Source organism: Erinaceus europaeus, chromosome 6 (genome assembly GCF_950295315.1).
Source record: "Erinaceus europaeus chromosome 6, mEriEur2.1, whole genome shotgun sequence".
Lineage (NCBI taxonomy): Eukaryota > Metazoa > Chordata > Mammalia > Eulipotyphla > Erinaceidae > Erinaceus > Erinaceus europaeus.
Window position 1 is genome coordinate 1,508,327 of NC_080167.1, and position 66,513 is coordinate 1,574,839.

The following is a 66,513-nucleotide window of genomic DNA, read 5'->3' on the forward strand; positions in this document are numbered from 1 at the left end:
GCTGAGCAGGGCTCTGGTCCTGCCTCCCTCCTCCGTCCCGTCTTTCACTGTAAATGAACAGGGGGCAGGACAGCACGGGCCCCACAGGCGCGGCTTGAACCCGACTCCCGAGCAGTGAGGTGGGCTCTACAGGAACCGTCTCCTGTCGTGGATGTGTGCAGGGCCGTGTTTGAACTGCTCCTGGAGTGGGGTGGCTCAATGGTCTCCGACCCCCCACCCTGAGAGCGCCTTCCGGCCCCCACCTGGCTGCTTGGAGCTGCCCTGCAGTGGGCCGTGTCGTGTTAGCTGCGGTGCTTTGCGTCTTGCCTCCCAGTCGGGTTTGCTGCCACCACTTCTCCCTGTGTTTCTCCTGAGTTCTCAAAATTGTTATTATTTTTTAAGATTTAAAACAAATCATTGGGGGCTGGGTAGTGGCACGCGCATTACAGTGCTCGAGGACCCAGGTTCAGGCTCCTGCTCCCCACCTGCAGGGAAGCTTCACAAGCAGTGAAGCGGGTCTGCAGGTGTCTCTCTTTCTCCCACTGTCTCTCCCCTCCTCTCTCAATTCCTCTGTCCTCATAAAGTAGGGGGGAAGGCAAACGCCAGCTGTGGTACCATGCACGAGCAATAATCCTGGTGGCAATTAAATATTTTTTTCTTAATGAGAGAGAGAAGGGGGCTGGGTGGTAGAGAGCTGGGTTAAGCCACTTAGTACAAAGCACAAGGATCCCGGTTCGAGCCCCCGGCTCCCCACCTGCAGGGGGGTCGCTTCACAGGCGGTGAAGCAGGTCTGCAGGTGTCTGTCTTTCTCTCCCCCTCTGTCTTCCCCTCCTCTCTCCATTTCTCTCTGTCCTATTCAGAAACAATAACAACAACAACGATGGGGGAAAAAATGGCCTTCAGGAGCAGTGGATTTGAAGTGCAGGTACTGAGCCCCAGCGACAACCCTGGAGGCAAAAAAAAAAAAAAAAAAGACAATAATAAAATAAGAGAACGTGTGAGTGCCGGACCATCACCCAGGGCCTCATGCTGCGCCGCTTTGGCCTCTGCCACCCCCCAGGCCAGCAGATTGGAGCCTTGACCCCAGAGTCTCCACCCTGTCACCTCCTCACTGTCAGGACGGTGCTGCCTTCCGGGCCTCTCAGCCACGTCGCTTACCCTCTCCGCTCAGGTGCTGTTTAAAATGATTCATCTGGTAGTTTGGTCCCGGTCTCGGAGCTGTTTCTCAAACGGGCTCGTGCTCTTCACGCCTTCACCTCAGCCGGAAGACGCGTCGAGGCCCCTCCTGCCACCCCGAGGGGCTTTGTGCACGTTGGCTTGGGACCGCCTGGCCCGTGTGTTACTTGGGGGTCACATGACACTGGTGGGGTGGCCTGGGGGTGCCCACGCCGGCCTTCCTCCGCACCAGGCCGGCGCACGCTCCGTGGCCCGAGGTCTCACTCGGCGTGTCCGCCTGCCGGCGGAGCACTGGCTGGGAGCCTACCAGAGCCCTCGTGAGACGCCTGGCCTGAGTGGCTCCCGCATCCCACCGGAGGACTCACTCGTCCCAGTGACCGGCTTGAGGAAGGCAGGCAGTGCTCACGGCGGGGCTTCTCGGTCCCTGGTGTCCCGGCCTGGAGATGGGGCGGCCAGCACTGCACCCCACCCCACCCCACCCCACCCCACCCCACCACAGGCCAGTTCTTCCAGCTCCTTGCTGAGGGCTCTGCTCACCGTTACTGAGAGCCTGCGTGTGCTGGGCCCCGCTGGCCCCGCGTCAGACAGGTGGCATCCCTCTGTCACCGGGGACAGAAACACACCAGAGAAGGCGCCGGTGTGGTGGGCGCTGCAGACGGTGCCCAGCACGGGCAAGGGAACCTTCTGATGTGAGGTCGACCTCTGCGGCCAGTCTTTAAGAGGCGCCACGGCTGGCTTTGCAGGGTGTTTGTCCCAAAATCACGGTCAGCACGTGAGGCTTTGAGAGACACGGTGGGATCTGGGCTTGGGCCAGGCCAGTTTACAGGTACGAGTCCCCCGAGGGGTGGCCGGTGGAAAGACCTCTGAGGTGCCTGGCGTGCTCCACACTCACTCTGGGCTCTGCCCTGGTGCCGCCCCCTCCCCGCAGATTGGCTGGAGCCCGGGCGCCACTCCGTGCTGGGACCCGGGGACACAGAAGTGAGCAGCCCAGGCCTCCGCTGTTGGATCCACCAGGACTGTCGGGCTGGGGCAGCGTGCCCCCATCTGCTCCGCCTTGCTCCCTGGGTCGCCCGCACCCACCCACCACAGACACCAGGGACAGGCCCGTGCAGACTTCAGGTTTTATTCCCACTTGGAGGTGCTGACAGTGTTGGGAAGGCTGCCCAGCTGAGTGCTTCTCCCTTGTGTGTTTTTGTAAAAGCAAAACCAATTCTGGAGTAGAAAGAAAAACCTGGTGAAATTTCAGGAACAGACTGAAGGGGTGTTGTAGGGGCTGGGACAGTGGCCTGGGGGTCCACCCACCTCGACAGGCTGGAGCCTCTGAGGGGTCGGACTCGACAGGAGTGCCTGTCGCGTCATCTCAGGGACAGCAGAGACGTCAGTAAAATAGCTGTTACATGGACACATGTATATGATACACCGCATGTATAAACCAGGCAGGTCCTGGGGTGTGGCGGGGTGCCTGGGGCCAGCCCTTTGCTGCCCTGCCCTGCGCTGCCCTGCCCTGCGCTGCCCGGGGGGGGGGGTAGTGCTGAGCCAGGAGCACCTGCTGCCCACAGGCCACCAGGGGTGGTGACTCTGCCCCGGGCCCTGGCCGCCCGCGCCTGGAGACGTGGCCAGAAAGCACTCTCAGAGAAAGGGGGCTGTGAGTGCTGTACTAAAAATATTTACTAATCTCGGCCGGAAAGAAAAGATCGCGTCTCTAGAAAAGTCAGAGTGGCTGCCGGGGCTGGCTCCTCGCGGGCGGCCGTTGGGGCTGGGCCGGGGGGAGCCTGGCTCAGCCGTCCTCCCCGGGGCCCCGGAGGCTCTTAAAGAAGGGACAAGGTTGTGGGGAGCAAGAACTAGTGCGAGTGCGGGCCTGTATTGGGCTCAGAAGATGTCGGGGCACATGCGCCAGTCCTGCCTCTCCTTGGCCTCCCAGTAGCCGCCCTTGTAGATGCAGGCCATCTCCCCGGTCAGCGGGTCCAGCCTCTTCTCGAACCACAGCGGCGTGTACACGTCGGCCTCCTTTTCTGCGGTGGGAGTGGGCGCTGAGAGCCGCCGCCCCCGGCCCCGGCCCAGGCCCCCAGTCCTGGCCCCCAGCCCGGCCCCCGGCCCCACCTTCATCGGAGCCGCAGCCCCGGGAACAGGCCTCCAGCCGGCGGCGCCGGGACGAGCGCTGCTTTTCCTCCAGCCGCTGCTTCTCCACGTTGGCCTGGTCCCAGTGGCCGCGCTCCATCAGCCGTTGGTCGGGCCGCAGCCGGCTGTCGGTGGGCGCCACGCCCTCCTCCTGCTCGTTGAGGGTCAGCGCCAGCTCCGAGAAGTAGTACATGTTCTCTGCGTTCTCCCTGCGCCGGGACAGATGGACGACAGGTCAGACAGGTGAGAGGGGAGGGGAGACACCTGCAGGGGAGCCGGGGCTTGAACCCGGGTCCCCGCTGGCGAGGTTGGGGGCCTTCGCTGGTGTGCAGACGGGGTTTCTGCTTGCGTGATTCTGATGCTCTTTTTCTAACTTGGACACTCGCTCTGTGAATGATACAAAGACCGGGCCGGGGAGCCCACCGTTGTTGCTGTGCTTCTAAATTCTGCTTCTGAGACCCCTTCCGTTGCATTGCTTGAGGCTGTGGTCTATTTACAGAATCACTGTTTTCACTGGTTTAGTCCCCACTGGTTCTCCTGCACTATTTTCCTTCTCCCCACCCCCATCCTTCCTACTTCCTCTTCCTGACACTTCCGCCTCAGGAGACATAAAAGACAGGGCTTTCTGGGAGTCGGGTGGTAGCGCAGCGGGCTAAGCGCAGGTGGCGCAAAGCGCAAGGACCGGCCATAAGGATCCCGGTTCGAGCCCCCGGCTCCCCACCTGCAGGGGAGTCGCTTCACAGGCGGTGAAGCAGGTCTGCAGGTGTCTGTCTTTCTCTCCCCCTCTCTGTCTTCCCCTCCTCTCTCCATTTCTCTCTGTCATAGCCAACAACGACATCAATAATAACTACAACAATAAAACAACAAGGACAACAAAAGAGAATAAATCAATGTAAAAAAAATTTAAAAAAAAAAGACAGGGCTTTCTAATGAAGAGAGATTAGAAGAGATTAGATTGTTGAACTGCATCCCACTCGTCAATAAAGATTGAACTGCGTTCCCAGCTCAGCCATGAGTCCCTGGTCGTCTGTCTCCCATCCGTGAAGCTAGGCCGGCAAATGGCGCCCTGAACAGTGTGTGTGTGTGTGTGTGTGTGTGTGTGTGTGTGTGTGTGTGTGTGTGTGTGTATGTTCACGACTCAGATCTGTGGTGGGGGAACTGGAAACTGACTAAGATGAACCAGTCGGCGACATACGGGGAAAGAGCCAGGGCGCCAGCCATGCCGGCACGTGCAGTGCCAGGGACCAGACTCAGACTCAGGACCTCCTGCCCACGCGCCCAGCACTCTGCTGAGCCACTGCCCAGAGCCCTGGAAATGCAGCGGCGGGTCCACGGGCTCCTGTGCTCACTTAGAGCTGAGCACCGTTCATGGTGCTGAGGGGCGGAAGCCTGCATTTCCCGGCTCGGCACGGAAGGCTGTGTGTGTGCATAAGCACTTCTGGACAACTCTTCTTGTTGCCAAGCATTTGTTAAAATGGTGGTTCACAACAGCTCACAAAACTTAAGATTACAGGGGATAGTCCCACACTGCTCTCACCAGAACTCTGTGGCCCCACCACAACTCCCACTTATAGTTGACTTTTCTTTGGTAAGTTCCTGTGTTTCAGCTCCTTTTCCTCCTCATTAGAAATTTTAAGTTTGGGGAGTCGGGCAGTAGTGCAGCGGGTCAAGTGCATGTGGCACAAAGCACAAGGACCAGTGTAAGGATCTGGGTTCAAGCCCCCGGCTCCCCACCGGCAGGGGAGTCGCTTCACGGGCGGTGAAGCAGGTCTGCAGGTGTCTGTCTTTCTCTCCCCCTCTGTCTTCCCCTCCTCTCTCCATATCTCTCTGTCCTATCCAACAACAATAATAACTACAACAATAAAACAACAAGGGTAACAAAAGGGAAAATAAATATTAAATTTTTTTTAATCTTAATTTTGGGGGCCACAGAGTGGCTCAGCTAGTTAAGTGCACATAGTAAGATGTGCAGGGACCAGCACAAGGGTCCCAGTTCGAGCCCTCAGCTCCCCACCTGCAGGGGGGGTCACTTCACAAGCGGTGAAGCAGGTCTGCAGGTGTGTCTTCCCCTCCTCTCTCAGTTTCTCTGTTCTATCCAAAACATGAAAAAGCATGGCTGCCAGGATCAGTGGTTTCGTACTGCTGGCAATAACCCTGGAGATAACATTAATACTAATAATAATTCGTAATGGAGAACAGCAGCGCATGCAGTGCCAGGGGTCGGATTCAGTCCTCTGTTCCCAAGCCTCATTTGTGATCAGATTATGATGTGAACACAGCAGGTTTTGTCTGCTTTTGTATTTCCCTGCACATGTCTTTTCCATCCTTCTGCTCTAAATAATTTTCTTATTAGATATGTCACTTGGAAGCCCCGTGTAGTTGAATTTAAACTTTTTTGTCTCAGAGTTGCTCCCAGTCACCGCCACACTCTGGAAACTTGAGTGCTGTAGTGTCTGTCTCCCTGTCAGAAAAAGGAAGAAACAAAAACTAAAAAACAAAACTGGGCCGGGTGATGGTGCACCTGGTTGAGCACTCACATTACAGTGCGCAAAGACCCAGGTTCAAGCCCCGGGTCCCTGCCTGCAGTGCCGGGGGGAGAGGGGGGAAGCCTCACAAGTGGTGAAGCAGGGTTACAGGTGTCTGTCTCTCTATCCAGTAATAACTAGATAAATGAATAAACCAGCCTAGAGCGGGGCGTTTAATGTGAGGTGGGTCTCCCCGCCCCCACCTCCAGTGGAGCCCGGTGTGCAGTGTGTGGTATGCAGTGTGCGGTGTGTGATGTGCGGTGTGCGGTGCGCGGTGTGCGGTGTGTGGTGTGAGGTGTGTGATTTGCGGTGTGATGTGCGGTGCGTGGTGCGCGGTGTGCGGTGTGAGGTGTGTGATGTGCGGTGCGCGGTGCGCGGTGTGAGGTGTGCAGTGTGTGATGTGAGGTGTGCAGTGTGTGATGTGCGGTGCGCGGTGTGTGGTGTGCGGGGCCCTCCACCAGCACCGTAGCCAGTCTTAGAGGCGCCGCAGAATGCCAGCTGGGCTGCGTGTCCTTTCTTCTGTTGAAGCCCTGCAGAAGTATTCACGCTCTTTATGATTTGGAGACTTCATTCTTGCCACCTTTCCATAAATATTTGAGCTCCCCAGCTGAATTTGTTCTCTTCATCGCTTGGAATTCTTTCCCTTTTAAAACCATTCATTCACATGTGAGGGCGAGAACCAGTCTCGCTCTGGCACGTGTGTGAGGGCGGGTCCAGCCCGGGTGCTCCCCACCCCCCGTCCCTTCTCGTGATGGCTGCCATGGGGTGCAGGCATCTTGCCAGGTCTCCTCAGCTCTTCTCTGTCTGTCAGTCTTCTCAGTTAAGCTCCTTTGCTTTTCTTTGTTTCCTGATAGTTTTTAAAGGATATTTTCTTTATTAAGAGCTTGTCCTGGGAGTCGGGCTGTAGCGCAGCGGGTTAAGCGCAGGTGGCGCTAAAGCACAAGGACCGGCATAAGGATCCCGGTTCGAACCCCGCTCCCCACCTGCAGGGGAGTCTCTTCACAGGTGGTGAAGCAGGTCTGCAGGTGTCTATCTTTCTGTCCCCCTCTCTATCTTCCCCTTCTCTCTCCGTTTCTCTCTGTCCTATCCAACAACGACAACAACAATAATAACTACATCAATAAAAACAACAAGGGCAACAAAAGGGAATAAATAAATAAAATAAAATAAAATAAAATAAAAAAAAAAAAAGAGCTTGTCCTTAATTTTAAAATGCTTTTTAAATTATGTCTCTGATCTGATAGGATAGGGGGAGTAGGAGAGAGGTGCCTGCAGCCCTGCTTCACCACCTGCAACGCTTCCCCTGCAGGAGGCAGGAGGGGACAGGGGCTTGAACCCGGGTCCCTCGCCTGGTAGCGTGTGTGCTTGACGGTGCGCATCACAGCCTGAGCACCAAAGTGTGGTTTCTCTAGTTCTTCCAGACAGAATGAAGACTCCAGGCGGCAGGCGAGGCACCTCTCCTCCCCGCTGGGCCGGCCCTGCTCCCTCGCGAGGCTGTCGTACATCCTCCGGCTCTTGGTCCGTCGCTGGTGACAGTGGGGTGCTGTGCAGCAGAGACTCAGTCCCTCCGCCCATTCCTGTCCTCTACCTCTGTCTGCTCGTGGTTTTAGCGGGTGGTCTGGGCGCACCCTGGGGGTCAGTATTCCCTTCGCTTCCCTCTTCTGACTGAACCCTCTTTGTTCCCCGTGTGGCAGTCTGACCGCTTCACTCTGGAGCCGAGACGCTCCCCTCCTCCCCTCGGTGTGTGGGAATGGCGGTGGCGGTCAGTCTGTCCACAGGGACACTCTCGGGTGTCGTCAGGCTCCCTGTTCCGCGGCCGGCCGGGGAGCCCAGGCCGTTAGGGAGCTGTCTCCATGCCAGCTGCACCCAAAGAAGGGTCCCGCCTGCTATTTTCTCTGCAGATCTGGGCTCTTCTGTGTCAGTGTCTGTCTGTCTGTCTGTCTCTCACTCGGCACAAGTGAGCACACCTGCTCTCCTCCCTCACCCGGGCGCCCAGTCTCGTGTCTGTCCTCCTCTCTCTGCCAGCCTTGAGGCTCTCCCTGCCACGCCACCGGTGGGTTGCCAGCAGTTGTTTTCACCCCAGTCCTGGCCTTAGCGGTCAGCGCCCCATGCCCCGCGCCCCGCGCCCGCAGCCCCCGCACTCACGGCAGCGGGTACTTCTTCCACAGCAGCTTGGCGGGCAGCGTCTGGTACACCGTCTTCTGCCTGCCCTCCAGGCCGGGGCTGCCGGGGCTGCTCTGCACCACCTTGGCGCACTCCATCCGCTCATCCCAGGAGCCCGACAGCACGTAGTGCGCCTTGCCGTGGCCGTCGCTCACCACGCCGGTCACCTGCGGGGGGCGACGGGACAGGTGGCGGGCGCCCGTGGGGAGGCCCTGGGCCAAGCACGGCCTCACGCAGCTGCGCTCTCACCTTGCGGGCGACCTCTTTGGAAAAGTAGCTGTAGGGCAGGAACTTGAGCTGGCAGTGGTCCTTGGTCCTGTGGTTCACGATCTCGATGTCCCCTGTCTGGGGGGGTGGGGGGGCTGGGTCAGCGGTGGCCTGAGCCGCGAGGCCCGGCCCGGCCAGAGCCCCCCGACCTGGTCGATCCAGAGTTTGCCCACGATGATGTTGTGGACGGTGGACGTGCTCTTCCTCCACACGTAGTGGTTCCCGCTGGCCTGGAACTCCAGGTGGATGGCACCTACGGAGCGGGCGTGTCAGGGGCTGTGCGGGCAGGCGGGCTGCGGGGCAGACCTCAGCCCGAAGGCCGCTCACCCAGCGGCATGATGGACAGATATTTGCCGCGGAACTTGCTGGAGATGGTGATCTCCTGCCAGAGGGTCCAGCCGTGCTTGGAGAAGACGTGGTGCGCGGCTGATGGCGGGTGGTGGCTCACCTGCGGCCGGGGGACAGGACTGTGGGGTGCAGCCCAAGATGGGGGGCTGTGCCCGGGCGGAGGGGGTGTCGCATCCCGGGGCCATGCCTACCTGTGAGCTGCCCCCTCCGCCCCCCACTCCAGCGTGGGGCCGTGGACCCCCAGCCTTCCCTCCGCGCCGCCTGGCCGACTGTGGGCCCCCACATACCCGCACTAGGGTCAGGGCCCCCAAAGTGCCTCTGATTCCCCTGAGGTGTCCTGAGCTCTTGGTGCCCTGCCGACCGCCCTCGCCCTGTCCCCACCCCCGGAGAACGCCACCTCGCTCCGGCCTGCAGGGGCACCACCCACCGCACCACCCAGGCCCAGAGCAGCTGGGACGGTCGGGGTGGAGGCGGGAGGCCCACCTGCTCGCAGAGGGAGCGGAGCCCCATGTCCTCCAGCCGGTCGAGCTCGAAGGTCTCGCCCAGCATGGGGTTGAAGGGCTTGGCGATACGATGCACCGTGGTGGAGTAGGAGGACACGGAGAAGGCGGCCACCAGGCACATCTGCTCCACGGCGCTGGCGCAGTGCACGGCCCGGTCCAGCAGCTGGTGGTACTCCAGGTCCTCCGTCAGCCGCTGTAGCATGGACAGCGGCTCGTTGAAGTTCACCTGAGGTGGGGGGAGCATGGGCTCAGTGGGGGTCCCGGGCCGGCCCGCCACACCCCCGCCCACCCGCCACCCGCCGCCCACCGGCATGGGGATCTTGGAGAGCTCCCGGCCAATACAGGTCTTCATGATGCTCCAGAGGTTGAGGCTGTAGTTGGGCTTGTCGGGGATGCGGGCGCGTCTCTTGATGTGGGGGGGGGCCTTGGGCACCTGCTGAGGCACAGACTGCTGTTCCCGCAGCCCCCCCCCCCCAGCCCAAGTCACAGCCCCGCCCGCGAGCCTACCTCACTGGAATTGTCAGCCGAGGTCCACTCCACGGGGTCTGGCCCCGGCCCCCCCTCCGCCTTCCTGCAGGAGACACGGGGGGGGGTGTCACCCAAGAGTCCTGAGACCCTAGTTGGGGACACTGGCGTCTCTGCTGGCCACGGGCTGACCCCACACAGGGAGGCTGCCGGGGAGCCTGTGGACGTGACCCCCGGTGAACGCATGGTGGGGGCTGTCATGTGACTGCATAACCGACCCCAGGCGGAGGCCGCCCAGCCGTGCGGCACCTCTGATCCTGGGCTGAGCGCCATCGTAGACCCCGGGGAAGAGCGGGCTTTGCCATGACAGCTGGAGAGGAGAAAGCCTGCCCACCCCGCCTGTTCTGCAGTGGGCATGGGGATGCCCGGCCCGGGTCTCCTTTAAAGCTGAGATCATAGGCGCTTGTTTCTGCCAGGGCGCCAGGCGGCAGAGAGGGACCGAGCACAGCACCAGAGCTTGCGGTGGGGTGGGGGGCACCCTCTCAGGGGACCTTTCTAAACAGTACAAGCACAGGCGGAGGCGGGCCCGGCGCACCTGTCGTCCTTGGCCTCCGTGATCACGGTGATGAAGGACTCGGCGTCTTCCATGGCGTCGAAGTACTCGGTATCTTCATCTTCCTCGCTGTCCTCCCCCTCGGGTGTCAAGAGGTTTCCTGGAAGGTGCAGGCTGCTGCCTCAGTCCCCCGGACCCCCGCTCGTCTCCCCGGTGTGGGCCACACCCCGGCCGGCGCCCCTCTTCCCGGCAGCCTCACCCTCGAAGCTGGGGCCGGAGCTGCGGGTGGAGGCGCTGCCGCGGAAGGCGCGCTCGAGGCTGTTGTGCTGCTTGGCCAGCTGCTCGATGGTCTCCTCCAGGCGCACCCGCTGCTCCTGCTCGTACTGCAGTGCCCGCTGCCAGCGCCGGCTGTGCGCCTCGGCCGCCCCCAGGAAGTCCCTGCAGGCCTGGGGGCGGCCACTCCCCACTCAGCGTCCGCAGGCCACCCGCCCTCCCACCAACATTCCTCACGGTCAGGTCCCGGCCAGAGGGCCAGACACACGACCCTTGCCTACCGCACAACCTCCTCCCACTGGACCCCGAGCCTGTAGGTAGCCGCGACACCAGAGGCTAAGGGGCTGGGTCACCCCCAGCGGGACCCGCAGGTCCCCGTGAGGCACAGGTGAGCGGGTGGCCTCGGAAGCCCCCCCCCGACACCCCAACACCTGCCTCAGGTCTCAGGCTGTGACCTTCCCGCCCAGACAGGAGCCGGCACCACACTGTCCAGGGCCCTTGAGGCGAGGGGGCGTGGGCTCTGTGGCTGCCTCGGCTTAGAGTGAGGCTCCCAGGGGTACCCGCAGACAGGATGCCCCCCCCCCGTCCCCTATTTTTTTCTTGCTTTGAGACAGGAGGGAGAGGTAGACACCACCTGGGAAGCTTCCCCCTATAGGGCGGGACGGGGCTTGAACCCCCGTCCTTGTGTGCTGTCCGGTGTCCACCGCCCGGGCCCTCACTGTTCCCTGCTGTGGCCGCAGAGCCCCCACCTACCTGCTGTCCGAGCCGGGCCCCAGGGCTGCCCCCTGGCCTCGCCCACTGGGCACTCACTGAGCAGGATTAGCTGTGCTGGGGCCCTGAGCGCCGTCACATGGCCCCGAGCGGCCCCTCCCTCCCCGTCCCCTGGAGGCCTGGGACCTGTCAGGGTGCCATGGGGTGTGCAGGGCTGGACGGGCAGGGAGAACCCCAGAGCCCTGGCCTGCTGGGTCACCCTGCGGGTGGGACAGACGTGGCGGCTCTGAGCTGGCAGCCGGGGCCCAGCTGTGCCCGAGGACGCCCTAATCGCTTTTGCGGCTCTAATCCTAATCCTGACAGTGACCTCGAGGGGGACAGCGGGCTTCATGCTGGCCAGTCCCCCCCACCCCCGCACACCCTGTGCTGAGCCCCCATTACTGCAGACCCCAGCGTGAGGCCAGAAGCTCACCCCTGGGTGACAGGAGGAACGTGGGTGCTTCTGTGTACGTAAGCCAGGGGCAGGCAGACAGCTCTCAGGGGCATCATGAGCTTGGAAACAGCCCTGGCAGCCGCCAGCTGCCAGTTCAGACCCTCCTAGAATCTGTCTTCACTCCTGTCAGAGACAGAGCAGGGCTGCGGGAGCCCTCCTCGTCCCCGTCTCTGAGGGCTCAGCTCTGCACAGGGAGGTGGCTGCCAGAGCCCCCCAACAGAACGACAGAACGAGGGGCGGAGGAGTGTGGGTGGCCCTCGGAGGGCCCCAGGGAGCAGGATGTGAGCGAGAGCCAGCAGGGCAGGGGGCCGAGGACACCCAGGGAGCTGCTGCATGGGGCCTGGGCCCAGCGGGCTCTCTGGCACCCCAAGAGCTCGGCAGTGTGAGGCCGGTCCCCGGGTTCGAGTTCCCCAGTTAATGTCTAAGTTCTGTTTGCTTCGCCCACCCCGTCGCCGCTCTCTCCCTGGCCCCGCTGATGTCATTACCCAAAGGGGCCTGGCTTCCACCCAGGAGCACCTGGGGGCGGGCACGCCTGTGTCTGGTGTCACCCTGATGCTGACAGGAGACAGCCCAGCCTGTCAGAGCACAAGGCACGCACAGGGCAGGCTGGCAGGTTCAAAGCCAGCACCCACTGCTGCACTGAGCTCCCACCCACCCGTGTCTGTCTGTCTCTCTCATAATAAAAAATAACAAACACTTCAAAGACGGGCTAAAACGTGCAAGTGTAGGGGCCGGGTGGTGGCGCGCCTGGTTGAGCACACTGATTACGGTGCACAAGGACCTGGGTTCGAGCCCCCGGCCCCCACCTGCAGGGGGAAAGCTTCATGAGCAGTGAAGCAGGGCTGCAGGTGTCTGTCTGTCTCTCTCCCTCTCTCTCTCCCCTTCCCTCTCCATTTCTGGCCGTCTCTATCCAATAAATAAAGAAAAACGTGCACGTGTCGACGGGCAGAAGCTGGGAGACCCAGCGACACACCCCACACCCTTCGCCCGGGGCGCAGAGCAGCACGGGCACCCACTCACGTTGATCATAGCATTGGACGTGATGCGGAAGAGGGTGGCACGCTCGCTCACGGCCCGCAGCTTGTCGCCGCCGTCGGGGGGCGCGCGCAGCCCGTCCAGCTCGGCCAGGGAGCGCTGTAGGGCGGCACCGTGCTTGCCCAGCAGCTCGTGGCAGGCGCCCAGCTCGTCCAGCTTCGCCGACAGCGTCTGGATGGCCAGCGGGAGCCCGCTCTTGTCCGTCAGGGAGGCGGTCTCGTCGTCGTCGTCGTCCCCAGAGTCATCTGCGGGGGAGCGGCTGCAGGGTCACGGCTGGGGCTGAGGCTGGGGGCTCCCGCAGACGCTGTTGCCTGACCCCAGGAGCTGGCTGCTGCCCCCACCCCAGAGGCACTGCACAGGGCCTCCCTCAACAGCAGACCCGCAGGCCCAGCCCGTCTGGAAGCAGGGGCGCCTGGAGGGGCAAAGCCCCCACAGCAAACACGGACCCTGCAGTGCAGTGGTCCACTCAAGGGCCCAGGGGCTGCTGGCAGGAGCTGGCCCCTCGGCCCCTCGGTCCCTGGGCCCCACTCCTGGCTGTGCAGCACCTCTACTGACATCCTCCTGCCCGTTGCCATGGCAGCCGGGGTTGGGGAATGGCCTCGGACACAGCCGGCTGCACTAGGCTCAGCAGCCAGGAGGGGGCGCTACCAGGGGCCGGGACCCACCCCACTGCGCCCACACTTCTCTGCACCTCACTATCAGAGACTGAGGGTAACACCACAGTACCCCCCCAGGAGGCTCTGTGTGCCTAGTGCTCCCTGGGTACTGGGGCTCGAACCCAGCTCCCCCTGCTGAGAAGAGCCCAATCCACAGCCCCACTGACACATGGAAGGCGGGGGTGGGGGGCAGACCGGGCCGCATCCACCAGCACCCCGCCCCACCCCAGTGAGGGGTCTCTAGGGGCTCCCGCGAGGACAGGCTGTGGGGACAGAGGGCAGCGGGAGGAAAACCGTCTCGCCCGGCGGATCTGGCGGAAAATCAGCCTTGAATAATGGATCGCGGAGGCCTGGCTCCCTGCCCGGGTACATTGTCCTGCCACTGGGGCTCGGGGAAGGGGGTGAGGGACGGGGGCCCCAAGAGCCAGCAGCCGCGTCAAAAGGCCGTGTCTGCAAGTGCTTCTGTGAGGCTCAGAGGACCGGGGCTCCCCAGCCTAGCCTCCAGGGCCCTAGTGGCGGCAGGTAGGGCCCTCTGCCAGCTGAACCCTCTCAGGTGAATGAGACACGTTAGGCCCGCTGCCAGTCCTCCGGGAGCTAGGGAGCGTGAAGGGGCTGCTCGGGCCCTGGACTCGACGCCCACACGGAGGGGACCGCAGCCTGGTCCTGCAAATGGCCCTGGTGTGGCGGGGAGGGGAGGGGGCACACAGGATCTCGAGGAGGGAGGCTCAGGCTTTGACCCCCAGCACTGCTTTGCCGGAGTGCTGCTGCTGTATCTTCTAACCATCCAAGTAGATCATTTAAAATACAGGTGGGAGCGTGTCTTGCCATGCAGGTGGCTTTGGTTCGAGCCCTGGCACCATATGGGGGGGTGCCACAGGACTGTGGGCAGCTCTGACGCCGTGGTATTGCTCCTTTCCTCTCTCTACCTGGAGCACAAGTAGCCACCTCCCCATGGGAGAGCCACACATGCACAAGGTCCTGGTTCTGCCAAAAAAGTTCTAGTCGGGCGGTAGCACAGCGGGTTAAGCGCAGGTGGCGCAAAGCACAAGGACCAGCATAAGGATCCCGGTTCAAGCCCCCGGCTCCCCACCTGCAGGGGAGTCACTTCACAGGTGGTGAAGCAGGTCTGTAGGTGTCTGTGTTTCTCTCCCCCTCTCTGTCTTCCCCTCCTCTCTCCATTTCTCTCTGTCCTATCCAACAACGACAACATCAGTAACTACAATGAAACAAGGGCTACAAAAGGGAATAAATAAATATTAAAAAAAAAAAAAAAAAAGATTCTAGTGTGGTCCGGGAGGTGGCGCAGTGGTACAGCATTGGACTCTCAAGCATGAGGTCCCGAGTTCAATCCCCAGCCGCACATGTGCCAGAGTGACGTCTGGTTCTTCCTCTTTCCTCCTATCTTTCTTATTAATAAATAAATAAATTCTAAAAAAAAACCTTAAAATAGACTCATAGTAAGTAAACTACGATTGTGGGCAGGGGGTGCAGTCCTGGGAAACTCCTGCCCCTGACCGGCCCCTCCTGTGCTAGGAAGTGGGGGTTGCGCCAGGTGGGCGGCACACCCCCTGCCCAGGAGGGCGGGCTGGGGACGCCAAGGGGCCCCAGCTTGGCTTCTCAGCCCCGGGCAGCAGTGGCTGTGGTCCTCAGGCCCAAGGAGGCCCTTCTCCCATTCAGCACCGCCCCGCACACACCCCTGCACCCCCCGGGCACCTCCACAACAGGCCCTCTGTGAGGGTGACAGGTGCTCTGAGGGCCTGGTGGGTGAGACTGCTCAGCCTGACGGTCCACTCTCCTCAGTGGGCTGCCGCCTCCCCCAGGAAGCCCTTCGTGCCACCACACGGAATTTCCCCAACACCCAGGGGTGCCTCTGGCATAACACAACCTGAGGGGAGAGTCCAGAAGGAGCAGGCTCGGGAAGGCTCTCAGCACCCTCCCAAGCACACCCTCGTCCAGCAACAGGACCCCCAAACATTCCGGAACTCAGCTCCCGCATGCCAGCCGCATGGTCTGCAGGGAGCCCAGGGCCCTCCTGCACCCCGGGGTGTGGGTGGTGAGTCGGCGCTTCGAGCGTGGCCCAGAGCAGCTGATGGGCAGACAGAGGGCCCAAGTTTGACACACGCGCACACATACACACACACACACACACACACACACACACACACACACACACACACGGGCAGACGGAGGGCCCAAGTTTGACACACGTACACACACACACACACACACACACACACACGCCCAGTTTGACACACGCACACACACCCAGGCCTCCACTCCTGAGAAGGGGCCGAGTTTCTCCACCGCACTCATGCAAACACGTGAGCCCTAAGCTCACCTACCAGACAGACACACGGACAGGCGGGTCAGGAAGGGGCAGTGGTGCCACTGCATGCTCATCCCAGTCCCCTCTGGGCCAGAGGCGGCACAGGGGATCCAGCACAACCTCCCTGACCTGCAGGTGCTGATGGGAGAGCCTGGCTCTGCCCGCTGTATGGCCGGGTGTGGGGACAGTGAGGGCACAGACAGCTGGGCCTCGTGGAGCCGGACTTCGTCAGAGCGCCTGGCCCACGGCCCTTGGGCGAGAGGAACCCACCCGTGGGTCTGTGGTGCCAGGGCGCCCCAGCCAACTCGGCAGACTGCTCCCCTGCAAAGCTCACCCAGCCACGGGCACCAGGCTGCCGCAAGTGCAGCTGTTTCTGGTCTGGGGGGTAGCTCCCGCCCGGGGCCTCACAGCTGGCCAGCGGGCAGGGTGGGTGCACATGCTGGGGACGCCCTGTGAGAAAGCTGCGGAAGCTGTTCCTTCTGCTCCCGGCAGTCTCAGCCCTTCTCCCCTTCCTCATGGCCTCCCACAGGCACACACGGTATGTGGTGCCGGCATAGCCCGGTGGAACTCCGGGAGGCGGCGCTACCACTATGTACCAGGGCTGTCTGCAGCCCGCTCTCGGATCAACCCTGTTGGCGCCAAGCCCTGGAAAGCCCGCCCATGCTGACCCCTCCCCTGGAGTCAACACCCTTGGGGACCAGCACAGGTGGAAGGGGACCTACCAGGCCTGGGTAATCGGGTCACCTCTGCCACCCCCTCTCCCGTGCGGCGCCCAGAACCCACCTGCAGGGGAGTCTCTTCACAGGCGGTGAAGCAGGTCTGCAGGTGTCTGTCTTTCTCTCCCCCTCTCTGTCTTCCCTCCTCTCTCCATTTCTCTCTGTCCTAGCCAACAACAACATTAATAACAACAGCAATAACAACAATAACAATAATAAGTACAACAGTAAAAACAAGGGCAACAAAAGGGAATAAATAAATAAATAAATAAATAAATATTTTTAAAAACAATGTCAACACCACAGGGTAGCAGGCAGCCCCTAAAAGGATGGTCAGAATTTAGGGCACTGCTAGCGGGAACCCTCGGCCAGAGCAGGGAAGGGCGGGACCAGTTGCAGGGTGGGAGCGGAGCAGAGAGGACAGTCCCCAGATAGCTCTGGAGACAGAACTTCCAGCCCTCAAGTCTCAGCAGCCTCTGGTCTCCTTTTTGTTAAATAAACAAAACCAGGCAGGCAGTGGCGCACCCAGTTAAGCACACACATCACAGTGCGCAAGGACCCAGGTTCAAGCCCCTGACCCTCACCTACAGGGGGAAAGCTTCACAAGTGGGGAGGTAGGGCTGCAGGGGTCTCTCTTTCCTTCTCTACCTCCCCTCCCTTCTCAATTTCAAGTCTGTGGGGGGGGGAGACAGCATGATGGTGATGCAAAGAGACTCTCGTGCTTGAGGCTCCAAGATCCCAGGTTCAATCCCCTGCACCACCATCAGCCAGAGCAGAGCTGAGCAGAGCAAAGTCTAGGGGACCCATTCCCAACGTTGCAGATGCTGAGCAGCCGCACACCTGCGGGGTCAGAGAGGCGGCCCCCGGGGAGTGAGGGACGGGACCCAGCACCCAACAGCAGGCGGGGCCCAGGCCAGGTGTCCTGCAGAGCCAAGGGGCCCATCCCGTCTCCGTAAGGACTGAGCCCGCGGTGGTACACACAGGCGAGAGCACCCAGGGTGCAGGGCCATCATGGGCCCGTCCCGGGAGAGGAACCCAGTGTCCACCACGTCAAGCTCAGCTGTTCGGAAGAGCCAGGGCTGCCGGGAACACCACCTCCTGAGAGGCTGCTGGTGCCCCAGAGCTGGCAAAAGTGGGGTGGGGTCCAGGGTGTATCCCGAGACAAGCGTCAAGGGCACTAGTTCAGGGGCTGGGAGACGAGTCACCTAGAACACATGCCTTCCCAGGCACAGGCCCTGGGATCTGAACCCCAGCACCACATGGGAGCACCACGGCACTGGGGGCAGCTCCATGGGTGGTGGGGTTCTATGAGATCACTCCTTTGCTCTTTCCTCCTCTATCTGAAGTGAAAAAGGATGTGACATCTCAAATCTCCAAGCTCCCTCTGCACTGATCTCACTCCCTGCCTCCCTGGACAGCCCCCAGCTCCACGCCCCCCGTGAACAAAGGCCCTCGGCCAGCGTGAACCCAGAGACCAGCCACGAGGACTCCACAGTCCACACGGTCCAGCAGGCGTCCCCGTGCGGCGTGGGGCTGTGGGGACTGAGACGGCACTGGCTCTGCCGAGGGCCCCGGCCTGTGACCCTGCAGTCCCCGCCACAAGCCCGAGCGGAGCAGTGCTCAGGAAGGAGAGCAAGAGAGAGGGGCCAGCAGCGCACACACTGCTCCACGGGATAAGGACCCGGGTTAGAGTCCCCAGGCACCACATGGGCACACCACTGTGCAGAAAGGAAGCTTCTGGGGGCTGGGTGGTGCCGCACCAGGCTAAGCGCACATAATACAAAGCGCAGGGACCTGCGCAAGGATCCTGTTCGAGCCCCCAGGTCCCCACCTGCAGGGGAGTCGCTTCAAAGCAGGTCTGCAGGTGTCTGTCTTTCTCTCTCTCTGTCTTCCCCTCCTCTCTCCATTTCTCTCTGTCCTATCCAACAACGATGACAACAATAATAACTACAACAATAAAAAAAAGAGCAACAAAAGGGAATAAATAAATATTTTTAAAAAGTCAGTTCTGGAGGGGGTGCAGTGGGTAAACAGTGGACTCACGAAGTCTCAAGCTCAGTCCCCAGCACCCATGAGCCAGAGTGATGATGGGGTTCCCTATATTCTACCCCCCGTGTAGAGTTTTTCTTATAAAACAAAAAAATGGAAAAAAAAAAAAAAAGACTGTCTGGAATGGTGGGACCATGCAGCCATGTAGCCTAAGCAAAAACTGGCTACAGAAAAAAGTATCGGGGGAAGAGAAAGTTTTGGGTCTTTTTTTTTTTTTGCCTCCAGGATTATAGCCGGGGCTCAGTGCCTGCACCACAAATCCACTGCTCCTGGAGGCCATTTTTCCCCTTTTGTTGCCCTTGTTATTGTTATCACTGTTGTAGCTGTTGTTGGATAGGACAGAGAGAGAAATTGAGGGGGGAGAGAAAGACAGACACCTGCAGACCTGCTTCGCCGGCCGTGAAGTGACTCCCCTGCAGGTGGGGAGCCGGGGGCTGGAACCCGGATCCTTCCGCCGGTCCTTGGGCTTTGTGCCACGTGCGCTTAACCGCAGTGGACAGTGTTGGATTCTCGAGTATGGGGTCCTGAGTCCTATCAGCGGCAGCACATGTACCAGTGGTGTCTGGTCTCTTCTCTCCTCCCAGTCCCTCTTACTCACAGAGAAGTAAAAAGGAGACAAAAGATAGGGCGAGTGTGTGAGGGGCCGCAGCGGCAAGGCTGCTTGGAGAGGTGCGGCCAGGCGCAGACCCGCAGGGCACTACCCAAGTGAGCTACCTTGCCAGCCTGAGGGAAGGTTCTTTTCAGCTTAACGCTGAGGCTGGAAGACAGTTGGGAGCTCCACGGGTCGGGCAGTGCTGTGGTCTCTCCCTCCCCTGGGTCTGAAATCATAAAGGGCAAGTGGTTTGGCCAGAGAGCAAGAATCAGGGGGCCTGCTCCCTGCAAAGCTAAACCTCTTAAAAAAAAAAAAACTTATTATCTTTATTTATTGGGTAGAGACAGACAGAAAGCGAGAGGGAGAGAGACAGACACCCGCAGCCCCGCTTCACCACTTGCAAAGCATTCGCCCTGCAGGAGGGGACCAGGGCTTGAACCCGGGACCTTGCACACAGTGCTATGCACTCTACGAGGCACACCACCCCCCAGTCCCGTCAGAGCTAAATCTCACACCATCACAAAGATCTCAGCCCTGGCGGAGGGAAGAGACACGCGGATCTGGGGACTGGATGGGAGCCCCCAACCCCGTCTGTGTGGGGAGGCCAGCAGCCACGTGGCAGCCTGGAGTCCCTGAGCTGCCTGGGGCAGGGCGGGACGGGCAGGAGGGCCCGGGGGTCACCTCAGCAGCCCACCAGCACGCGGACCAACCTGGCAGGCAGCACTCAGAGAGGGGCTGGAGCAGGCGGCGCACGCAGGGCACGGCACCCAGGAGGCAGAGCAGCAATGCTGCCCACGGCGACGGGCCCTGCAAAGGAGCACAGGCTGCAGGGCACCACCCACAGGCATGGATAGGGCAGGGCAAGGCAGGGGAGGGGGCACTGGCAGGGAGGTCCGGAGGGCAGCTCGGCGGCGGCCGGGGAGGTCCAGGAGAGGACACCTCTGCACACCACCCCGCCCCCGTGGGCACTCCCCGTGGTGCGGCGAGAACCAAGGGTGGGCACGTGCAGGACGGCGGCCCCTGCCCCCAACTCTGTCACTGTTGGCTCGGCCCAGGCTCAGCTGGCCCTGTCTGGGCCCCACCCCCAGCCCAGCACCCCTCCCCCAGGACGCTTGCTCCCTGCCAGAGCCCCAGGCTAAACAGAGCTCCCCTCACACCTGCCCCACGACTTGAGGCTCCGCTTCTCATTGCTAAAAGCTGGTGGGGGGGGGAGTGGCGCACCTGGTTAAGTGCACATGTTACAGTGCACAAGGACCTAGGTTCCAGTCCCCAGTCCCCACCTGCAGGGGGAAAGCCTCACGAGGTGAAGCAGGGCTGCAGGTGTCTCTGTCTCTCTCCCTATCGCCCCCTCCCCTCTTGATTTCTGGCTGTCTCTGTCCAATAAATAAATTAATTAAAATGTTAACAGCGGTGGGGGGGCAGGAGAGCCCACCACCATGTGGGAGTGGCATGGGCAGTGAGGCTGTGCCAGTCAGTCGCTCCGCCTCTAACCAAATGGAAACGGAACAGGCCGAGAGGCACTGAAGTAAAGGCCAGGGAACAAACCCAGGCCTAACAGGGCGTCCCGGCCACTTTCTCTGAACTCGGACCCGGGGCCTCTGGCCTTCTGACTGCCTTCCTGCTGGGGGAGCAGTCCCGTCCTCTGGTCCAGCCCCAGCTAGGATCCCCCCCCCACAAGAGCAGGTCCCCGTGGACGCCCCAGTCACTGAGGAGTGAAGGATGTTGGGAGGCGGGTGAGAGCGGTGTCCTGGGCAGTGCCAGCCCTCACAGTGGCCCCGGTGCCGTGGTGCCAGCCCCGGCCAAGCGAGCCCCGCTTTCTCCGGCAGGCAACAGCTCTCCTGCTTGCTCCGCACTCTGCAGCCTCCGAGCCCCCCGCCCCCCCAGCAGGCCCCGCGCCAAGGCCTCACCTGCCAGGCAGCTTTCTGGGTTACGGAGGGAGCGGGAGCCCACCTGAATTATTGAGCAGGTTTTGAGTTGCCTTGGCAGCCCGCTCACATTACGGGGGGGGGGGGGGGTGGGGGGGAGGCGCAAAGTGTAGACCTGCGCCCCAAGCTGATCTCCTTACGGAAAGTTTGGCAGTGCTGAGCGAGACGACCTGCGAAGCCCAGACTGTCCCCAAGGCAGCGGAGGCAGGGCCCCGGCGGGCACCTCGGCAAGGGAGCGCAGTGCCACACGCCTGGCCGGCCGCTGGCCCGAGGGGGTCCCCGCAGGAGCCGGGAACACCCCGCAAGGCAGCACGTGACTGGAGCGGAGGCAGGCGGCTCCCAGCAGCACTGCAGCACCGCCGCAGACGGGTCCCGGGACCCAGCACCCTGAGCACCCCCACTGCTCCACCAGCCACCCTTCACCCATGGCACATCCCCCACCCCCAGGACCCAGCAGACTGCTCGGTGGGCACCGTCAGGAGCCTGCTGTCTGACCTTGCCAGGTGATGGAGCTGGGCAGTGGGTGCTGCTGGGAGCGGAGGCAGAGGTGGCCCATGAGGTTCAGACACATCTCCCCATCTGTGCTGGCGGCTGCCCAGCGTGACCCCAGCCGGGCTGCTCAGCCAGGGGCTCAGGCGGGAGCCCGCTTCTCCTGAGGCCAGCACCCCCAGCTCAAGTGTGAGCACACAGACACACAGACGCAGTCAGATGCACAGACACAGGCTCGCTCAGACCGGAGGCAGCAGGAGTGTGCCCAGCACCCCTCAGAGCTGCTCCAGCTCCTGCTCCTGCTCCTCACGGCAGCCTGGCGCCTGGCGCCTGGGGTGTGAGGCCCCTGCCCTGGAGCCCTGGCCCCGGCCCCCTGATGATGGGCAGCAGGAAAGGGGACAGGGGAGGGCGGCACTGTCTGTGGCAGCTAAGAGATGGCTTCAGTCTGCTGTCCGGGGCCAGCCCCTCATAGAGGGCGGCACCCTGGGGCTGTGCCCGACCGGGGAAGGGGCCATCCTCCCTTTGTCGCCTGGCTGGTGGGGGCAGAGGGCCAAGCCGCCGGCCCTGTGGGAGCCCAGGCCACCCGTGCCTGGCCCTCCGGCCCTCCCGAGACTCACCCCAGGGATTCGCTCCTGCGTGCGGAGGTGGGTCTGGCCCCCAGCTGCCGAGGGTCCCTGCAGCTGCCTCCTTCCCGCCGCTGGGCGCCAGGCAGGAGCTGGAGGAGGGGGGCGCTCCCCGGATTGGGCGCTCTGGGCCCGCCTCCTTGCCGCCGCTCCTTCAGCACCACGGACAGCAGCCAGCCCTCTCTGCACCCCCGCCCGGACCAGGCGCCCCAGTCCCCATAGGGGCTCAGTCCGGGATCCCACGTGGCCGCCCCACTCCGCGCCTGTGGCGCTCGGTCCAGACAAAGACGAGCTGTGGCCGCGGTCTTCTTAAATGCGCGGCGCCTGGAACCCGAGCCACTCCAGCGCCTGAGGCCCCGTGGGGGCGGGGGGGGGGGGGGGGGGCGGCGCGACTCAAGCCCAGAGCGCTGGGTCTCCGTAGGGTGCGGAGAGGTGGCCCCTGGACTGTGGCCTCTACACCCAGAGCAGGGGGTTCAGTCCCGGCACGGCTGCCATCCTGCCCAGCTCCCTCCCCCAGCCCCTGGCCTGGAAAGTCCTGCTGAGCTGAGGCCTGGCTCTGAGGAGCACAGAGACCACCGGGTGGGTCTCCTCTCCCCCTGCCCACCTGGGGCCCCTGGGCCCTTCCCTGCACTGGACCCAGCAGGCTTCAGCGGCTGAACCTCCAGCGACGGTGATGGGGCCACTGAGCAGCCTCCTCACCCGCGCTCTGGAGAGACGGAGACACCATAGCACAGCTCTGCCACCCATGACGCCAGGGCTCGAACCCAGGGCCTCATGCACACCATGGACCTACAAAGACAACTTCAATGCCCACCTAATTCTTTGTTATCACGACTTTTCGTGTCTCACGGATTCCAGTCCCACTGTGGGTCGAGCTCCCGGTCTGAATGGGCCACAAGGACTGAGCTCCGGTCTGGCAGGCAGGGGTGACCCCTATGTGGCCTCAGACTGTGTTTGCTGTGCCGAGGCCAGAGCGGAGCGTCCTGGGGGCCCGACCACCTCATCTGCCAGCCGTCTGCATCTCCCCGCCTTAAAGACGAGGGTTTTTAAAGTGGCGATGCCCCCAAAGCCAAGGGCAAGAGACACAGCCCTCTGCCCAGCTTGAGTGCTGCACCACCCCGGAGACGCCGTGTCTCTGCCTGGAGATGGCACAGGGTGGTGTAACCACAGCTGTCTGCACCCGGCGCCCGCCGGTCACCATTCTCCGTGCGGCAACACGGTTGGCCTGGCAAATGCCCCAGGAGGTGCCACTTGGAGCCTTGGGCTTCCTACCATGTGCCAGACGTGCCTGGGTCCTCTCTTCTCTCGCTTGCTCAAGCTCTCTCTCTCTCTCTCATAAACATCTTTTAAAAAGGGAACAACGATGAGGGGCCAGGTGGTGGTGCACCTGGTGGAGCGCACATGTTACAATGCGCAAGGACCTGGGTTCGAGACCCCCCCCATCTCCCCCTGCAAGTGGGAAGCTTCACAAGTGGTAAAGCAGGGCTGCAGGAGTCTTTCACCCTCTCTACCCCTCCCTTCCCCCTTGATTTCTGACTGTCTCTATCCAATCAATAAATAAAGATAATTTTAAAAAGGGGACGACGGGGGTCGGACTGTAGCGCAGCGTTAGGTTAAGCGCATGTGGTGCAAAACTCGAGAACTGGCTTAAGGATCCCGGTTCGAGCCCCGGCTCCCCACCTGCGGGGGAGTCGCTTCACAGGCAGTGAAGCAGGTCTGCAGGTGTCTGTCTTTCTCTCCCCCTCTCTGTCTTCCCCTCCTCTCTCCATTTCTCTCTGTCCTAGCCAACAACGATGACATCAATGACAACAATAATAATAACCACAACAATGATAAAAACAACAAGGGCAACAAAAAAGGAAAATAAATAAATTTTTTTTTAAAAAAAAAAAAGGGGGAGGACGACATCAGTCACAAACTCTGGAGTGTCGTCTTCCGCCTGTGTTTAGCGCAGAGCTGCCACCTTCAAGGGAAGGCAGAGTGCCGTGTGGGGTTGGGGCTGGCAGGGGTGTGGACGGACAGATGCTGCTGAGTGGGGCTGGAGCTCCAGCTTGGCGCGGGGGGAGGATTCTGGGATGAAGGGCGTGAGAGCTGCTCAGCATTGTGACGGCACTTAGGGCCACGGACACAGCTAAAGTCGTCAAGGATGCAGATGCCAAGGCCAGGCAGCGGCTGACTCACGGAGCGCACATGCTACCAGCATGAGGACCTGGGTTCAAGCCCCCAGGCTCCACCTGCGGGGAAGGGGTCGTTTCACAGTGCTGCAGGTGGCCAGCTGTCTTTTTGGCCCTTGCCATTTGTCTACTAAAGATGGCTCCATGAACGGCAGAGTGATACAGGTACCATGTTCCAGAGATAAGCCTAGTGGCGGGGGGAAAATGCTAAAAAGTCCATTTTCCTGATTTTTAAAAATCTGGATGATGAGGGGCCAGGTGGTGGCGTACCTGGCTGAGTGCACATGTTCCAATGTGCAAGGACCCAGGTCGAGTCCCCGGTCCCCACTCACATGCTGACATAAAATATTTATCTACGTTGGTGTATGTACCAAAGTAAAAGACTCTGGGATGGGAGTGAGGGTTCAGGTCCTGGGACATGATGGCAGAGGAGGACCTGGAGGGGGTTGAACTGTGATGTGTGAAACTGAGAAATGTGACGCATGTACAAACTACTCTATTTAACTGTCGACTGCAAACCATTAATCCAATAAAGAAAAAAAGCACCTATTTAATAACTTGGAGAGAGAAAAAGAATAAAGAGGAAGGGGTGAAAGGCCCTCGGTCCCTCCTACAGAGGAAGTTTCACGAGAAGCGAAGCAGGGCTGCAGGGGCCTCTCTCTCCCATCTCTATTCCCACCTCCCCTCTTAATTTCTCCCTGTCCTATAAAGTACAAGAAAAATAAAAAATAAAAGTTATTTTTAGAGAGGCTTAAAATTAATGACCTAAAACTAAGGTGTCATAAAATAGGCTTCCTATCAGAATGCATGAAGCAGAAAACAGAAGCAATAAGTCCAAAGACTAGTACACTGAAAACATCCTGAGAGACAAACAAACAGAATGGAAAAGACAGACCATGAAAGACCCATGGGAGGGTGGCCCAGTGGCTAAAACATGGGCTCTCAAGCACGAGGTCCCAAGTCCAGTTCTCAGTATCACGTGGACCAGAGTGTTGATGCTCTGGTCCGAGTTCGTTGATCAGTGCCCATCTGACTAAAAATAAAGGAGGGCATTGTTGTGTCCTGGGCCAGATGCTGAGCCAGGAAGAGGCATCAACAAACAGGGCAGCTGGCAAGATCTAGCCAGGTGCACAGCCGAGTGGGGATGGAAATTCAGATTCCAGGGGCCAGGCGGTGGCGCACCTAGTTGACTGCACACATTACAGTGCACAGGGTCCCAGGTTCAAGCCCCTGGTCCCCACCTGTAGGCGGAAAGCTTCACAAGTGGTGAAGCAGGGCTGCAGGTGTCTGTCTTCCTCTCCCTCTCTAGCTCCCCTACTCCTCTCAATTTCTATCTCTATCCAATAATAAATTAATAAATATTTTTTAAAAATCAAGACTCCACCAGTGGCCGAGGCCCCCCACCAACTCTCCAGAGTGGGGACCCAGGGAACATCTAGATAACTGTGTGTCGCGCCTCCAAAACAGCTCCAAGCTGCAGCAGCCTGGGGAGGGCACGGTGGCGAGAGCACTGGACTCACAAGCATGGGGTCCTGTGTCAGAGTGATGCCTGGCCCCTCCCTCTGGCCTTTATTTCATCTTTAGATAGAAAGGGAGAAAGGGAGAGGCCACCCAAGTTCTGTCAACGCAGGAGGGGCCGGGCTTGAGCACGGGTCACACGTGGGCAAAGCAAGCACTACACACAGAGCTGTTTCTCTGCCCTGCCCCCAATTTCAAAAGACAAAAGCAGTTTATCAGGTGGCTCCGTGGGTTAAGTGCTGGGCCTGGCGCATGAGGTCCCGACTTTGGCCCTGGCGCACGAGGTCTGACTTTGGCCCTGGCGCACCAGGTCCCGACTTTGGGCCCTGGCGCCACATATGTCAGAGTGATACCCTGGTTCTCTTTCCTCCGATCCTCCGCCATGAATATTTCAGAGTGGCTTCGTGGCAGGCAGAGCCGGCAGCACCCCCACACGACGCGGGGAGGCCCTGTGCACATGCCTCACGTAAGCCCAGCTCAGTCCAGGAAGCGGGGTGCGGGGGGCTCACCAGAGCCTAGGACTTGCGGGAGTGTTCCGGGTTCCATGCTGCTGATCCGCCCTCCCCCTCCAGTACTGTCCAGCAAGCGAGTGCTGCAGGCTGCTGACCTGAGCTGGGGGCACCGCCCGTCCCTGCTTTGCCCAGCCGCACCCTAATGTCTCGCTGAGGCCGGGAGGGAGACAATGACCCACAGAGCAAGTGCAGCCCCAGTGAAAACGCTCAGCTACCCAAGAGAAGCCCTGGCCCATTTCAAAGATGGAAGGACAGACGCGTGGACGGTGTCAGCAGTCCCTGCTCCAGCTCGGGCTCAGCGGGAGGCGGGGGCTCCTCCAATGGCAGTCCTTGTGGGGAAGCAGGGGTTGCCTCAGGACAACTGGCCGTGAACAGCACCCTGGGTGACACCAGGCCACGTCTGAGGCCTGCCTGTCCTTCCTCACCGGCCTGGCTGTCCCAACCAGGAAGTTTCTAGGGCCCAAGGCAGTGGGGGTGAGGAGCACCAGGCTCAGACTGGGGGTCAGCAGTAGCACAACGGGTTAAGCGCACGTGGAACAAAGTGCAAGGACCGGCGTAAGAATCTTGGTTTGAGCCCCCAGCTCCCCACCTGCAGGGGGGTCACTTCACAGGCGGTGAAGCAGGTCTGCAGGTGTCTGTCTTTCTCTCCCTGTCTTCCCCTCTTCTCTCCACTTCTCTCTGTCCTATCCAACAGCAATGACAACAATAATGATAGTAACAAGGGCAACAAAATGGGGAAAATGGCCTCCAGGAGCAGTGGATTTGTAGTGCAGGCACCCAGCTCCACTAACAACCCTGGAGGCAAAAAAAAAAAAAAAAAGCATTAAGGGCTGTGCTTATGGCAAAGCCTCAACCCCAGCAAACTCCGGCAAACTCCATCAAGCCGTGGCCCTGGGGAGCCCTGTGCCTGCAGCACGGCGGGGCTCACTGACTGAGGCAGAAATAGGGCTGGGAGGCGGTTCAATGGTTAGGGCCTTGGGTCTGAGCACTGTGGACGGAGGCGCAGTGCTGTGGCGACTAGCTCCTCTCTCCCCAGTTCCCGCGATGCTGTTACACAGAGGAGGCTGCAGAGAAGCCTCGTGCACGTGGGGTTAAACAGGTGGGTGCGTGTTTGCAGCTGGGGGCTGCACAGCTGGAGCCGCCCTGACTCCAACTCCGAGGCCTCACTGTGAGGACCACACGTGCACGCGTCTCTGCTCTCTGGGACAAAGGGCCATGCAGACACTGACCGCGTGCCTGGGGCTCTAGGGGCCCAGGTTCAATCCCTGCTGCCACTCTGCCAGTTCCTTGATCTCTCTCTCTCTCTCTCTCTCTCTTTCTCATAACTTAATAATGTCTCTTACAATAAATGAAACCGAATTTCTAGGTCAGAAGATGGCTACCCTTACCACGTGTGAGGCCCTGGGTTCGAGCCCCGCACTACATAGGAGCACCATGGGTGGTGGAATGGTGCTGTCTCTCCCTCTGTCTAAAACAAAGAATGAAGGCATCAACCCAGGCAGACAGCTCAAAGCGTAACCCACCCCACTGTGCAGGGAGGGGGCCTCACACGAGGCCAGCCAGTGGACAGGCCAGCAGAGGGCTGATGTTCCAGAAGCCGTGCCCAGCGTCAGGGCAGTGCCGCCCCCCCGACACCTGGGCGCCAAGCCCACAAAGCCAAGAGGAGACAGTCCTACCTCCTAGAGAGCCCTCATGGTGGGCCAGTGGGTGGCCAGCCGCCCAGATGTTCTTGGGCTTAGTCCCCAGGGCTCCAGCCACCCAGGCCCCGCGCTCCTGTTCTTGGCCGCAGGAGGGTTCCAAGCTGGGCCGTGATATCAGAATGGGCTGTGACATCAATGTGGGGGCGGCCAGTGGGGGACGCAGGCCTGGAGAGGGGCTCCCAGGGCCGGACCAGGCCCCTCACAGGTCAGTCCGAGACAGAGGGGGATGACCGTCTCCCAGGATGGGTGTGGACGGCGTGGGAGTGAAAACCCAAAAGTAACCCAGGCGCACTAAGCTGCCTGGCAGTCACAGCAAGACAGCACTCCCGGTGCCACAAGAAAGTTTCTCCCCGCGTCCAGGCCACAGGAAGACGCCCCAGGAGGCAGGACACACGGCAGGACGCCCCACACAAACCCCAGCCAAGCTGTACTGTATTCCTGTCACTGCATGAGACACACTTCAGCGAGCTCAGGCTCATTCAGATGCCCTGCATCGTGGGGCTCCGGGGCCTCGTGCACTCTGTCCCTGAGCCACACTGCTGGCCCGGGGCTGAGCTTTCACTCGTTCTTGCCAGGCCGCAGAGTGCGTGCAGCCTGCTCAGGCCGATGGTCTGGTGCAGCTCAGGGCTGAGACGGGCTCCGGCCTCCCCCCCCCCCCCCCCCCCGCCCTCACAGAATCAACGTGAAAGGAGGAAGATCTGCATGTAATTGTAGAAGGAGAAAACCTGGGCGGAGGGGAGACAGCATCATGGTTCTGCAAACACACTCTCATGCTTGAGGCTCCAAAGTCCCAGGTTCAATCCCCCCCGCATCACCATAAGCCAGAGCTGAACAGTGCTCTGGAAAAAAAAAAAAAAGAAAAAAGTAAAAAGAAAGAGAAGAAAATCGACGGTGTATGTATATGAGAGGGAGAAGCCAGGCAGAGGACACTTCAAGTGCCTCCGGACGGTAGGCATGAAGCTGGGGCTGGGGTGGAGGGCAGTGTGGGCAGCTGGGGGCGAGGCGTCGCTTACGAAACCACGAAACCACGGCTGGAGACCGAGGCCCCGCTGGGCCCCCCGGCACCCTCGGCCTCTGACCCGCTGCAGCGCCCCAGCTGCTGCTCGAGCCCAGGAGGTGGACTCAGAAAGGCCTGGGCCCTGGCACTCCCTGACCCAGCCTCGGCCCCTCCACCCTGCCCCACGGCCCGGCCCACCTGAATGGCTGCTCATCATGCGCATGGCCTTGGCCTTGGCCAGCCCCAGGGCGCTCATCCACTGCTGTCGCTCAGCCTCCGAGCTGGCCTTCAGGTGGTAGGTCCTGGCGCCACTGCTCAGCACGATGACGCATGTGTTCTCCGTGTCAAAGTGTGTGGTGGCCAGGTTGATGGTGCCGCGGCAGGTATGGGCCATCTCGCCCTGGTTCCTGCAGGACGCGATGGGGTGCAGGTGAGGTGGGTGGAGAGCAGCCTTGGCGAGGATGTGGAAACCCTGCCCCGGAGCCCCTCGAGCCTGCCACCAAGACACCGGCTGTGGCCCAGAGCCTGAAGAGGGTCTCGCCCCACCCCTCCCCCAGCAGTGGTGACCTGGGAACCAAGGCTGCGGGGCAAGGAGGCTGCCTGCCCCTCCTGCCATGAATGAGGGTGCCAGCACCACCTGCTGACAAGGGGTCCACCCTGGTGAATGTGAGAACAGGACTGTAGGACTCTATACTTTCATATATATATATATATATATATATATATATATATATATATATATATTTCCTTTTGTTGCCCTTGTTTTATTGTTGTAGTTAATGATGTCGTTGTTGTTGGATAGGACAGAGAGAAATGGAGAGAGGAGGGGAAGACAGAGAGGGGGAGAGAAAGACAGACACCTGCAGACCTGCTTCACCGCCTGTGAAGTGACTCCCCAGCAGGTAGGGAGTTGGGGGCTCGAACCGGGATCCTTCTGCGGGTCCTTGCGCTTTGTGCTACGTGCGCTTAACTCACTGCGCAACCGCCTGACTCCCGGGAAAATAGTTTTTTTTTAAAGTCCAAAAAGATGGGGGTCAGGTGGTGGCGCAGCGGGTTAAGCGCACATGGCACGAAGCGCAAAGACCGGCGTAAAGTTCCCGGTTCGAGCCCCCGGCTCCCCACCTGCAGGGGAGTCGCTTCACAGGCGGTGAAGCAGGTCTGCAGGTGTCTGTCTTTCTCTCCCCCTCTGTCTTCCATTTCTCTCTGTCCTGTCCACCAACAATCACATCAACAACAACAACAGTAATAACCACAACAATGATGAAACAACAAGGGCAACAAAAGGGGGAAAAATGGCCTCCAGGAGCGGTGGATTCATGGTGCAGGCACCGAGCCCCAGCTATAATCCTGGAGGCAAAAAAAAAAAAAAATCCAAAGAGAGCCGAGAATAAGCGCACAGATGGGACTCCAGGGGCATGAGAGGCGAGTGCAGTGAGCACACAGCTGGGCGCCGGGCAGGCCGTGCACACCAGACACCAGCTGCCTCTCACAGGCTGTCGCCCCCGCTCCAGCCGCCTGGACCCCCTGCTCCCTACAACCAGAAGCCTAAAAATGGACACGGGGTGGGGTGGGCAGGGTTACATTCGGTAGAGTGCACACCTGACCACATGGAAGGAGTCAGATTCAAGCCCCGGTCCCCACCTGCAGGGGGAGCTCCCGAGTGGTGAAACAGGGCTGCAGGCGTCTCTCCCCGCACCGTCCCCCTTCTCTCTCAGCTTCTGTCTCTACCCAAAAGAAAAGCAGGGAAGTGCAGGGCACTGCGGCCATATGCCCGTCTCACTCACTGGCGCCTGGAGGAGCCAAAGCCCTTCAATGTGGATGCCCGACCACCGAGCGGCTCCGGCCTGCAGCTCTTCCCAAGAGCCTGGGGTCGCGGCTCCAGCCTGCAGCTCCGGGCAGGAGGCCACAGCCAGTCAGCAACTTGCTTTCTTCCTGCACCTCCCTTCTGAACATTGCTGTGGTGTCTCTGTGTCTGTCTCTCTCTCCTCCTAAAATGGTGACAAAACCAACCCAGGGAGCTGCCTGGCAGTGGGGGCCCATGTGGGAGGCCAGGCTTCAGTCCCCAGGGCCGCAAATCACAGAAGTAAAAGGCCGGGCTGAGGAGACAGCATCATGGTTCTGTAAAACACCTTCATGCCTAAGGCTCTGAGGTCCCAGGTTCAGTCCCCAGCACCACCACAATCCAGAGCTGAGCAGGGCTCTGGTCTTTCTCTCTCTGCCTCTCTCATTAAAATAAACTAAAATATTAAAAGAAAAAAAACAGACGTAAAATGCAGGTGTGCAGACTGCGTGTGGCTGGCGCCTCCCCTCTGCACTCAGGTGACCAGCGGCTGACGCTTCCCAGCAGCCCACGGCCCATGACCCCAGGCCCCTCCTCAGCCCACCTGCTGCCCTGGGACAAGCTTCCAGGCTCCAGCACTCAGCCTCCTGCCTGGAGCAGCCTGTGTCCTGGGCCTTCCAGGAGGGAAGAGCAGGATGACCTTGTACCAGGTACAAAGCAAAGTGCTCAGTACCCCAGGGTGGCTCGGTGAGCGCCAGGTCCTTCACTGGGGGAGGGGAGGGAGGGAGGGAGGGAGCAGGGACTGGGAGGGGAGCCGGCCCTGCTCTGCAGGGGATGCTGGCAGGTTCCAGAGAAACAGGCGAGTTAGGGAGGCTCCAGGCCACCGGGAGGGCAGGGAGCATGGTGGGGAGTCACGCTGTACTCAAAGGAGGGCACCTGCGGCCCTTCCCAGGCGACATGAGCTGGCTGTGCCCGGGCAAGCCCTGAGCCACCCCTGCTCTGGATGGCAAGGCCGGGCTCGAACTCGGGGCTGGAGCCTCCGCTGAGTGTGATGAGGTGCCCAGAGGCTGGGAACGTGTAAACACAGCCGGTCACAAGGGAAAGGAGCTAAGCTCCCAACACCTAGTGCTGTGGGCCGTCTGTCCCCCGCGCCTAGTGCTGTGGGCCGTCTGTCCCCCGCGCCTAGTGCTGTGGGCGGTCTGCTTCCGTGTCAGGTGAGAGGCGACACCTGCTCAGGGCGGCTTCTGCTGCCGGCTGTGTTCCAGGTGCATCTCATCTTCTCCTTAATCACCACTGGGGTCACAGGGTCACAGCTGGGGCTCAGCGCCCGCGTGACAATCCACTCCCAGGGGCCATGCTTCTCTCTCTCCTTTTAGAGAGAAATTGAAAGGGGTGGTCTGGGAGGTGGCGCAGTGGATAAAGCACTGGACTCTCAAGCATGGGGTCCTGAGTTCAATCCCCGCAGCACTTGTGCCAGAGTGATGTCTGGTTCTTTCTCTCTCTCCTCCTTTCTCATGAATAAATGAAATCTTTAAAAATGAAAAAGAAGGGGGTCGGGCGGTAGCGCAGCGGGTTGAGCGCACATGTGCAAAGCACAAGGATCGGTGTAAGGATCCTGGTTCGAGCCCCCGGCTCCCCACCTGCAGGGGAGTCGCTTCACAGGTGGTGAAGCAGGTCTGCAGGTGTCTTGTCTTTCTCTCCCCTCTCTGTCTTCCCCTCCTCTCTCCATTTCTCTCTGTCCTATCCAACAATAATGACAGCAACAGCAACAATAATAGCCACAACAAGGCTCAACAAGGGCAACAAAAAATGGGGGGAAATGGCCTCCAGGAGCAGTGGATTCACGGTGCAGGCACTGAGCCCAGCAATAACCCTGGAGGCAAAAAGAAAAAAAGAAAGGAAAAAGAAAGGAAATTGAGAGGGAAGGGAAAGACGGGGTGAGACGCCTGCAGACCTGTGTCACCACTTGGCAAGATCCCCCCTTGCAGGCGAGGACCAGGGGGCCTTGAACCCGGAACCCTGTACAGGGTGAACACACGCTGTACTGGGTGCGCCGCCACCCAGCCACGCTGACCATCTCCTCCCCACATGTCAACGCCATTTGCCTCCAGGACACAAGCCCGCTGCTGCCACATTCTGGTTCAAGGGGGCACTCCGGGGGCGGAGGTGGGGGTGGGGGCAGGGCTCAGTGCCCAGGGCAGGGCTGCATGGGGGGGGGCGACTAGCTGTGGCACCAGCCCCTGCCTGAGCACTGCTCCTCCACACCCGGGTGGGGGGAGAGGGGGGAGCCCCAGTGCTGTGCTCGCTCTCTGAATGAAAAGGCAGCCCTGGAGCGGTGAGGCCACACACATGGGCACGTGCTGCGAGAGAAAGAGAGAGAGAGAGATGGAAAGAGAGAAAGGGAAAGAGAGAGAGAGAGAGAGAGAGAGAGAGAAGGGGGGATGGAAAGAGAGAGAGGGAAAGAGAGAGAGAGAGAGGAGAGAGAGAGGGCCCAAATCACGTTCTCGTTGCTAGATGGCCACAGGCACATGAGCGCCGTGAAGGTGTGGGAGCCTCATCTCCAGTGCGCCCTGTGCCCCCAGCGACCGTCACAGACCGTGTTCACAGAAGGCGCTCCACCAACAGCACCGGCACGACCTACCCGGGGTGGTGCCGGCATCACGGCGGCCCGGCAGCGCCTGAAGCAGCCGCCCTGTGGAGACATCCTGACCCAGAGCCCCACTGGCTCTCTGCGGATGTCGGGAATCCCAGGGGTGACGTGCGGGGGTCCACTCACTGGACCAGCCACAGCAAAGCAGACAACGCCGTACGGGACACCCGTCCACAAGGCCCCCAGCTCACTGCCGGCAGGGGTGTCATCACAAGAACTTCAGGGCGGCGGCGGCAGCACGCTCGGTTGAGCGCACACATTACGGTGAGCGAGGACCTGGGTTCGAGTCCCCTGAGCCCCCCTGCAGGAAGAAAGCTTCATGAGCAGTGCAGTAGGGCTGTGGGTGTCTCTCACCCTAGCTTCCTCCTCAGTTCTCTCTGTCCTATAAATTTAAGAAGAATAAAGCAATTAAAAAATCAAAACACAATTCAAAGGGGGCCACCTAGGTAGCTCACCTAGTTGGATGCCAGCCTTGCCACGTGCCCTGCCGGGTCCAGGCAACCAGGACGTGAGGACCACCATTGTGCTGTGGGGGGCAAAGACTGTGGGCTTCTCCGTCTCTCTCTCTCTCTGAAAAAGCCAGCAAACACACACACACCCACACACACACGTGTCTGAAATAAAGTCCAGCTCTGTGAATTGTACGTAATGAGACAAACTAGACAGAAGAGTGCTATCCTGTCCTGTCTGGGACGGGGCAGCTCCACGACTCCCTCCACAGGCAACGCCACTGGGGTGAGAGACAGCACTTGGCAAGATCCCCCCCTTGCAGGCGAGGACCAGGAGGCCTTGAACCCGGAACCCCGTACAGGGTGAAGAGTGCGCTATACTGGGTGCACCGCCTATCCAACTGTCCTATCCAACAACAACATCAATAACAACTACAACAATAAAACAATGGCAACAAAAGGAAATAAATATCAGGAAGAGAAAAAAATGTAAAGATGGGCCCCCTGGCAGGTGCAGCACCTCCAGTGTGTGCTCCCAGCAGTGTGCTCTGGCGCCCTCTCCCCTCCCTCGTGGGCGTTTAGTAACAAAACTCATCTTCTCTGGAAAGGGCAGGTGAACGCACAGCTGCAGCCAGTCCCGTGGTGGCACATGGGACAATCATGCCCGAGAGTGCAGAGGCTGCCACAGACCTATCTGGAAACAGCCTCTTTCTGCTGTCGCCTGGCTCCACCAGCACGTGGGCTGTCACGGGTGGGACGTCCCGTGAGAAGGGCACACGCGTGGGCGCTCTCCCCTGCTGAGGTTCCGCGGAACTCCCAAGGCAGACCAGGGCCCGGCAGCACCCACCACCAGCTGGGAGAACCGCCTGGCTTGGGGGGCCCCCATCGCACGCCCGGGGTGGCCGCTCTCCGGTCCCTCTAGAATCTCTGCACACAAAGTGCAGACGTGGGCAGCGCTTGGCAGACGTCCCAGGGGCTCCAGGCGCCCCCCACGCACACCCAGAGCCACGACTCCACCCAGACCTCAGGTTCCAAGCAGCCACTGCGGAGACCCAGGCCACAGGCGGAAGGGAGGGAACCTGAGGCACCTTCTCAGCGGGAACAGAGCCCTGCTCTCCACACACCCGCACCCCCATGCTGAATCCCAGGCTGCTGTGGGTCTCTGATTTGGGGGACAGACTCTCCCCGCGCCCCGGGGCAGGTGCGCCCAAGACCCGCAGGACTATGGGAACTGCCGGGGAGCCGGCTCAGCCCCAGGTTCAGTCCCGGTGCTGCCTATGTCAGAGCTGAGCAGAACTCTGGTCTTTGGGACCCCACGCTTTCTGAACAAGAAAGCTGGCGGGAAAGACGGCTCCACCAAGGCCTGTCCTCAGGGCCCACCAGCCGTGGCTCCTGAACCCAGGGCTTGGGGGCCCGCGGAGCCCCTGGACGCCCACAAGCCCGCCCAGCGGACCGCTGCCCCTCGCCCGCACCTGTAGTAGGACAGCAGGCCGTTGGCCAGCACGAACCAGCGGCGCTGGTAGCCCTTCAGGTAGTTGGTCCACTTGAGCAGCCAGCCCTTGAAGCTGTCGGGGGGCAGCAGGGCCGTGGGCACCGCCACCCAGGAAGCCGTCTTCTGGGAGCCCCGCGGGGCTCTGGGCTCCGGCCAGGACACCGGCGTCCTCGGGGGCGAGAGCTCCGACCTGGACGTCTGCGGGCGCGCTGCGGGCTCGGGCGGGGAGCCGGGCTCCGGGGCGCTCATGCCGGGCACCGCCGAGTGGCAGGACGGGCGGGAGCGCGGAGAGTCCGCGGCTCAGAGCGACCGCTTTCCCCATCGGCTCGGCGCGAACCATAGCCGGGCGCGGGGCGCGGGGCGGCAGGCGGGGCGCGGGGCGGCAGGTGGGGCGCGGGGCGCGGGGCGGCAGGTGGGGCGCGGGGCGCGGGGCGGCAGGCGGGGCGCGGGGCGGCAGGCGGGGCGCGGGGCGGCAGGCGGGGCGCGGGGCGGCAGGCGGGGCGCGGGGGGCGGCAAGCGGGGCGCGGGGCGGAGAGGCGTGGTTACGAGGGCGCACGGGGCGGTGGCGCAGCGGGTTAAGCGCAGGCGGCGCAAAGCGCAAGGACCGGAGTAAGGATTCCGGTTCGAGCCCCCGGCTCCCCACCTGCAGGGGAGTCTCTTCCCAGGCAGTGAAGCAGGTCTGCAGGTGTCTGTCTTTCTCTCCCCCTCTCTGTCTTCCCCTCCTCTCTCCATTTCTCTCTGTCCTAGCCAACAGTGATATCAACAACAACAATAAAGCAAGGGCAACAAAAGGGTATAAGTAAATAAGAAAGGAAGGAAAGTAAATAAAGAAAAGAAGTGGCCACTGAGAGCGGTGAATTTTTCATGTACGCATCAAACCCCAGGGATAGCCCTAGTGGCAATGAAGCAATAAATGTCATTTTCAACTAAAATTTCAGGGCTTATCTCCGTAGCTCTGTATGACTAAGACTCGCTTTCCCCGACACCGACCAGAGCCCTCCCCTCCCCCCTGTTCCATCAGTGCTTCTTCAAGACTAGTTTTGGTGGTGCTGGGTTTTTAGTTACTCAATCAGTCTAGTCTGGGAGGCCCTGTACTCAGCACGATCACTGTGCGTTCCATCACACGTCACCCCCAGAGGCGGGACTTTGTTCTTTTGTGTCTGTGCAGCATTCTGTCGGTATGTGTCCCCTGGCTTCTCTGCCCGGTCTCGTGTCAGTGGCGCTTGGGCCGATTCCACGCGGTGCCTCTGAGGCTGCCCTGCTATCCTGTAGCACATGTCAGTGTTCATCTTTACCTTGGGAAAGGAATCCCCACGGCGTTTTCCACGGAGACCGCTCCACTCTGCACTCTAGAGCTGCTGACCCTGGCAGCTGAGGGCAAGAGGGTCTCATTCTCCTGAAGGTGGGCAGGAGCCAGGCCCTGGAAGTTTCAGAGCTGAATTTCCTCAGGGGTGGACTGGGGGTGCTGAATTCCTTTCCTTGCGGGGTGAGCAGCAGGGCAGGACTCAAGGTGGAAAACCTAGGAGCCTCTTGGAGAAGAGTATCCTGAGATTTGGCTCACGAGTAGAGGTGGGAAGGAAGCAAGTGCCTAGGGATCCGGCCTGCCCAGCGCTCTCACTTGCTCTTGGAAATAAAGGACAGTCTTTCCTGTGGCTGCCTTCTCCTGGCAGAGAGAGCCTGTGTGCGCCACCCCCTGCACTACCCGGGAGAGCTTCTGTCACTGCTGGGGGATGGTCACCTCCAGGCTTCCCAGGGTGCCGCTGCCATGAGGTCCCCTTGGGGGTCCTCAATACTGACTTAGGGTGAATCTCAGTCCGTCTGCCTCCTGTAAGGGGACTAACTCTGGTGGGCTGGGAGGGGACAGGGAAGGCCCAGGTGTCTGTGCCGTGTCACCTCAGAGCAGAGGACACCACTGCCTTCTGACCCTTAAAAGCAACAGGCTGTTCTCTCAACCCCCCACTGGTGGTGATTACGCCAGGCCCCTGCTCCATTGCTTAACGCTGTGGTCTGTTTACATAATCATTGTTTTGCCTGAGACCCGCTCTGCCTGCAGGGCACTGGTTTAATCCCCACTGGTTAGAAGCTACCTTCAAGCTTTATTTTTCGGCTCAGCCCCCTATCCTACCAACGTCCTTTTCCGGCCTGCCATTTCCGCCTCAGAAGATCTAAAAACAGATCAATAAAAGCATTCCATTGCGTTCCCGTTGTTCAGCCACGAGAGTTCCTGGTTCCTCTCCCGCATCGCTGAGTAAGCAGCAGCCTAGGTTGGCTCTGGTGGAGTTCTCTCCAACCCAGAGAGCACAAAGAAACACCCTCAGGCTAGCCCGGCACCCCCATGGCTATCCCTGGGGGCCAGGCTCCAAGACAGTCTTGGCTTTTGGAGGGGAGCATGCGGGGGTCTGAGCCCAGGATCTCAAATGCACGGAGCATGTGCTCTGCGTGGAGCTGTGGCCCTGGCCCTGTGGCAGGCTCCTGGCAACATCGCCCACTGAGGCCAGCAGGGCCGTGCCATGATGAGTCTGCTTTGGGGGTGAGGACACTGATTCCAGGGAGCAGTGACTCCCCCCAGGCCAGCGGGCTGAGGCTGCAGCTCGAGCACACAGCAGCCCTGAGGGCTTGAGGATAAGGCCAGCGGGCAGAGGGTGGAGCAGAGCAGACAGCCCAGCTTCCCCCAGCCGTCAAAACCGCAGGCTCTCACCTGGCTCCTCATGGCCGTGTCTCGTGCGAGCTGCACGTGGCGGGTGAGTGCGCCTGCCTCTTCCGGTCACAGAGCAGGGCTGGCTCCCATCCACGTCCAGCCGCAGATCTGGGCAGCGCAATGTGCACAAAGCTCCCTCAGAGTCTGCACCTGAGACTGCAAGGAGGCCCATCGGAGGGCCGGAGCCCAGGGGTGACTGGGGCAGGCAGAGAGGTCTGGGCCCTGCCACCTGAGCCCTCAAGGCCCCACTGAACTCCAGCGTCAGCAGCTAGGCCGGGTCCAGGGCCCCATGCCTGGTGTCACCAGCAAACAGCACAACAGCCTTCAAGCAGGCCCCAGACAGCGCACGTCTGCTGCCCTCTTGTGGGCCGCTGTAGGAACTGTCCGGGCCCAGACCCATCAGGGCCCAGGGTTGCCCCTCTGTGACCTTGTGGCCCGGCGACCTTACTTTTATTCTTGTCTTCAGGGTTACCATCGGGGCCTGGTGCCAGCACTACAAGTCCACCGCTCCCAGCAGCCATTTTTTTCTGTTTTGTCCTTTCTAGTTTTTATTAGAGAGGACAGAGGGAAATTGAGAGAAGACAGAGATGGAGGGAGACAGACACCTGCTAACCTGCTTCACCGCTCATGAAGCTTCCCCCTGCAGGTGGGGAGCAGGGGACTTGAACCCGGTTCCTTGCTCTTGGTAATATATGTGCTTAACTGGGTGCACTACCACCAGGCCCCAGGTTGCCAGGAGAGCCTGAGGGTGCTTCTTCCCGGGCACGTGCTCTCTGGGTTGGCGAGAACTCGACAGGAGCCAACCTAGGCAGGCTGCTGCGTGGGAGAGGGATCAGAAACTCGTGCCAGGCTAGCGTCGCAGGAGGGAGAGAGACTCTGGGACTTGCGGAGCCAGAAGGCAGTCCAATGTGTTGAATCATAAAAGAATCTGTATTTTTACTCGCCAAGAAGGAAACAGTAGGGTGGAAAACAGGGTGTGATGAAGAGAGGGTGGAGCGCAAAGAGAGTGCAAACCAGTGGGAATTAAATGGTGGAAAACAGGGTGTGACTAGGAGAGGGGGCAGAGCACAAAGAGAGTGTGAGCCAGTGGGATTAAACCAGTGCCCTGCAGGCAGGGCGGGTCTCAGGTAAAACAGTGATTATGTAAATAGACCCCAGCGCTAAGCGATGGAGCAGGGGGGAGCTGGCATAATGCCCAACAAACACCAGGTGACCTCACTTTTCAAAGGACTCCCCCAACATTTATGTAGTGAGGTCCTTCCTAGGACCCCAGGAAGTAAGAGAGCCAGCACTGCTCTCAGAGTGGGCGCCCTGAGACCCAGCTCAAAGGCCTACCGAAGGGTGCTGCGGACGCTGGGCCAGAGCGGACTGTGGACCTTACCTAACAGCCGTGATCCACAAGACCGGCAGGACACCTGCTTCCACTCCCCTGCCACTAACTTGTGTGTGTCCTCTCTGGGTCTCAACTTCCCGGTCTGAAAAGGGGGTGGGGGTGGCTCACTGAAAAACAACGGGCTAGCCCTCACTCTGCTGGGCAGGAGCAGGGTGGCCATTTACCCACAGGTGACAGCTCTGCTTGCCAGCATGTGTGCCGAGATGGGCAGGCCACCCTCCTGGCATCCGGCCTTCACAGCCTGGGCAGCTGGGAGCAGCTGGTGTGAGCACAAGGAAAAGCAAAGAAGTGTCCCTCTCTACCGAGGCGGCGGGGGGATACAGCCAGGTGACCTCGACTCAGCGGGGAAAAGGTGAGGGTCGGGGGGAGGCAGGAGGTCGTCAGACAAGCATTCTAGACATGGGGGCTGAGGGTGCAGTCAGGACAGCTGGCAGGCCAGGGACAGGGGCGGGGGGGGGATGTCAAGGGAAGCCACTACGTGAACAGAGCCACTGAGGACCCTTAGATAAACCCCGTGCAGCCTCAGGCCAGGCCTGCAGGAAGGTCCCCTGCAACGCCCCTCAGAGCATGAGAGAGAGCTTTCGAGCCCACAAAGTCACCTGGTTGGCCGGTGACCTGGAGGGCTCTTAGCTCACATCTCTGGTGCCCAGGCTGGCCCCCGGCTCAGAAACACCATCAGTGACAGGACGAGGCCCTCCCCTCCAAGGTGCCAAGGCCTTCCGTGGTTCACGTGGGCACAGGGGAGGAACAGTGAGCCGTGGGGTGGGGGTTGCGCTCTGCCTGTTGTTTATTGCTCCAGGGGTTGGGGGGCAAATGTCCCACAGGTTCTGCCAGGACTAGACGTGGTGGCTTCTCCCCTTGGAAGGGGGCTTGGGTGGGATCTTGTGCAGCCGGATGCTGTCCAGGTAGAGGCGGATATTCATGAACTCCCGTCTCCAGCGGCCCAGCTTTCTCAGCTGGTCTGTCATGAACTTCTTTTTCAGGTGGTCGTGCAAGTAGCCCATCTTTCTCTTGGTCTTGTCAGAAGCTCTTATCTTACAAGATAAACAAAAGTGAGGTTCAGATGAGAAAGTGCTTCACAGCGAAAGGTGGCTGTGCTCCTGACGGGGCGAGGCCCAGCAGCCCCAAATCACTGGACTGCAGCCTCAGTCTCCCTCTCTGTAAAATGGAGGTGCTGAGCTAGATACTCCTTGCGGTACTTCTGGCAGCTGCAGCTAGGGAGCTTGCTTTTTTTTTTTTATATTTATTTATTTATTCCCTTTTGTTGCTTTATTGTTGTAGTTATTGATGTCGTTGTTGTTGGATAGGACAGAGAGAAATGGAGAGAGGAGGGGGAGAGAAAGATAGACACCTGCAGACCTGCTTCACCACTTGTGAAGCGACTCCCCTGCAGGTGGGGAGCTGGGGGGCTTGAACCGGGATCCGTATGCAGGTCCTTGTGCTTTGCGCCACCTGCATTTAACCTGCTGAGCTATAGCCCGACTCCCGGGAGCTTGCTTTTTAAAAAGTTATTTTCAGGGTTGGAAAAAACAAAAACTTTGTATAATCATTATGCTGTCTCCCCAACCTGGAAATAACTTTTTGCCTCCAGGGTTACTGCTGGGGCTCGGTGCCAGCACTATGAATCCACTGCTCCGTGGCCATTTTTTCCATGTTGTTGTTGGATAGGACAGAGAGAAATTGGGGGGGGGATAGAGAGGGAGAAAGATGGACATATGCTTCCCTCTTGTGAAGTGACCCCCCGCAAATGGGGAGCCAGGGGTTCTAGCCGGGATCCTTGCGCCGGTCCTTGCGCTTTATACTATGTGCGCTTGACCTGGTGCGCCAACACCCGGCCCCCTTATTTTATTTTAATGAGAGACAGAGTGAAAAGTATAGATGGACAGACAGATATACAGACAGACCAACTGACTGACCAGAACCCTGGTCAGCTCTGGCTTATGGTGGTGTGGGGGATTGAACCTGGGTCTTGACGGAGCCTCAGGCATGACAGTCTGTTTGCACAGCCATTACTACACCCTCCCTTTGCAGAACTATTATGCCATCTCCCCAGGCTGCAAAAGGTTTTCATGCCTGAGTTTCTGAGATCTCAGGTGCACTCTCCAGAACTCCCATAAGTCTGAGCTGAGGAGTATCCTGGTAAAATAAAATTTTTTAAAAAAAAATTTTATATTTATTTTCCCTCTTTGTTGCCCTTTTTTATTGTTGTTGTAGTTATTGTTGCTATTGATGTCGTTGTTGTTGATAGGACAGAAATGGAGAGAGGAGGGGAAGACAGAGGGGGGAGAGAAAGACAGACACCTGCAGACCTGCTTCACCGCCTGTGAAGCGACTCCCCCTGCAGGTGGGGAGCTGGGGGCCCGAACCGGGATCCTTAAGCCAGTCCTTGTGCTTTGTGCTACGTGAGCTTAACCTGCTGTGCTACCGCCCAATTCCCTGGTAAAATAAATTTTTATTTACTTTTATTTATTTTACCAGAGCACTGCTCAGCTGACTGATGGTGATGCAGGGGATTGAACCAGGGACTTTGGAGCCTCCGGCATGAGAGTCTCTTTACAGAACCATTATGCTATCTACCCCTGCATAAAATAATTTTTAAAGGTTTTTTTAAATATTTTCACTTTTGTTGCCCTTGTTTTATTGTAGTTATTATCGTTGTTATTGATGTCATTGTTGTTGGACAGGACAGAGAGAAATGGAGAGAGGAGGGGAAGACAGAGAGGGGGAGAGAAAGACAGACACCTGCAGACCTGCTTCACCACTTGTGAAGCGACTCCCCTGCAGGTGGGGAGCCAGGGGCTCAAACTGGGGTCTTCACACCAATCCTTGCACTTTGCGTCACGTGCGCTTAACCCACTGCGCTACAGCCCGACTCCCAAAATAAATTTTTAAAGAGAGAAAGCAGGTTTTTAAAAAATATATAGTTCTTTCCATTTATTTACCAACGTGAGAACCAAATCATCACTCTGGCACACGTGATGCCAAGGATGGAACTCAGGACTCCATGCTCGTGAGTCTACCACTTTGTCCACTGTGCCACCTCGCAGACCACAGGAGCCAATTGTGACCTGGACTCCACTTTTTGAAGATTGGTTGTGTCTTGCCCCTCCCCTTCTTTAACTGTTGCCATAATAAATAATAATAATAAATCAGAGAGAGAGAAATCCTCTCTTCCTCTTTATTCATTTCCTTTTACCAGACCACTGCTCAGTTTTCTGGCTGGTGCTGGAGATTAAAGCTGGGACCTGAGCCTCCATCATGAGTCCTTTGAGGAATCATTATGCTGTCTCCCCAGCTCCCCCGTTTTGAAGAGCGGCTCACTTACTAGTGAGAGAGAGAAACAGAGCGTTGCTCTGGCACTGTGCTGCCCAGGTGCAGGCTCGAGGCTCTGCCTGGCGCCCTCTGCAGTCACACAGGTCCCTCCTCGACTCGCACTCCTTTCCTACTGGCTCGGGCGCACGCAGTTCCGCTCTCCCCCCTTTACACAACGTGGACGCGTGGACGCGCGGACATGCGGACGCAGAGGAAGGGCCGACCGTGCCAGAGCTTCACCCTGCACAGGTGAGGCCCGGGACCGGACTCAGGGCCTCCAGACCCTGATGCTGTGTCTGCTGCAGCGCTCCTGGCACTCCTCCCCTCCTGGGACCCTGGGGAGGCGGACTGCCTCGGCCCCTAAATCCTCCCACCCAAGCTGGGTCCTCAGGAGTCCCTGCAAACAGACGGCATCTCGGCAGGGCCAGCAGCAGAGCAGCTGAGGTTTGGCCAGCAGCAGAGCAGCTGAGGCGCCTCTGCCTCCCTGAGCCCTTCCTTCCACAGCAAAACATGCTGCCGGGTCCACAGAGCTCAGCAAGGCCTACGCAGCTGTAGGAAGGGCAGCTGGGGCCAGAGCGCACCCCTTGCTGTGCATGAGGCCCTGGGTTTGAGCCCCAGCATCACGTGGGAGCTCCGCGGGTAGAGACATCTCCTCTCTCGGCCTCTCTCTCTCTGCCACAGATAAAGAATAAAGGGCCGGGTGGTGGCAAGCCCAGTTGAGCACACATTACAATGTGTGAGGACCCAGGTTCAAGCCCCACTCCCCACCTGCAGAAAAGCTCGAGTGGTGAAGCAGGGCTGCAAGTGTCTGTCCCTTTTGATTTCTGTCTCTATCCAATAAATATTTTGTCCATTCCCTTTTATTGCCCTTGTTGTTTTATTGTTGTAGCTATTATCTTTGTTGATGGACAGGATGGACAGAAATGGAAAGAGAAGGGGAAGACAGAGAGGAGGAGAGAAAATAAATAAATAAATAAATAAATAAATAAATAAATAGACCTTAGGGGGCTGGGAGATAGCTCGCTGGGCATAGCGTATACTTTTCTTTTTTTTTTTTTTTGCCTCCAGGGCTATTGCTGGGGCTCAGTGCCTGCACCATGAATCCACTGCTCCTGGAGGCCATTTTTCCCCCTTTTGTTGCCCTTGTTGTTATAGATGTCGTTCGTTGTTGGATAGGAAAGAGAGAAATGGAGAGAGGAGGGGAAGACAGAGAGGGGGAGAGAAAGATAGACACCTGCAGACCTGCTTCACCGCTTGTGAAGCGACTCCCTTGCAGGTGGGGAGCCGGGGGCTCGAACCGAGATCCTTAAGCTGGTCCTTGCGCTTTGCACCACGTGCGCTTAACCCACTGCGCTACCGCCCGACTCCCAATAGCGTCTACTTTACCATGCTTAAGGACTCAGGTTCAAGACCCCAGCCACCACACAGGAGCATTTGAGCTGAGAGGTTCTCTGGAAATACAAGTGGACAGAGCATGGCCACCACAGAGCAGAGGCCTGAAGGAGGACTCGAGCACCTGACTAGCCATCCCAGGCCCTGCCAGGCCTTTCTCAGGGGGACTCTGAGTGCAAGTGCCACAGGCAGGGCCTCAAAGGGAGGCACCAGCTGCTAAAGTCATGGAGACAGATTGCGCCTGCCCTCGGAGGGACGGACGGAGGACTTCACAGGCAGAGGGCGGTGCTGTGCTCTCTGGAGGCTGGAGGCTGACCAGGCCTCTCGTGCTTCTCCTCCCTCGTCCCTGTCGTCTGGGGGCTCGTGCCTGTGGGACTCTGCTGCTCCCACGCTGACTGTTTTGTTAGTTTACTTTCTGGTTCCACAGCACCATTCGTGCAGCTTCCTCCTGGTGCCACAGTGCTCCCACGTGGTTCTGGGCATCAAACTCAGTCTCCACGTTACGGTGAGGTAGCGTGTGCACTAAGAGGGTCCCCTTTTATTTTGGTGCAGTGGCCTAGCAGATGCTGCTGGCCACTGAAGGAAGAGTCCTGCTGTCCCCCACATCACGGGCTCTGAGGTCACACTACGCCACTGCAGGTCCACTGCGCGTTTTGCAGAGCAGAAGTGTCCTGCCCTCCTCCCTCCATGGGAGACCTCTTCATGGTCCCTGCAGGCTTTAAGAACCTCCACTTTTTCTGCCTCAGGTTACTGTGGCTCAGCCCAAAGTTGGCCCTGGACCATGGAAAGACACTCACAGAGTTAAGGGGCAGCAGCTCAAACCCCACTGCCTGCTGGGCTTTAAGAAATAGGCATGGGGGTGAGGGGAGTGGCGCACTCAGTTGAGCACACGTTACCATGTGCAAACACCCAGGTTCGAGTTCACACTCCCACCTGCAGGGGAGACGCCTCACAAGTAGTGAAGCAGGTTACAGGTGTCTATCCTTCTCTCCCCTTCTCTCAATTTTTCTCTGTCCCATCAAACAGAAAGGGAAAAATGGCTGCTAGGAGCAGTAGATTCGTAGTGCTGGTAGGAAGCCTCAGCAATAAAGCTGGTGGCAATAAATAAATAAATAAATAAATAAACAAATGGGCATATTTGTAGCCCGGGAAGTGGCACATCACATAAATCGTTGGACCCTCAAACATGAGGCCCTGAGTTCAGTTCCTGGCACTGCACATGCCAGAGATGCTCTGGTTCTCTCTTCCTCACTAATAGATAGAAACAGAGAAAGAAAAAAGAAACAAGCATGGAATTGGCTCAGGCAATAGCATGCTGGCTCGGAACACCAATTACCACGGGCAAGGACTTGGGTTCAAGCTCTCAGTCTCCATTTGCAGGGAGAAAGTTCCATAGTGAAGCAGGTCTGCAGCTTATCTGTCTTTCTCTCTTACCATCTAACTTTCCTTTCCTCTCTCAATTTTTCTATGTCCTACTAAATAAAAGAAAAAGGGAAAAAAAATAAAAAGGAAAGATGGCACCGAGCTTCACCATTAGTCCTGGTAAAAGAAGGAATAAACAGAGAAATAAAGGAAACAGCATGTGCTCATAGTCTCTTCCTAGGTGCAACACAGTGCTTGCCCCACGCAGATACTAGAGGAACTCAGTGAGGCGACTAACAGGGCCTGCCAGGTGACAGCAGCCAGCCTCTTCTGGGGCTTTTAGGCTTTGATCAAAACCAAAACCCTTCCTTGTTCCAATAGAAAAGTAGAATAATGCTTGAGGTTATGAAGTCCCAAGTTCAACACTGGGTACTACTATAAGCCAGAGCTGAACTAGTGCTTTAGAAAAACAAACGGAGTCAGGCAGTAGCACAGCAGGTTAAGTGCAAGGACTGGGATAAGGATCCTGGTTCGAGCCCCCAGCTCCCCACCTGCAGGGGAGTCGCTTCACAGGCGGTGAAGCAGGTCTGCAGGTGTCTGTCTTTATCTCCCCCTCTGTCTTCCCCTCCTCTCTCCATTTCTCTCTGTCCTATCCAACAATGACAACAATAACTACAACAATAAAACAAGGGCAACAAAAGGGAATAAATAGTAAAAAAAAAAAAGAAAAATAAACAAAAAAGTGGTCCGGGAGGTAGTTCAGTGGAAAGCATTGGACTTTCAAGCACAATGTTCTGAGTTTGATCCCCAGCAGCACATGTACGAGACTGATGTCAGGTTCTTCTTTCCTGTCACTCTCACTGATAAATAAATAAATAAATCTAAGTTTATTATCTTTATTTATTGGATAGAGACAGCAGAAATCAAGATGGAAGGGGGTAATGGGGGGGGGAGAACTGTCACTTCACCACATGTGAAGCTTCCACCTTGCAGGTGAGGACCGGGGACTCAAACTGGGGCCCATGCACATTGTAATACATGTGCTCAACCAGGTGCGCCACCACCTGGCCCCTAAATATACTTATTAAAAGAAAAAACAGACTACTAATACCAATGTCAAAAATCTCAGTTCTCATCTTCTCTAGTAAAAATATTAATAAAATTTAAAGTCTCGGTTTTCTTCTGGAAAAGGGAATCCCTAAAGAAAACTGACAAATAATGCAGATGCCACTCCAGACTCTGTAACCAAGACTTCTTTTTGAGGGAGAAGCTGGAATCCATTGTCCATCCTAATAAGATGCGCTTTAGGGGACATGCCATAAAGCCAGGAGACATGGTGTCGTCATCCAGGCTCCCTCGGCCCAGCAGCAGCCCAGCCCGGCCGCGGCCTCCACAGGAGGGGCTCGAGCTGCACTGCTGCATGTCCACCCCCAGAGCTGGGGTCTCCTGTCCAGGTGGGAGGGAGGAAGAAGGCCGGGAGGGGTCACTGACATGCTCTGAAGTAAACGCCGGCTTTACCTCCATCTCGTAGATTCGCTGTGCACTGAGGTTGTCCCGAATAATCACTCGAGATAAGTGGCTCTTGGGTAGAAGTTTTTTCACAGCTGCTTCACTGGAATTCAGTAAGCTGGAGGAGGGAGGGAGACGGCACAGCCTGAGCCAGGAGCCAGGAGCCGGGGCTGGCGCAGGGCCCGAGTCAGTGGGGCTATGTGAGGGTGTGGGTGGGCCTCCCCAGGCTTCTCACGGAAACTGCTCATCACGTGAGTAAGGCAGGGCTTCTTCTTGTGGAAACTGAACTAAAGGACTGTTTCTTGGATGCCCAGAGTGGGTCCCAAGAGAAGTGTCCGCAGCCACCCAGAGCTGTCCACAGAGAAAGCGACAGTGTGGCAGAGGGCTGGCTCCAAGCTTAGGTCTCAGAGGAATGGAGTGGGGCAGGGGGCTCAGAAGCAGCAGGCAGGAAAATAAAGATCTGGGTAGAGATCCGGTTGGCTAGTGGAATCAGGGAATCTAAGGGAAGGGGATTTGGGGCAAGTCTAGAAATATGAGTGGTGTGGGCTGGGAGAGAGACAGCATAATGGTTTTGCTTGAGGCTCTGGGGTACCTGGTTCAATCCCCAACACCATCAGCCAGAGCTAAGCAGGGCTCTGGTCTCTCTCTGTATCTTTCTCTCTTTCATTAAATCAACAAACAAAAATCTTTAAAAAGGAAAAAACAAGTTAGAGGTGTTTGCAGTGGAGCAAAGTTTAAGAAGATTCTGGAGGGTGTGAGGTGGAAGGGGGGAGGTGGAGGTGAGCTGGAGTGGCGCCTGGTACCCTGGGTGAGCCTAGATGAAATGCCACCCAAGTGAGGACCAGGCCGACAATGGGTAGCGTCAGCACTGAGGTCTCACTCTTGGTGAGCGGGTTAGCAGATACTTTTAAACAGTTTTGCCTGTTTAAAAAGAACCACCGTGGGGGCCGGGTGATGGCGCACCAGGTAAGTGTACATAGCAAGGACTGGTGCGAGGATCCCAGTTCGAGCCCCTGGCTCCCCACCTGCAGGGGAGTCGCTTCACAGGCAGTGAAGCAGGTCTGCAGGTGTCTGTCTTTCTCTCCCTCTCTGTCTTCCCCTCCTCTCTCCATTCCTCTCTGTCCTATCCAATAAAAAAATGAAAATGAAAGAAAGTCACCAGAAGCAGTGGATCCACAGCAGCCACGCAGCCCCGGCGATAAGCCTGGAGGCAAATGCATAAATAAATGAAAACACATAAATATAGAACCACGCAGTGGTCCAGGAGGTGGCGCAGTGGATAAAGCATTTACTCTCAAGGAGAGGACCTGGGTTCAATCCCCGGCCTCACATGTACCAGAGTGATGTCTGGTTCTTTCTCTCCTCCTAACTTTCTCATGAATAAAGAAAATCTTTTTAAAAAATCACAAGTTGAAAAAGAAAGAGCCACGCCTAGATGAGCCGGCTGAAGTCCATGTGGACGGGGCGCTGTGGCCACGGGCTGGAGTGTTGGCATCCTGCCTGGCCTGGCTGCTACCTCAGGACCCGCTACCTCAGGACCGGCCAGTTAGAGAAGGGGGGCCAGGCAGTGGCGCACCTGGTTGGGCGCTCACATTACAGTGCACAAGGACCCAGGTTCAAGCCCCTGGCCCCCACCTGGGGGGGAAGGTTCATGAGTGGTGAAGCAGGGCTGCAGGCGTCTCTGTCTCTCCCTCCTCTCAATTTCTGGCTGTCTCTATCCAGTAAATAACGATAATTTTAAAAAGTCAAAATTAAAAAATAATAGAGAAGAGAAAATAGGTGGGAGAGGGGGGGCTCCTGCCTGCGGCTCCAGATCCCAGGTTCACCCCCCATGGCCCTTGCTCTGGGGCGTCTCTCCTCACTCTGTCAAAGGAGCAAGCAAGCCCTCAGAAAGACGTGGGCTCAGAGTTTCAGGGCTTCCTGCTGGGACCACAGCCCATGGAGCCGGGCAGTGTGGGCCCAGCCTCCAGGGAGATCCCTCATGGGCAGGGGGTCTGGGGCCTGAGGGGAGTCAGTCGGGGCCTGAGGGGAGTGGGGCCTGAGGGGAGTCAGTCGGGGCCTGAGGGGAGTAGGTCAGGGCCTGAGGGGAGTTGGTCGGGGCCTGAGGGGAGTCAGTCGGGGCCTGAGGGGAGTAGGTCGGGGCCTGAGGGGAGTCAGTCAGGGCCTGAGGGGAGTCAGTCGGGGCCTGAGGGGCGTCAGTCAGTCGGGGCCTGAGGGGAGTCAGTCGGGGCCTGAGGGGAGTCAGTCGGGGCCTGAGGGGAGTAGGTCAGGGCCTGAGGGGAGTCAGTCGGGGCCTGAGGGGAGTAGGTCAGGGCCTGAGGGGAGTCAGTCAGTCGGGGCCTGAGGGGAGTCAGTCAGTTGGGGCCTGAGGGGAGTAGGTCGGGGCCTGAGGGGAGTCAGTCAGGGCCTGAGGGGAGTCAGTCGGGGCCTGAGGGGAGTAGGTCGGGGCCTGAGGGGAGTCAGTCAGTCGGGGCCTGAGGGGAGTCAGTCGGGGCCTGAGGGGAGTAGGTCGGGGCCTGAGGGGAGTCAGTCGGGGCCTGAGGGGAGTAGGTCAGGGCCTGAGGGGAGTCAGTCAGTCGGGGCCTGAGGGGAGTCAGTCGGGGCCTGAGGGGAGTAGGTCAGGTGGGGGCCTGAGGGGAGTCGGTCGGGGCCTGAGGGGAGTCAGTCGGGGCCTGAGGGGAGTCAGTCGGGGCCTGAGGGGAGTCAGTCGGGGCCTGAGGGGAGTAGGTCAGGGCCTGAGGGGAGTCAGTCGGGGCCTGAGGGGAGTCAGTCAGTCGGGGCCTGAGGGGAGTCAGTCGGGGCCTGAGGGGAGTCAGTCAGTCGGGGCCTGAGGGGAGTAGGTCAGGGCCTGAGGGGAGTCAGTCAGTCGGGGCCTGAGGGGAGTAGGTCGGGGCCTGAGGGGAGTCAGTCAGGGCCTGAGGGGAGTCAGTCGGGGCCTGAGGGGAGTAGGTCAGGGCCTGAGGGGAGTCAGTCGGGGCCTGAGGGGAGTCAGTCAGTCGGGGCCTGAGGGGAGTCAGTCGGGGCCTGAGGGGAGTAGGTCGGGGCCTGAGGGGAGTCAGTCGGGGCCTGAGGGGAGTCAGTCAGTCGGGGCCTGAGGGGAGTCAGTCGGGGCCTGAGGGGAGTCAGTCAGTCGGGGCCTGAGGGGAGTAGGTCAGGGCCTGAGGGGAGTCAGTCAGTCGGGGCCTGAGGGGAGTAGGTCGGGGCCTGAGGGGAGTCAGTCAGGGCCTGAGGGGAGTCAGTCGGGGCCTGAGGGGAGTCAGTCAGTCGGGGCCTGAGGGGAGTAGGTCAGGGCCTGAGGGGAGTCAGTCAGTCGGGGCCTGAGGGGAGTAGGTCGGGGCCTGAGGGGAGTCAGTCAGGGCCTGAGGGGAGTCAGTCGGGGCCTGAGGGGAGTAGGTCGGGGCCTGAGGGGAGTCAGTCAGGGCCTGAGGGGAGTCAGTCGGGGCCTGAGGGGAGTCAGTCGGGGCCTGAGGGGAGTCAGTCGGGGCCTGAGGGGAGTCAGTCGGGGCCTGAGGGGAGTAGGTCAGGGCCTGAGGGGAGTCAGTCAGTCGGGGCCTGAGGGGAGTAGGTCGGGGCCTGAGGGGAGTCAGTCGGGGCCTGAGGGGAGTCAGTCGGGGCCTGAGGGGAGTAGGTCGGGGCCTGAGGGGAGTCAGTCAGGGCCTGAGGGGAGTCAGTCGGCGCCTGAGGGGAGTCAGTCGGGGCCTGAGGGGAGTCAGTCGGGGCCTGAGGGGAGTCAGTCGGGGCCTGAGGGGAGTAGGTCAGGGCCTGAGGGGAGTCAGTCAGGGCCTGAGGGGAGTAGGTCAGGTCGGGGCCTGAGGGGAGTCAGTCAGGGCCTGAGGGGAGTTGGTCGGGGCCTGAGGGGAGTCAGTCGGGGCCTGAGGGGCGTCAGTCAGTCGGGGCCTGAGGGGAGTCAGTCGGGGCCTGAGGGGAGTCAGTCGGGGCCTGAGGGGAGTCGGTCGGGGCCTGAGGGGAGTAGGTCAGGGCCTGAGGGGAGTCAGTCAGTCGGGGCCTGAGGGGAGTCAGTCGGGGCCTGAGGGGAGTCAGTCAGTCGGGGCCTGAGGGGAGTCAGTCGGGGCCTGAGGGGAGTAGGTCAGGGCCTGAGGGGAGTCAGTCAGTCGGGGCCTGAGGGGAGTAGGTCGGGGCCTGAGGGGAGTCAGTCAGGGCCTGAGGGGAGTCAGTCGGGGCCTGAGGGGAGTAGGTCGGGGCCTGAGGGGAGTCAGTCAGGGCCTGAGGGGAGTCAGTCGGGGCCTGAGGGGAGTCAGTCGGGGCCTGAGGGGAGTCAGTCGGGGCCTGAGGGGAGTAGGTCAGGGCCTGAGGGGAGTCAGTCAGTCGGGGCCTGAGGGGAGTAGGTCGGGGCCTGAGGGGAGTCAGTCGGGGCCTGAGGGGAGTCAGTCGGGGCCTGAGGGGAGTAGATCCGGGCCTGAGGGGAGTCAGTCAGGGCCTGAGGGGAGTCAGTCAGGGCCTGAGGGGAGTCAGTCGGGGCCTGAGGGGAGTCAGTCGGGGCCTGAGGGGAGTCAGTCGGGGCCTGAGGGGAGTAGGTCAGGGCCTGAGGGGAGTCAGTCAGGGCCTGAGGGGAGTCAGTCGGGGCCTGAGGGGAGTAGATCGGGGCCTGAGGGGAGTCAGTCAGGGCCTGAGGGGAGTCAGTCGGGGCCTGAGGGGAGTCAGTCGGGGCCTGAGGGGAGTCGGTCGGGGCCTGAGGGGAGTCAGTCAGGGCCTGAGGGGAGTCAGTCGGGGCCTGAGGGGAGTCAGTCGGGGCCTGAGGGGAGTCAGTCGGGGCCTGAGGGGAGTCGGTCGGGGCCTGAGGGGAGTAGGTCGGGGCCTGAGGGGAGTCAGTCAGGGCCTGAGGGGAGTCAGTCAGGGCCTGAGGGGAGTCAGTCGGGGCCTGAGGGGAGTCAGTCGGGGCCTGAGGGGAGTCAGTCGGGGCCTGAGGGGAGTCAGTCGGGGCCTGAGGGGAGTCAGTCGGGGCCTGAGGGGAGTCAGTCGGGGCCTGAGGGGAGTAGGTCGGGGCCTGAGGGGAGTCAGTCGGGGCCTGAGGGGAGTCGGAGCCTGAGGGGCGTCGGGCCCTGAAGGTCCGAGGAGTGGGAGCCCGTGGCGCCGGGGTCCGAGGTGTCCAGGGAGTCGGGGCCTGAGGGCCTGAGGGTCTGAGGGTCCGAGGTGTCCAGGGAGTCGGGTCCCTGGTCCGGGTCCGAGGCCCGCGCGTCACCTGAAGAGCACGAGCGGCTGCGCGGTGCGCGGCTGCAGGAACGTGACCTGGGGACGCGCCGAGACGCGCTGCTCCGGGCGGCCGGCGCGTGGGGACGAGGCTGCGGGCGCGCGAGCGGCGGGCGCGGCCAGGCTCCAGCTGACCGAGGGCTTGTTCCGCCGGGCGCCCTCGTCCTCCGTCTCCGCGGGCCGCTCCGGGACGCGCAGCACGACGCCAGGCATGGCGGACCCGCCCGGACCCGAGGGAGAGCGTCCGGCGACAAGGAGAGGGCGGGGCGGGGCGGGGCGGGCGGGATTGTCCCTCGGCGGCCGCCGTGCCGCCTGACGCGTCGCCCGGGAGACGGGCGCGGGGCCTCCCGGAAACCGGGGCGGGGAGGGCGCTGAGCTCCCGCGGGACGACGGAGGCTGGACTGTGGGCCGACCGAGCCCGACCCCAGGGGTGACCGTCCACGGAGAGCACCTCAGGTGACCTCCCCCTCAGGCAACCACCTCCAGGTGACCATCCCCAGGTGACTATCCACCAGGAGACCCACCCCCAGGTGAACACCCCCGGGTGACCATCCCCAGGTGACCCACCCTCAGGTGACCACCCCCAGGTGAACACCCTCTCAGGCAACCACCCCTCAGGTGAACACCCCCGGGTGACCATCCCCAGGTGACCCACCCCCAGGTGACCACCCCCTCAGGCAACCACCTCCAGGTGACCATCCCCAGGTGACTATCCACCAGGAGACCCACCCCCAGGTGAACACCCCCGGGTGACCATCCCCAGGTGACCCACCCTCAGGTGACCACCCCCAGGTGAACACCCCCTCAGGCAACCACCCCTCAGTTGAACACCCCCAGGTGAACACCCTGGGGTGACCATCCCCAGGTGACCACCCCCTCAGGCAACCACCCCCCAGGAGACCACCCCCAGGTGAACACCCCCGGGTGACCATCCCCAGGTGACCACCCCCTCAGGTGACCACCCCCAGGTGACCACCCGCAGATGACCATGCCCCGCACCCTCCCCGTGTCCACCCCCTGCCCCTGTGCATGTCCTCACAGAATGGACATGTCCTGGAAAGTCTACACGGGCCCCAGCTCTGCCTCGGTTTCCCTGAGTGTGGATCGGAGATGCCCACCGCAGACCATGGCCAGAGGAGGGAGGACTGAGGCTGCGGGGGGTGAGACCAGCGCCACCCCCATCGCTCTCCAGCAGCGACGTCTACAGATGTCATTTCTTTCTTTCTTTTCCTCTCAAGACCTACTTCGCGACAGGGAGAGAGGAGCTGCCTGTGACAGGCGGGAAGAGAGGAGGCCAGAGGCGCGGGATGGAGGCCAGGGCGCCGGGCGGGTGAGTGAAGCTCTGCGGGGCCGGGCCGCTGTTCCCGGCTGTGTGTGTGCAGGGTGACCCCATCCCCAGCCTGGTCCCCAGCCCTGCGCTTCATCTGGTGGCGCCCGTGCTGCGGGTGCCGGGTGCTGGGGTCTGTGCAGGGTCCTGGTCCTGGTCCTGGGGGGCGGAAGCTGGCAGGAGCGAGGAGGGCAAAGCCACAGACTCAGGGAGACGTGGGTCCCCACCCCTTAGGCGGCAAGCTCCCCAGCTCAGCCTGTCCCGCAGCCTGGAGGCGGTTTCCTGCCTGTTTTTGTCCCACCCGGGGCTTTACTGCTTCAGGATGACTTCTGTTTCCTCACACGGAGGAAAAAAGGTCGAGAGGGTTCCGGAGACAGACACACCACTGCACCGGAGCTTCCTTCAGTGGGGGGGGGGGGGGTCAGGTCGGAACCCGGCTGTGCGAGCGGCAGGCAGCGCGCTGTCCCAGTGAGCTCTTCGGCCATCCCTGGGATCTACATCTGGATTGGATTTCATTTCATTTCATTCGCCTCCAGGGTTACCGCTGGGGCTCGGTGCCTGCACCACGAAGCCACTGCTCCTGGAGGCCACCTTTTCCCTTTCGTTGCCCTTGTTGTCGACATTTTTATTTTTGAATCTGATAAGACAGAGAGCAGTTGAGAGGGGCGTGGGGAGCTAGGGAGAGAGACCCACGAAGCCTCCCCCCTGCAGGTGGGCACCAAGGGCTCGAGCCCAGGCCCCTGCAGAGGGCAGTGTGTCTGCTCCACCGGGGCAGTGCTGCCTCGAGGGCCACCCCGTGGCCCACGGTGGCCGTCCTGTGTCTGCTCCGGGTGCCCGGCCTGCGAGCCGAGCCGAGCTCACTGCAAGCACCCCCTTCCTTCCAGCGTGGAGCCCGCCCAGCAGGAGGACGCAGCCCCCAACCCCACGCCACCGACGTCCCCGTCCCCCCTGCCCCTGCCGGCCCCACCCCGCCGGCCCTCGGTCAGCGGCCTCTCGCGGGTCACCCACAGCCTGTACTTGAGCGGTGGGGCGGCTGCCCGCAGCCAGGCCCTGCTGGCAGCCCAGGGAATCACGGCGGTGGTCCGCGTCCATGCTGCGGCGGAGGCGGTAGCACCCCGGCTCGGTGCCCTCCGCTGCCTGCGGGTGCCGGTGGCCGACAGCCCCTCCGCTCGCCTCTGCGACTTCTTCGACGTGGTGGCCGACTTCATCCACGACGAGGAGCAGCGGCGGGGCCGCACCCTGCTGCACTGCGGGGCGGGTGTGAGCCGCTCGCCCGCACTCTGCCTGGCCTACCTGATGAGGCACCAAGGCCTGTCGCTGCGGGACGCCCACGCCTGGGCCCGCGCCTGTCGGCCCATCATCCGGCCCAACCTGGGCTTCTGGGAGCAGCTGGTCCGCTACGAGTTGCAGCTGCTGGGCCGGAACAGCGTGCACATGGTCAGCTCGGCGGCGGGGACTGTCCCCGACCTCTACGAGCCGGAGCTGCGTCTGCTGGTGCCCCTGTGACACGGGCCCTGGGGAGTCTCCCCTCTCGCTCGGTGATCAGCTAGTTGACGTGGGCCAGGAGGAACCCTTGGGTGACACCAGCCTCCTCGGGCAGGTGAGGGAGGCAGCACCCAACCCTCAGGCGACCCGGGCCCCACCCACATAGGAACGTGTCACTGGCCCACCTCACCTCCCTTCGGACCCAGAGCCTTAAATGTGCCGGCAGCCCTGTGCCTGTCAGTGCCTTCCTGCTGGGCAGGCAGCCCTCCAGGGATGCTCATGAGGCCCCAGGCAATCCCGCCTTCAGCCTGGGGACCCGGCTCAGTTGTGCCGGCATCTTGACACCACTTTTGAAGAAAGCTTCCCATGTGTAGACTTTCTTTCTCAGGTGCCGTTATGTCTGTAAGGGCTCCAGGCCCCGGTGAGGGGCAGCATTCACCCCTCTTGGTGGGGGAGCCGGCCTGGCTCTTGGCCTCCACCACTCCGTGCTGGGTTGCTGGGTGCCGGCTCCTCACGCTGCCTGTGTGACGGCAGAGGCCCCTCACTGCCAGGTGTTGAGTCTGCTTCACGGACCCTGGACCATGTCCCTTGTCAGCTGTGGACTTGGAAACCTTATTTATTTATTTATTTTTGCCACCAGGGTCATTGCTCAGTGCTGGCACTAAGAAATCCACTGCTCCCAGTGACCATTTTTCCCATTTTTCCCTTCTATTTGTTTTGACAGGACAGAGAGAAATGGAGGGGGAAGGGGAGGAAGAGAGAGGGGCTGGGCGGTGGTGCACTGAGTTAAGCGCACATAATACAAAGTGCAAGGGCCTACTCAAGGATCCCAGTTCAAGCCCTGGGTCCCCCACCTGCAGGGGGGTCGCCTCACAAGTGGTGAAGCAGGTCTGCAGGTGTCTATCTCCCTCTCTATCTCCCCTTTTTCTCTCAATTTCTCTGTCCTACCCCCCAAAAAAATTTTTTAATGGAGGTAGCGCAGCAGGTTAAGCGCAGATGGCGCCAAGTGCAGCACCTGCTTAAGGATCCCGGTTCCAGCCCCCGGCTCCCCACCTGCAGGGGAGTCGCTTCACAGGCAGTGAAGCAGGTCTGCAGGTGTCTGTCTTTCTCTCCCCCTCTCTGTCTTCCCCTCCTCTCTCCATTTCTCTCTGTCTTACCCAATAATGACGACATCAATAGCAACAATAATAACTACAACAATAAAACAACAAAGGCAATAAAGAGGAATAAATAAATAAATATAAAAAAAGAGAGAGGGAGAGAGACATGGAAACACCTACAGACCCGCTTCACCACTTGTGAAGCTTCCCCCTGCAGGTGGGGTGCAGGTGCCTCGAACCCTGGACCTTGCCCGTGGTAATATGCGCTTTACTGGGTATACCACCGCCAGGCCCCCATCTTGGATTCTCTTAAAAGTGCTGTGAGAACATTCTCTCCCCTCGCTGACTTCCGAGATGTGAGCCAGGGGGCTTCTTTGGGTGCTGTCTGCTTGGCGAGGTGGTCCTGGGACAGCCTAGAGATATGGGACCTTGAAAGTGTCTTCGCTGTGCCAACCCTGCCTGAAGTCGGGGCTCGGCCCCACTTGCACCCCAGCCCAGCACCTAGGCCTGCACCCAGCCTTATACCACAGAGCACTGGCTGCACCTGGGGGCAAGTTTGGCGGGGAGCGGCGGCTCAAACCACCACCAGTCACCGCCAGCCCCTGGGAAAAGCCCCGGACCCCAAGGCGGTGGCGGCGCGCCCGGCTTTGTATCTCCTCTAGTTGCCATCTGATGTGGGCGCAGCCTGGATTGGTGAGGCAGCTCTGTGCACTCTGGGGGAACGCTGCTTTGGAATGGCAAGATAAAATGAAAAATAAAGTAAACGTGTAAAATAAACGGCAGGTGCCCTCCGCATGCTTTCTGACCCTCTGTGTGCTTGTCCCTTTGACTGCTGGGGGTGGGGGTAGTGAGCAGACATTGGCGTCTCCTTCCAGCGCTACTGCAGTGGGGTTATGAAGCTGTGCAGTGAAGCTTAAGAGCTGTGTTGTCGGGACTCAGGCAGTAGCGCAGCGGGTTAAGCGCTAAGGGCGCAAAGGGCAAGGACTGGCAGGAGGATCCCGGTTCGAGCCCCTGGCTCCCCACCTGCAGGGGAGTCGCTTCACAGGCGGTGAAGCAGGTCTGCAGGTGTCTGTCTTTCTCTTCCCCTCTGTCTTCCCCTCCTCTCTCCATTTCTCTCCGTCCTTTCCAATGACAATGACATCAATAACAATAATAACTATAACAATAAAAAACAACAAGGGCAAAATAGGGAATAAATAAATAAATACTTTTTAAAAATTCACTATTTAAAAAAAAGTTGTCCCACAAATTCCTGAGGCTGTCTATTTTTTATTTATATTTTTATTTTTGCCTCCAGGGTTATCGCTGGGGCTCGGTGCGTGCACTACAAATCCACTGCTCCTGGAGGCTGTTTTTCCCTTTTGTTGCCCTTGTTGCTTGTTGTTGTTGTTATCATTGCTGTCGTTGCTAGAAAGGACAGAGAGAAATTGAGAGGGGGAAAGACAGACACCTGCAGACCTGCTTCACCGCTTGTGAAGTGACTCCCCTGCAGGTGGGGAGCCGGGGGCTGGAACCAGGATCCTCATGCAGGTCCTTGCGCTTTGTGCCATGTGCACTTAACCTCCTGTGCCACCACCCAGCCCCCTATTTTTTTTTTTAAGATTTCTCTATTTTATTTTAATCCTTTTTTTTTTTTAGGCCTCCAGGGCTATCACTGGGGCTCGGTGCCTGCACCACTAATCCACCACTCCCGGAGGCCATTTTTTTTATCCCTTTTGTTGCCCTTGCTGTTTATCAGTGTTGTTGTTACTATTATTGTTGTCGTTGTTGGATAGGACAGAGAGAAATCAAGAGGGGAGGGGAAGACGGGGAGAGAAAGACAGACACCTGCAGACCTGCTTCACCGCCTGTGAAGCGACCCCCCTGCAGGTCGGGAACCGGGATCCTCACGCCGGTCCTTGCGCTTTGTGCCACGTGCGCTTAACCCGCTGCGCTACCGCCTGGCCCCCTTTTTATTTTATTTTTATTTATTGATTGATGAGAAAGAACCAGACATCTCTCTGGTACTTGTGCTGCCGGGGATTGAACTCAAGACCTCACGCTTGAGTCTGTTTTATCCACTGTGCCACCTCCCGGACCGCAAAGATACCTCCATTAAGGAGAGCGTGAGAGAGAGGACTGAGTGGTGGTGCACCCAGTTAGCACACCCATCACCTGCGCAAGGACTCTGGTTCGAGCCCCGGGTCCCCACCCACAGGGGGAAGCTTCACAAGTGGTGAAGCAGGTCTGCAGGTGTCTCTCTGTCTCTCCCCCCCTCTATCTCTCCTTTCACTCAATTTCTGTCTGTCCTGTCCAATAAAACAAGAAAGGGAAAGAAAAAAGAAAAAAATGGCCACCAAGAGCAGTGGATTAACAGTACCAGCACTGATTCCAGCAATAACCCTGGAGGCAAAAATAAATAAGTGATGTTTTTTTAAAAGGAGACAGTGAGGAATCCGGCGGTAGTACAGCGGATTAAGCGCACGTGGCGCAAAGCGCAAGGACTGACCTAAGGACCCCGGTTCGAGCCCCCGGCTCCCCACCTGCAGGGGAGTCGCTTCACAGGCATTGAAGCAGGTCTGCAGGTGTCTGTCTTTCTCTCCCCTTCTGTCTTCCCCTCCTCTCTCCATTTCTCTCTGTCCTGTCCAACAGTGACAACAATAACAACAACAACAATGAAAAACAACAAGGGCAACAAACAGGCATAAATAAATATTTAAAAAGAAAGAAAGAGGGAGTCGGGCGGTAGCACAGCGGGTTAAGCGCAGGTGGTGCAAAGCTCAAAGACGGGCGTAAGGATGCCGGTTCGAGCCCCCAGCTCCCCACCTGCAGGGGAGTCGCTTCACAGGCGGTAAAGCAGGTCTGCAGGTGTCTGTCTTTCTCTCCCCCTCTCTGTCTTCCCCTCCTCTCTCCATTTCTCTCTGTCCTATCCAACAACAGGGACATCAGGAACAACAACAATAAAAACAAGGGCAACAAAAATAAATAAATATTAAAAAATAATAAAAGGAGAGTGAAGAAGAAAGAAACAAAGCATCACTCTGCTGTATGTAGTGATGTAATGCTGGGGCTTAAACCCAGGACCTCATGCTTCTGAGTCCAGTGCTCCAACCCCTGTGCCACCTCCTAGGCCTCAGCTTCTTCTTAATCCTTTTCTCGATACTGTTCATATTGGACAATGAACTGGTATGCTCTCGCTCCTGTGAGAAGCGCAGGCTGAGTGACTCGAAGCAGCCTTTCACATATTTTGCAGGTCAGAAGACTGATTGTGGGTGGGTGAGCTAGCAGTGTGTCTGCAAGACCTTCATATCTGAGGCTTTGAGGCCCCAGGTTCAATCCCCGGCACCTCCATCCGCCAGCACTGAGCACTGCGGTGGGGGGAGCAGGCACCCGTGTACATGCTGGGCCCACGCCGAGGGCCGCCCCACCTCCGTGGACGTGGGCCCCGATGCTGAGAGGAGGCTCGGTCCCTTTGACTGAATTTCAGTCCTGGGGAGGGGCCACCCTGTGAGGTGTAGTTCTGATGTGCCCTGTGGACTGTGAGAAAGAAGATAGACACTCCTCCTCACCACCAGCCATCCCGGAGCTGGGATCCTGCCAGGCCCGTGCAGGGGAGACCCTCACTTGTCGGCCCTGGAGGAGCCATCTCGCAAACACCACCACCCTGCTCCAGGGTAGCACCCCGGCCCGTTCCCACAGCTCTTCAGAGCACCCTGCTTGGCTGCGTGTCACCAGCTCAGGAATCAGAATTAGGCTACAGCATCTTTTTTTTTTTTTTTTTGCCTCCAGGCTTATCACTGGGGCTTGGTGCCTGCACTACGAGACCACTGCTCCTGGAGGCTTTTTTTCCCCCCATTTTGTTGCCCTTGTTGTGGTTGTTATAGTTGTTGCTGTTGTTGGATAGGATAGAGAGAAATGGAGAGAGGAAGGGAAGACAGAGGGGGAGAGAAAGATGGACACCTGCAGACCTGCTTCACTGCCTGTGAAGTGACCTCCCTACAGGTGGGGAGCCTGGGGCTCGAACCCGGATACTTACGCTGATCCTTGTGCTTTGTGCCTCGTGCGCTTAACCTGCTGCGCTACCGCCCGGCCCCCTACAGCATCTTTCAACTCGACTCTGCTGGGCCTGGTTTTCAGCCTCTTCATCAGGGTATTGGCCTGGCTGGTCAGATCCCTGGGCCCCCTGGCGCCTGGGGCAGCTCTCAGTGTGGGGGTCCTCAAGCAGAAGCCCCAAGGAAGCTGCTCCCTGCAGGCCTTCCAGGCTGCCTGGGCCCTGGGCTTCACCTTGTGTGCAACCTCCAGGAAGTTCCACGTGCTCTGCGTGTGGAGAGAGGAGAGCGGGAGCAGTCCTTGTCTGTCCGACCCCTGCAAGGACAATCGGCCCCGGGGGAGGGCGGCAGGGAGGACCAGCAGCTGGGCCGGGACAAGGCGGCAGCTTTGTTCTGATCAGGATGGCTGGATGCCCGGCATGACCCACTCCCTCCAGGCCAGGGCATGAAGGAGCCCCCCCTTCCTGCTCTGTGAACCCGGGTCACTGTGTGTGGGGATGGGGGGTGGGAAGCAAAGCAGCATTGGGGGCCAAAGGCGGCATCCGCACTGCTGGCCCGTGTCTGTGTCCATCCTGAATTGTCCTCAGGACCTGCCTAGTCCAGGCTGGGAGCACCACCTCACCCTCAGAAGCGGCCCAGGACGGAGGGCGGGGAGAGCTGCCAGGGACCTTCCTGCAGAGCTTCTGAAGGAATGTGGCACCGGTGTCACCAGGTCTGGCTCAGAGAGGTGATGTCACTCGCCCAAGGCAGCAGGACCACAGGACAGGGCTGACCGCGTGGGTGACCCACTCAGCGCCCCCCTCCCAGCCAGCCACATCCAACCCCACTGCTGGAGAACTGACAGGGACAGCTCACACTGAGCCCTGGGGAACCACCTCTGATGACACACGGTCCCGGGCGGAGCCGCGGCCAGTGCTCCTGCCAGTACCCACGGGTTCGGGAGGAAGCAACGCTCACTGCAGCCAAGCAGTCTGCTGGGCAGGGTGGGGTCCTGGGCCACAGGAGTCTTTCCCCCCCAGGTCATCTCTGTCCTGCCTGCCTGGCCACACCTCTGCATGGGACTGCACACACACGACTGGGGCCAGCAGCTCTGAGTCACAGGGTGGTGGGCAGAGGGTGACTCAGTGTGGCCCACTTCCCCTTAGCCAGGCCCTTAGTTGGGGCCAGGGCCAGGAAGCCCTGTGCCGGGTGCCACCAGGTCCTCACAGTCCGGCCAAGACAGGACTCCAGAGGACAGGCCTTGCAGGCAGGGGGACATCCAGGCATGTGGACTGGAGCCCTGAGGAATGTCATATGCGAACAAGCAAAAATAGTTTATTTGAGGAAGGAAGACCCAGAATTGGGGAGGCCCAGGAGAGAGGCCATGGCAGCTGCCTGATACCTGCAGAGAGGACCCCCAGCCCCAGGGGGAAGCCCAGCAACAAAGAAGCCCTACCCAGGACCCGTGAGCTGCCTCCCTACTTCCCAGAGGAAGGATTGTACAGCTGCCCAAATCATCATCATCATCAGAACACTGTGAGTTTTTCCAAATTTGGCAAGTTTCGGCATGGTCACTCCTTAGCACTGCTCTGACCAGCACATGGTGGTGCCAGCTGGGCCCGTCTGGCAGGGCAGCAGGGGCAGGAGGTGTGTCTCCAGGAGTCTCCCCTTCCGGCCTCCAGGGTGGCCCTTCCAGCGGGTGGCCCTTCCAGCATGTGCCTCTTCCTCAGTGCCCCTTGGCAGGCTGGTTCATCCGCCACAAGCTGCGACGGGTGGCCCAGGAGGCCACAAACTCACAGTTGTGGTACAGGAACATCCCGGAAAGAGTGAGTGCGATGCCCATGTAGCTGAGGGCGCTGAGACAGCTGCCAAACAGAAGGCGGGACAGGACAAGGTTGCCCACGACGGTGAGGTTGCCCAGCACGTGGACGGTGAGGGCGGAGGTGAGGGCCAGCAGAGAGAAGCTGGCCAGGTTGTAGAGGACGGACAGCAGGCAGCTGAGCAGGAGGCAGGCCCAGAGGCGGGCATCGGCGGGCGCTGGCAGGGGAGTCGCACCGGCCTCCAGCACCAGGGCCGCGGCCGCCAGCAGGCAGAAGCTGGGCAGCGAAGTGGCGTGTAGTAGGGTGACCGCGTCCAGCTGCTCCTCCTGCATCAGGGCACCTGGAAGCAGGGCAGCGGCCTGACAACGGGTAGTGACACCCACCCAGCACCTGCGGCACCCGCTGCCCATTCTCTGGGAGCACAGCTAGAGACGCCGCGCGGTGTCCCCACATGCCGGGGGCTGGCAGAGCACACACCTTGCCGTGGGGGCCCTGGGCTCCAGCCCCACAGCCCAGGCAACAGCCTGGACAGCACGGGTGCCCCACAGATGATGGGATGGTGCTGTGGTGGCTTCTCTCCTACCTGCCTTCTCTCAAGAGGAAACAAAAGGAGGCCGGAGGTAGCGCAGTGGGTTAAGTGCACGTGGCACCAAGCGCAAGGACCGGCGTAAGGATCCCAGTTCAAGCCCCCAGCTACCCACCTGTGGGGGGGGGGCGCCTCACGGGTAGTGAAGCAGGTCTGCAGGTGTCTGTCTTTCTCTCCCCCTTTCTGTCTCCCCTCCTCTCTCCATTTCTCTTTGTCCTATCCAACAACAACATCAGTAACAACAACAATAATAATGACAAGGGCAACAAAATGGGAAAAATGGCCTCCAGGAGCAGTGGATTCGTAGTGCAGGCACTGAGCCCCAGGGATAACCCTGGAAGGAAGTAAAAAAAAAAAAAAAGAAGGAAAAAAACAAAAGAATGAACAAAGGGAGGCCACTCAGTGGGGTCACTCGTGCACACGGCTGTGGGTTTATTCCCAGTGGCACCTGGAGTCCGCCGGCCTGACTGGTGATGTGGAGACCTCGCCTCTCCTCGCCCCAGCCCTGACCTGCCCCCAGGGTGGCGTGGAGACTGTCAATGTGAGCGCAGCCCTCTCCGTGGTCCGGTGCACAGACCAGCATCCTCCCCCACACCGTCTCCCATCCACAGCCTCCGACAGCAGCTCTCACCCGTACCCAGCGTTGAAGGCTCCATGCTGCCTCCTGGCCTCGGTGTGGGGGTCCTCCCGGCCCCCCACTGCAGGAAGAGGCTGGCAGTGCCCCAGGTCCGCTCCAGCCTGCTAAGTGCCCTGTTTCTTTAAAAGGGTGTGCTGCACGTTTAGTCTTTGGGGCCCTCGCACATGCATGATGTCATCATTATTGAGCTTTTTTTTTTTCATTCACTCATTCAGAGAGAGAAGCCACAGCTTCCCCCGTCCCATCCTGCACCTCTTGAAGGGCTCAAACCTGGGCCAGGCATGTGACAAGGCACACGTCTACTCTGTGAGCTACTTTTCTCTTTTTTGTCTTTTTTTTCCCAAATATATTTTATTTCATTTTCATTTTTTTAAAGATTTTATTTATTTATCAATGAGAAACATAGGAGGAGAGATAAAGAACCAGACATCACTCTGGCACGTGTGTTGCCGGGGATCAAACTCAGGACCTCATGCTTGAGAGTCCAAAGCTTTATCACTGCGCCACCTCCTGGATCACTTTTATTTTATTTTTTTTTAACTTCATTGATTTTAATAGGACAGAGAGAAATTTAGAGGGAAGGAGAAAGAGACAGACCTGCTTTACTGCTTGCCCCCAGCAAGTGAGGACCAGAGACTTGAAGCCAGGTCCTTGTAATGTGTGCATTTGACCAGTGTGCCACCACCCGGCCCCTGAGCTTCTAGTGCAGAAAAGGGGATTTAAAACAATGAACTGTGGTTGGGAGACAGCACAGTGGTTCTGCAAACAACTCTCCTGCCTGAGGCTCCAAGGTCCAATCCCCAGCAGCACCATGAGATAGCTAGATAGATAGCTAGATAAATAAATAAATAAATAAATAAATAAATAAATAAATAACTGTGTGCATTCAAATGACACGTCTCCCGCTTCACCCACTGATGGCCTTGACCGGCAGGGCAGGGAGGCTACTACCTTCCGCTGTCTTGCTGGGCCAAATAACCAACATCTGCCATAGCCAACCCCGAAGCTTGTCAGGACGCAGTAGCCCCCTGAGGCGACTGTCAGCTCTGTGGGGGGAGAGAGGGGCTCCTGCCCCCTCCCCCAGGCCATAACCTCAGAGAGAAGTGGGCCTGTGACCAGAGCCAGAGCAGGGCTCCAGGCGAGGCAGCCTGTGCAGGGACAACAGCCTGGGCTTCTCTGTGGGTGGAGGGAGCCTCACACTTTCCAGAGCTGGGCCAGAGCCTGAGTCACAGCCAGGCTCACACGGGGAAGCCCCACTGCCAGCGTTGGCTGGTCTCCGGGCCTTCCACCCAGCCTTTCTAGAAATGGAACACCTCTTGCTCTGTTCCAGATTCAGCAGGCTGCTCGAGCTGCTGTGAGCGGTGCTACACAAGGCGGGGGGGGGGGGGGGGGGGGGCTCATCTCTTGAAGCATCCCACCCCAGGAGCTTCGGCCTCCCCAACAGTCCCCCCTTATCCCACCCTGCACCCCTGCCTTCTGTCCTCCACTCCCTGTGGCCCACAGGAAGAGCGGTCCCTCCGTTCGACCCAGGGCCATTCTGCTTCGGGCAGGGAACTGGGGGGCCGGGCAGTTGACAGCTGTAAAGGGACAGGGAGGCCTGGGCCAGACACCTGCTGCCATGCCTGTGTGCCCCGTCTGGCAGGCCAGGCCCTGCTGGTGTGAGGAGCTGTGGGCAGCCTCAGGGCAGGGGCCTCTAGTCTGGCCCTGCCAGGAGGGGCAGGCCCACAGGTCAGGTTTCTCACCGCAGGCTCAGGCCCAGGACGCAGGGCGGCTCAGTACCCAGCTCTCATGTAACCTGTGGGCAGAAATAGAACCGGGCTTTGGCCCTGCCTATGGGCCTGGAGGTTGGGACAGGGCCCGTATGTCTGGGGCAGGGCCTGTGGGCTTGGGGGGCTGGAGAGACTGGGGGGCAGGGCCTGGGAGTCAGGGGCAGGGTCTGTGGGTCTGGCTCCACAGAGGCCACAGCAGGGCTGAGCTCCACCTTTCTCCAGCTGCAGGCTGCCCATCCTGGGCCCAGCACCCTTAGAAATCCCCTTCCTCTCCCAGGCCAGGCTCAAAGGGTCTCTAAGGGTGAGAGCATCCTGGATTTCGACTCCCAGCCACTGAGCAGCAAGGGAGACTGAGGCCTGGAGCTGCCCGCAGTCACAGAGTGTGAGCCGAGTCTGGCCCCCACCCCTGGTTGAGGCTGAAAGGATGGGCCCATGAGTCAGATGCCCTTTGCTAGACGGGCAGGGCCTCCGCCCTAAGCCGGTGACTGAGCGGCATCCAGGCCTGGGCCTGCAGTCTTCACCAGAGTCCCTAGTCCCGCTCTCAGAAGCCACGTGGCCCCGCACAGCCCGGCACAGCCCCGCACAGCCCCCGCTCAGCCCGTGCCCCATCTCCGCGTCATCTGTACGTGGGGAGGGAGGACGGCGACTCAGGCTCCACACCCAGAACGTGTCAGCAAGGTGCTGCCCAGGCCCGGCTCAGCCTAGGCCTCCCCAGCCCAGCTGCAGGCCTGCCCTGGACTCACTCCCTGGGCTCACCTCCAGCCCGCACTGCTGGGATCCACCTGGGTTCAGGCTCCCCTCGTCCCGGGCCGGCCCTCCCACCTGTCTGCCTTGATCAGGGCTGCATGGAGCTCCAGGGAGATGGCAGTGCACAGAGGAGGAGGCCCAGGTCAAGGTGACAACCATCAACCGCCCGCCGGGTAAGCTGGGGCCTCCACTCGCTGAGCCGACCCCTTCTCGGCCTCCGTCTCTGCCTCTTCCAGAGCCCGGAGCTTCCGTTTCTTCATCTACAGAGTGGGGTTCACCGATGGTGGGCCAACCGCCTCCCACCCAGGGCCCCGCACTCACTCTGCTGAATGGACTTGAGGCCCCGGAGGCAGGTGGCCACGAGCAGGAAGCCGCACCCAGCCGGGGGCGCCCGGAGCTCGCCGGCCAGGCTGCAGGCGGCCCCCAGGCAGAGCGGGCCCATGGCGGCCAGCTGCAGCGGGTGGTGGCGGCGGCCGAGCAGCACGGCCGAGAGGGCCAGCGTGATGAGCGGCGTGGTGGTGGTGGCCAGCTGGGCCAGGTCCAGGGGCACGGTGCTCAGACCCACGTTGCCGCAGGCCATGGACATGCCGAAGGTGAGGCTGAGCAGCAGCACCCGTCGGCGGGCGCGGCCGGGCAGGGGGCGCCGGGCCCCTCGGTGGCAAGCCAGCATCGCGGCCAGCATGTGCAGCGCGGACAGCAGCAGGGGCCGCCCGAAGCCGTGCACCGTGAAGATCCACTTGTTGAGGCTGGACATGCTGGCTCCCGCCAGCAGCCACACCAGCGCCGCCGCGGCCACCCGCGCCCGGCCAGGCCACCCCACGGCCCGGGGAGCTCCGGGGGGCCGCGCGGGGGACCCAGCCCCCCGGGCAGCGCCTGTCATCGCCGCGGCCTCGGCCGAGGTCAC

At 59.8% G+C, this 66,513-nt stretch overlaps 4 protein-coding genes across 8 annotated transcripts in view; 1 reads left to right on the forward strand and 3 right to left on the reverse strand.

Moving 5' to 3' along the window:
* Positions 1-2,813: 2,813 nt before the first annotated feature.
* On the reverse strand, positions 2,814-29,293 carry OSBP2 (oxysterol binding protein 2). 4 transcript variants are annotated; one of them, XM_060192805.1, is made up of 13 exons: positions 29,085-29,293; positions 12,595-12,854; positions 10,357-10,543; positions 10,140-10,257; positions 9,587-9,650; positions 9,387-9,512; positions 9,060-9,305; positions 8,556-8,676; positions 8,378-8,481; positions 8,211-8,306; positions 7,944-8,128; positions 3,256-3,482; positions 2,814-3,167 (listed from the first exon to the last, which is right to left on the reverse strand). In XM_060192805.1, exons 1-13 carry the CDS (start codon positions 29,278-29,280, stop codon positions 3,025-3,027), a joined length of 2,073 nt encoding a protein of 690 aa, XP_060048788.1. In that variant the 5' UTR covers positions 29,281-29,293; the 3' UTR covers positions 2,814-3,024. The 4 variants fall into 4 exon arrangements, with proteins under 4 accessions (XP_060048788.1, XP_060048792.1, XP_060048791.1 ...); XM_060192809.1 differs by lacking the exon at positions 29,085-29,293 and adding an exon at positions 27,866-27,955 and having other exon boundaries at positions 9,387-9,515; XM_060192808.1 differs by lacking the exon at positions 29,085-29,293 and adding an exon at positions 21,980-22,064 and having other exon boundaries at positions 9,387-9,515.
* Positions 29,294-40,112: 10,819 nt separating this feature from the next.
* C6H5orf52 (chromosome 6 C5orf52 homolog) lies at positions 40,113-52,370 on the reverse strand. The gene is made up of 3 exons (XM_007529304.3): positions 52,124-52,370; positions 46,933-47,041; positions 40,113-40,382 (listed from the first exon to the last, which is right to left on the reverse strand). The coding sequence occupies exons 1-3, from the start codon at positions 52,342-52,344 to the stop codon at positions 40,185-40,187; spliced, it is 528 nt and encodes a 175-aa protein (XP_007529366.1). The 5' UTR covers positions 52,345-52,370; the 3' UTR covers positions 40,113-40,184.
* Positions 52,371-53,322: 952 nt separating this feature from the next.
* Positions 53,323-56,848, forward strand: DUSP18 (dual specificity phosphatase 18). 2 transcript variants are annotated; one of them, XR_009550357.1, is made up of 3 exons: positions 53,323-53,461; positions 54,343-55,058; positions 56,706-56,848. XR_009550357.1 is itself a non-coding variant. In XM_007529305.3 (2 exons), exons 1-2 carry the CDS (start codon positions 53,439-53,441, stop codon positions 54,962-54,964), a joined length of 645 nt encoding a protein of 214 aa, XP_007529367.1. In that variant the 5' UTR covers positions 53,324-53,438; the 3' UTR covers positions 54,965-55,745. The 2 variants fall into 2 exon arrangements, 1 of the variants encoding a protein (XP_007529367.1); XM_007529305.3 differs by lacking the exon at positions 56,706-56,848 and having other exon boundaries at positions 53,324-53,461; positions 54,343-55,745.
* Positions 56,849-61,369: 4,521 nt separating this feature from the next.
* The window catches only part of SLC35E4 (solute carrier family 35 member E4), a 5,289-nt gene continuing 145 nt past the window's right edge, over positions 61,370-66,513 (reverse strand). The window contains exons 1-2 of the mRNA XM_007529306.3: positions 65,931-66,513; positions 61,370-62,210 (exon numbers count right to left, since the gene is read on the reverse strand). The exon at positions 65,931-66,513 is cut by the window's right edge and continues 145 nt beyond it. Of these exons, the coding sequence (XP_007529368.1) occupies positions 61,777-62,210; positions 65,931-66,513 (1,017 nt within the window). The 3' untranslated portion in view covers positions 61,370-61,776. The remainder of the gene's footprint in view (positions 62,211-65,930) is intronic.

Coding starts and splice junctions, on each gene's coding strand:
- OSBP2 (XM_060192805.1), bottom strand. CDS start 29,280: ATGGCCCATACCTGCCGCGGCACCATCAACCTGGCCACCACACACTTT. Junction 9,651..10,139: donor ACGGAGGCCAAGGACGACAG/GTGCGCCGGGCC, acceptor TGTCTCCTGCAG/GAAGGCGGAGGGGGGGCCGG. Junction 3,168..3,255: donor GGGCTGCGGCTCCGATGAAG/GTGGGGCCGGGG, acceptor CTCCCACCGCAG/AAAAGGAGGCCGACGTGTAC.
- C6H5orf52 (XM_007529304.3), bottom strand. CDS start 52,344: ATGCCTGGCGTCGTGCTGCGCGTCCCGGAGCGGCCCGCGGAGACGGAG. Junction 47,042..52,123: donor CAGCCGCTCGTGCTCTTCAG/GTGACGCGCGGG, acceptor TCCCTCCTCCAG/CTTACTGAATTCCAGTGAAG. Junction 40,383..46,932: donor AGCGAATCTACGAGATGGAG/GTAAAGCCGGCG, acceptor TTATCTTGTAAG/ATAAGAGCTTCTGACAAGAC.
- DUSP18 (XM_007529305.3), top strand. CDS start 53,439: ATGGAGGCCAGGGCGCCGGGCGG. Junction 53,462..54,342: donor GAGGCCAGGGCGCCGGGCGG/GTGAGTGAAGCT, acceptor CCTTCCTTCCAG/CGTGGAGCCCGCCCAGCAGG.